Raw genomic sequence first — 72,089 nt, forward strand, 5'->3', positions numbered from 1 at the left:
TACTGCGGCTACTGAGGCAAAAGCCCCATAACCAGTTCCTATATGAGTGGTTACACGCAACAAAGGGGTAGTGATTGAAGAAATCCCACAAATTCCAGCAAAACTAGTTAATCCTAAAAGTAGCAAATGGGATCATCAGAGAGAGGTATGAAAGCCAAGGGTAAAGAAAAGGTGGTTGATGAATGGCAAGAGCAGAGAGAATTGGTGGCAAAAAACACAGAGGATTTAGCCAAGAAGCTGTCAGATCAGCCGAAGAATTCTGGTTCTCGGGTCATTCAGAAGATACCAACAAAGTCTTTTGAGAAAGCACAACCAGATCAGTCAAGGTCTGGAACACATGAGACCATGTTGGCTGCAGTTCAGGGATTGATGGAAGAATTAGGGACTGACAAGGGAGCTAAAATCACTAGAACAAAGGAATGGTATTGTGCAAATACTACCAATTCTTCAAGTTTTGATAGCAACTCCGATCATGAGAAGGAGGAAATTCATGTCAAAATTTGTGATAGAATTCAGAAACTCACGGTGGAGTTAGAGGACATTAGAAAAACTTTACCTGAAGCTGCAAATTTCATCAGATAGTGAAGGAAGGCTAAGGCGGAAGCCAGAACGGTTGACTTGGCTGCTGTTAGACGTGTAAGGTGCATATGGAATGCTATTACGGTGCCCATGGTTGCGAACTGTACAAGAAATTCACGACTATGCTAATGAGACTCTGACAATAGAAGGTCCTGGTAGCAGAATCCAAATTTAGATGAACAACACTAGGAGCTGAGACATGAAGACCTTTGCCAGAAGTATAAGGTGAAGAAAATTGAGAGAATGCTGGCAGCAATGAATATTTTTCCATTAACCGAGATAGATCTCAACGTAGTGTTACTGGAGAAGGATCGGGCTGAAAATCAAAAGAAGCAATTCCCAGACCAGTTCACTGAGCAGAACTTTGGAGAAAGGCCAGTTCAGCTAACTGGAAGACAAGAAGAATCAGTTAATTCTAGTATACCAGTGGATTCTAAACACTTGGAAGAAGTTACGGAGAATCGGAATGGCAGTTCAAAACAGATGGGCAGTTCAAAAATCAGAGGACCATCATGGGATTACACTGAGAAATCAACCAAGAGAAAAGGCGGAGGGACTAACTGGTTACTTCCAGATGACCAGAAGATAGAGGTATGGAATCTAGGTTCCGAGGAAAATCCGGGATTGATCAAAGTCAACAAGCATCTGAATTCTGAGATGAAAGAGAAGGCTCGATATATGTTCAAGCAGTACAAGGATGTGTTCGCATGGGAACATAGCGATCTTAAAGGAGTAGATCTAGAGGTATGTCAACATCGAATACCATTGAATCCAGATGGTAGACCAGTACGGCTGCAGCGATACCGAATGAATCCAAATTACCCAAGAAGGTTAAGGAAGAGATTGACAACCTTCTAAAGGCTAGGTTCATTATCGAAGTAGCTAGTAGTGACTAGTTATTCCCTATTCTGGTGGTACCCTAGAAAAATGGCAAGCTCAGAGTGTGTGTTGATTATAGGAAGTTGAATGCTCAAACAATTAAGGATCCATTTCCATTACCATTTTCGGATATGTTGCTTGATGAAATCGCAGGATATGAAATGTATAGCTTTATGGATGGTTATAGTGGCTATAACCAGTTACAGATTGCTCCTGAAGATCAGAATAAAAACCACTTTCATTATATTGAATGAGGAGCATTCATGTATCTGGTAATGCCATTTGGTCTTTGCAACGCACCAGCCACTTTTCAACGATGTATGATGGAAATATTCAGTGAATTCCTTCACTGGTTCCTTGCCATATTTATGGATGATTTTACTATATATTCAACGGAGGAGAAGCATTTACTTTTCTCGAAATGGTTTTCCAGCATTGTCAGGAAAAGAGGATTTGTTTAAATCCATTCAAATCTGTTTTCTTGGTCTGGTAAGGACAGTTACTAGGACACGTAGTGTCCAAGAAATGGCCAATGACAAGATCCAGTGTGTCCAATAGGCCAAGGCGCCTCGGAATTTGTCAGAGTTAAGCTCTTTTCTGGGATATATCAATTTTTATCGACATTTTGTGCACAATTTTTCTTCTTAGGCATTAGCTTTGTATGAACTTACAAAGAAGACACGGAAGTTCAGTTGGACAGATGAATGTGAGGAGAGTTTTTAGAATTTAAAGAATGCTATTATCTGTAAGCCAATTCTTTGACAAACCAAATTGGGACGTCATTTTTCATGTACATGTTGATGCTTCAAGACTGGCGATGGGAGCAATATTGGCTCAACCCGAAGGTAGAACCAATTATCCACTATATTTTGCCACTCGCAGGTTCAATCAGGCTGAACAAGGGTATATAAGTACAGAAAGAGAAGCTTTAGGTATGGTTTTTAGTGCTACCAAATTCAGACATTATTTGTTGGGCAAGCTATTTCATTTTTATGTGGATCATCAGGCCTTATTATTTCTGATCAATAAAGTCATTATTCAAGGCAGACTGATACGCTGGATGATGTTCCTAATGGAGTTTGAATTTGGTATCTTCCATAAGCCCGACAAGAACCATTGTGGTGCTGATTTCTGTAAAGGAGTACGGATGGCTACTCTGAAGTGTCTTTAAGAGACAAGCCAGTAGATGCGAAACTATTCCAGTTAACAGCAAAATCAACTGATCCAGGACTATATGATGTATATCAGTTTCTTTCTAAAGGAGGATTCCCAAATAACTGGACTCAGAATCAGAAGAAGGCTCTGATTGTTAAGAGTTTGAAGCTCACCATCATTGGCGGATCACTTTATAGATTGGGAGTTGATGGGGTTCTTTGCAGATGTGTGTCCATGGAGGGACGAATGCAAGTCATTTTAGAGGCACATAATGGGGAGTCTAGAGGACATTTTTCTACTGATATTACTTCCAAAAATATTTTGCAGGCTGGTTTGTGGTGGTAGACTTTAATATATGATGTCAAAAGCTTTTATAAAACTTGTCATATATGCCAAAGAATGGGCAGACCCACGGCAGCAGATATGACTCCTTTCACACCAGTTCAGCCACTGGGTGTTTTTATGAAGTGGGGTCTAGATTTTATGGGTCCCTTCAAGAAAATTACTCCAAGTAAGAATAGTTATATATTGATGGCCACTTGTTATGTGACCAAATGGGTAGAAGCTAAGGCTCTTCCCGACAACACGACAAAATCTACAACTATGTTTCTATTTGAAAATATTGTATGCCGATACGGATGTTCTGTGGAGATTAGTTCAGATCAGGGTACGCATTTTATCAATGACACTATGGATATTCTCATGGATATGCTTTCAATGAAGCATCAAAAATCCACACCATATTATCCAAGATGCAATAGGCAAGCCAAAAGCAGTAACAAGACTGTCAAGACTATTCTCACTAAGACTGTGCAGAAAGAGCCACATCAGTGGGACTTGAAACTTCAAACAACTCTATGGGCATATCGGACAGCTTATAAGGTCACCACGGGATTGACACCATTTAGAATGGTGTATGGAACCGAAGTTGTTGTGCCTATGGAATTTGTCATACCCAGTCTCAAGATGGAAGTCAAGTATGGGTTAGATTTTAATCACAATATAAGGTAGAGGATGGAGGAGTTAACACAGTTGGATGAGTTAAGGCAGAGGGCTATGCTGGAACAAGAAATTGTTCAGCAAAGAAAGAAACATTGGCATGACAGATGAATCAAAGTAAGGGAGTTTTAGAAAGGAGCTTTGGTTCTGTTATATCAGTCAAAGCTAGGCACTAAGAAATCGAACTTAAAAATAGCTTGGGCAGGTCCATACGAAGCTGATTGGGTGTTCTCCAATGGCACAATTAGATTGAAAGATTTATCAGGATTACTATTGCCAGGGGTATGTAATGGGGCTAAAATCAAGCTTTATTATTCAGAAGACAGAGAGAATTCCAGAAATAATGGTACTGGTAATCTGGGAACTGAGGATGAGGAAAAACTAGAATCAGCTATTTTAATCCTTTTCCATGTACAGCCAGTTCCAGAACCAGTCAAGAGATCAGAAAAGCCTCAGTACTTACACCATGGCAATATCAAAATCAGTAAAGTGTCGAAATCAATATCAGCCTTTATAGCGAAAAAGGGCAGTTGGACTAATAGTAGTAATCATTTCAGAGAAGATGGAGAGAATTATCCAATGCATGTGTACCACATCATTTGCGGTGAACAGGAATCTAGGAACGGTAAGTAGTGGAGCTTTTATGGCGCGGACGCGTATAACAGTAAGGCGCGTGAGTATTTTTCCTCATAAATCTCCTTCATGATGTATGCCTACTGCTATCCACTCACCATCGCCAAGATCTGAAGTTTCGTCACTACAACTACAAACTTCTCCATCTGAGGAAACTGCTGATTACTATCTATTTTTACCATCTACACCAAGATACAGATTTGAAGCTTCAAGTAAGTCTTCTTCTTCTTCCTCTACTGGGTCATCGTCTTCACGATGTATGGGTAGGAAGAAAATGCCGAAAAGAATGCAAGAAGCTATAGAGGAAACCCGATCACTTATTGCTGCTACAAAATCTTCTCTTCCACTTATTTCTCACAGTAAAATACAGCGGTATGTGTTCACTAAACAAGACAAAGCGTTACTCCAACTGTGGGACTTGCATGTGTTTGTGCAAGCTACAAGGATTGAGTTTGACATAGCTATCATTAGACAGGTCCTTGATACTTTTGATGTGGAGGATGGAAGTGCTATGGTCTATGGTAGAAAGATGTCGGTAACACCTGAGAACATTGCTTGCACTCAAAATGCCAAATGAGTAAAAGCCAATTGTAGCAACAACAGAACAGATCAGTGCAACACTAAAAGAAGATGAGGCTGCCAAGAAGAAATGCAAAGCCAGAGTGCAAGGGGTCCCAGTAGCAGATCTGGACATTCTTGCTGCTTATCGCTTTGTAGCTGAAGCTGTGAGTCTCAAAAACAACCCAACTTATGTGTCAGAATTTTCTTTTCTATGTTACTAGCAAAAATATTGGACACCACATTTCCCATCAATCTTTGTCAGATTATGTCACATAATTTACTTCAGCAGACTGCTGAATTGAAGTCTCAAAATGTGTTCAAAGCCTGGTATGTTTGGCAGTTCCTTTACTGGGCAACTTCTCTGAATGCTCATGACCAAATAAGGATGGCTTGGAGCCAGAAGCCCTTTCCACTAACTAACAATGTGGAATTGTCATCAGATGAAGAAGCCCCAGATAACCAGTTAGCCATCACTGGGAAAAAGAGGAAAGCCACGCAAGAGGAGGCTAGCAGTTCCAAAAGGCCAAAAACTACATTGGCCAAAAGCAGTGCTTTCCTCAGGTAGCTGGAAAGTCAAGTCAAAATAGTGTCTGCTGAAAAGACTCCAGCAGACCATGACTTCAGCTGGTCAGTCAGAACAACCCCTTGTCCAGACCACTGGTGGGATCAGCCAGCCAGCAGAGCAAAGTTTAGCAACCACCAGTGTAGGAAAAGACCTGTCAGATAGGACAAGTGCTGAGCAGCCAGTATGTCAGACTGATAAGGGAAAAGGACCAACGGTACCTTCGAATCCACTGGGTAAGGTTTCCATTCCTTATAGTGAGGTGGCTCTGCATTTAACAAAGAAGGACCGATTACATCAACTGCAAACTCATCCTCTTAAAGGACGTCTACTCTTGCACAAATCTGATTACACCACACTACTATATATGGCTCCTGTCTCACATTTTATGAGCCAGTTGCCTGTGACCCATCCACAATGAATGATAGATGTTCTGTACTTATTCAGTCATCCTGGAACACTATTGTGAATGCCATAGGACAAATTTTGGATGCCTCGGTGTCAAATGATGAGTTGACCAAGTTGAAAGGTGAACTAAGGGACACTGAGTATCAAGTTGAAAAGTTGCAGCAGGAGAGAGGAACTCAGTCCTTGCGGCACAGTGCCCTTGAAAATCAATCAACTAGGACCATTCAGCACTTACAAGAAAATTTGTCTAAAATGGATTCTAAGATGCGGACACTTCAAGAAGAAAAGGCAGAGGCTGAAAGAGTTGTAGACAGATTCAAAACTATGTTGAGAATGAAGAGAGTTGATATCAACTCATTGGTGACTAGTCACACTACCTTGAAAGCCACTTTAACTGAGAGATATATCTATAATAATTTGGTTGAGATACTGAATACAGAGAGGAATGTTGTTTTCAATATAGATAATCTAAGAGAACTCATGGAAATAATGCAGAGTGATTTGTAGGATCAACTCTCTAAATACAATAGTGCTTTGGAAAATCAGGCTATATTGGATTATATTGAGCAACAGAACAGCCTCGAGGAGGAGGATGATAAGGCAGTAGAAGAGGACAAGAAGGAGGATGAACCAGAAGAAAGGCATGATGATGATGACTCTCCTCCATCTCCACCTTCAGGATCGGGTGCTGGTGGAGCAAGGGCCACGAGAGAAAATCAGTCTAGCACAGACCACCCAGACCAGTATGAAGGTCAACAGCCACTAGTGCACCAGTCAGAGCACAGTACTGATGAGAAAGGGAAAGGCAAAGTTGTGACTGAGGTCCTGAAAGGTGACGAGCAACATTCATTGTAGCTCATCACACTGATCAGGAGACTAAGACATCAACAAGCTCCTTTAACTAGGAGGTATCTAGAGGATGATGATCTTTTGTCTGATCTCGAATGGTTTCAACGACTGTATGTCGGAACTAGAGAAATGGTACAACATTGGAAATCAGCTAGTTTCCATGACCAAGAGGTGTGCCAACTACCTGAGCATCCTAGCAGAATACCTGAATGGGTGCTAAATTCTGGTGACAAAATAGTTAATCCACAGTGGCAGCGGCAATCTACTCTGCAGACTGTCATTCCCTAGCCATTGAATTAGAGCTCTTGCTGGGGAACAAGCCAACCTATCAATGTATGAAGGATGTCAGAGGTCAATTAAGAGAGGTTTCACTACAAATGTAAATTTCCAGGAGAGTTCTGGATCAGAGGGTCCAAGATATTCTTGAAGATCAGGCTACCACCAGTAAAGGACCTTCAACTCAAATGACAGTAGGAGAACAAGCAACTTCTCTATGAAGACTGTTTCAGCTGGTTAGAGTAACTAAAAAGATGATGCAGCACGAGAATCAGGCTGTTCTTAATTTTCTAGAATTTGTACCCGATTCTCCAGTCCTCCTGTATGCTTTACCAGTCAGAGAAGCTGAGCTGCCTAGGTTTTTCCCAGCACTGTATCCTCAACATCCAAACCAATCACATACTACAATATTACTAATGATCTTCGGGATTGGTATGAGCGATCTACTGTCGAATGGAGAACCTGGGAAACACTGCTCAATGATGCTCTTCAATTAAATGATCCTGGGGAATTAAAAGAGGAGATACAGAGAATTAAGCTATGTATGGGGAAATGGGAAATTTAGCTTAGAGGTCTCATCAAGATCACAAACCAGCTACTACAACTTACTGTGGAGTCCTCTAAATTTTTTGAAAAAGGATGTTACGGCTAAACCAAGACTGGGACCACAATACAGAGAGATGGCTGAGATTCTATTTCAAGCTAGGATTAAAACAAATCAGCCTCTCCTAAAAGGATGATCTATACAGCTTCGCATTGTCACAAATTGGCCAGAACTCGTATAACAAAAGGCAAACGCACGCTCTATGATCCCGACACCAAACCCTACCATCCTCTCATGCCTTATGAAGTAGAAATGACCATAGAAAGGCGGGATCAGCTTGAGTAGGAGGCCATTTACAGACTTATCCAAAAGGACAATGTTGGCACTGGGACTTCTGAAACACCAACACGACCGAAGGGCAAGAGGAAGCGGGTTCACTAGAAGGATACTCAATAGTTCCATCTCAAAATCCGACGATGGATTTTTCCAGGCGTTCTTAGAATCAGATGGTGGATTTTTCCAGCCAATTTCAGAATCAGACGGTGGATTTTTCAGTAGAATGTTGGTGTTTCTTTGGCTAGACACCCATGGAATTACAACTATAGGGGTGTCAAGCACTCAACAAGCATGAAGTATGGTAAATCTAGCAATACCAGGAGAGCTAGCCACTTAAGAAGAACACTATCACGAGGAACATAGGCCGACTCATGAGGAACATTGGCCAACTCAACAAGCAGGCAAAGAGGTTCCTCAACAGCTCAGAAGGATCAGAGGGTGGATTTTCTTCAAAAAATTTGTAGTTTTATCAAAATTCAAGAAAGGAGGGAAGGATGTAGATGGCGGAGATAGTCTCAACAGTTGGGAATCATCTCTAGCAATACAAACAACGGACCATCCAGTAATTACCATGGTCATTACCATAGTAACCACAAGAAGCTATAAATAGGACCCATTACATTGTAATCGGGCTGATTGTACTTTGGGTTTGTTTGCACTCTTTGACTTCTTACTTCTAGTCTTTTGGTTCTAGTCTCTTCACTTGTAACTCTACTCTGTAATCATTAATATAGTGGTCCATCAAGCTTCAGTCTGTAATACCTTGTATCTGTAAAATCTGAATCTGAATCTGAAACACTTTTCCAGTCATTCAGTCTGTTCCTAATTCTAGTAGAGTATTTCAGTTCAGTAACTATTCCAACTCAATTTCTATACTCCATTTCAATCTCATTAACTGAACTGGCAAATTTGAGTAGCTACAAATTTTAACACTGGAATCAGCTATCTGAAGAGATCATCTCCAATTCCAGATGGTTATTCGTATGTGGTAGTCCCTTCAGTCTCACAAAAGCTTCCGGTGAAAAGAACGTTTCAAAGAAACCTGTTTCATGTGGCCAAAGATGGTGGGATGCTTAATGGAATGGGTTGTAGCAACGGAGGCAATGCACAACAATGCCAACAAAACAATGTCTAGTTGTTTCTCTTAGTTTCTTTTTGTTGTCAATCAGCTGTTGCAAATTGCAAAATAACCAAATAAGGAGTTGTTGCACTATTACCAAAGAGAGGTTCCTTCTTCCAATGGAGTATCCACTTTTCATTTATGAGTTTAGTCATTTCTTTCACTTGTTTTTGTTCATTAAATGATCATCTCACACCAAGCCCCTTGTGGGAAACATGCACATCCCAAGTATATCGTGTCTTTGTTGCTATGACACAACCCCTAGTTTCTTCTTCGCCTCATCCATTCACATTGGGATTGTTACCGATTGTCTAATGCTTGAGCAACATGAGTTCCATGCCTTAAGGTCACGTACACAAGTGGACATAGCCAGCCCTTGTCTCTTCTCTTCTTCTCTAGTTGAGACCCTTGTCTCCAACTCAATTCCCAAGACGTGCCAAAAGTTGTTGTAAGTCCTTCCCTTCACATGAGACATTGGAAGTGATATTCTAAATGGCGAAAAAAAAGATGTGCATCTTTTCTCCCTTGGGGGGAGGTATGGTGTATGTAAGTGCATGGCGGGACAAGCCCCAAGTGTGAAATCTTATGTGTGTGCGCACATGCCCCCAAAAAGATGGCACTTAGTTGTAATGTCACCTCCTATCAGAAAGGAAGCTTAATTGGATCTAGTTCTCTGGCCTATTTGTGCACATTGTACTTTTATGAGTCTTACTGTGTGGCGAACGAGATTTTTCGAGCGAAGGAAAATCCGATAAAATGAATAAAGAAACCAAATGGGCTTTGTTAAGAAATATGAATGAAGATCCTACTTTAATAATAGTAGGATCTTGAATCCCTAAGTAATCGTAGCAATATAGTTGTTCAAAATTAGACTCTAGATTCTTTTGCGCAGTTGATACTTGATGTCGAGCAATGAGAAACCCAAGCTAGTAGCAAAGCTAATACAAACCATGCAATGATCCACAACTACATTCAACACCATAATTTTTATTTTAACTTTAAATTTTAAGGAGCAATCTAATGGAAGTCAACAATGCTCATACATCTACAAAGTTTCTAAACTATACTAAGAGAGAATTGCCATATCTTATTCAAAAAAAAGAGAGATTTCTTTAGAGTTGTAAGATAACAAGTGGAATATTTAGTGGAATATAGAGAACAACATGCCATGCCTCTGCACTCTAATAAAAACAAGAAATGCTATGGTTCTATCTCGTGACTATAAAGAGTCACACTCGTCATCAATAAAGACATTGCGTCTCTGACACTTCTTGTGGGTGTCAAAATCGTATCGTAGGCCATGGTTTTTGCAATCCCCTCAGCATAAACTGGCAACACACTTCCATACAAAAAGAAAAATATAGGTCTCACAATCCACATGCAAGCAATACAAAATCTACATCATAAAAGCACAATAAATCTCAAATTGTTGTTTGAATCATTATCCATAATTTTCAAATACTAAAAATGATACAAAAAAGTGACAAAATAGCATAAAAGTATGATGAAAACATAAAATAGGTGGGGGAAATGAAGTGTAAGGTGGAATCTCACTAGTCATCAAAGGGGTTGACACGCAAAGGTATGTCACCCACATTATCAACATCAAGAGAGGTGGAGGCTCCCTCTCTGCTTCGCTTTTTAGGGCGAAATAATGGTTGCACATAATCTGAAATCAAAGTGTCATCAATGTCGATTGTTGCACACACCCGCCCTGTGCCTAAGCATGCTACCAATACGGGCGTTGTACCACATACCAATTCCAAACAAAGACCTCCAGGCCTACAAAGAAGCTCCACAAAACATGCAATAAAAGAGTGACTTCGTTGCAAGCCTCCACGCCATGGCTCCCTTGATGATGATCTGGCTAGAGAAGACTCTGTAAGATGGTGCATCATGTAAGAATCCAAAGGCTTCATACCAAGCCAATTGAATAGTGGGGTGCTCTCAACCACAAAGCAAGGTGGTTGCATGCCAACCCTATGCACCATAAGTAAGAGAGAACAATGACACTACACCACCACATAGACAATTAGAGGGCAACCACAATAATAATAACACACCAAAATGAGAAACAAACAAGTTAATATGTAGAAGAGCATTACCTCAATCCGACCACCAAAGCTATTACCATAACCATAAGCTCCATGATGGAGGACCACAATGCAACGATGAATAAAAATCTCTGATGCATGACAAAATCTCTCAACCCAGCCAATGGTATCTTCTGCAAGAGGTTTCAAAAGTCACAATAGAAAACACACAACAAAAATTGACAAGTATTGTATAAAATTATGATTGAAGCAACAACCTGCCATAGAAACCATGATCAACAACCACCCTGAGTCTGACAAACTCGAATATGCAAGTTGCATGCCTGCACGAACATGATCCTCGCTACAGATATCCCAAAGGGGTACAACAAGGGAGGCTAATGGGGAGCCACCAAAGGGAAGATCCAAAAAAATAAAATCAACATCCCATGCAATTGTTCTCCCACCACGCACGCACAAGGTCCCACCGAGGCGTGCACATCCCATGTGCTCATGAACACGAATCCATGCCGGATGTCAAACACTAGCCCTAAAATCAGTAGCAATGGCTATGTAGTCCCCAAAAATGGCCATGCATCCTGAGTCAGGCAATGAGGACAGAGAAGACAAGGGAATATCAATGATGTAGACAAAAGAAATGGTTTTCTTTGCAACAATCTCCCCAAGAGGTACTGCAATACAAGAGTCTAAACAAAGTGACTTAACTCCAATAAATGAACGAAACAAATGATTGCATCGCAACTAAAATCTCACCATGCTCTCGCTCCATGTTTGCATCCACCCTAGTCTCAACAATCACCTTCTTTCCCTTGCGAGAAGTATTTGTAGCTTGAAAAAAGCAAAAAAACACAATATTACCGGTATGTAGAACAAATAATTTTAGGAAAAAGAGAATTTAAAGCTCTTAGACAAATTATGTTTGAGACTGTTTTGAGTAACCATTTACCCGGTAACACCTCATCCACTCTAAGAGGGAGAGGCACATGGACGGATGTGCCACCAACTCTCATAGTATCATGAAGCTCTCTCTCTCTCTCGCCAATACATGCCCAGAAGCCATGTCTATCCACCATGGACATGCCTCCATCTCCCAAGTAGTGAGCTTATGCATGGAAGGGGAGTACATGCATCCTTCCCCAGTAGATATTTGTGCCCACTGCTTAGCTAAGAATGGAATCCCTAGTAGAAATCCTTTTCCAACCAAGAATAATAGAAATCTAAAACAAAATAACAAAATAACATCACTACACACTTCGTAATTATGAAAAGCTTGAATAAAAGTATGATGATCTTGACTTGTAGGCTAGCCACTGAGATGCCATGCGTACCGTGTCCACTTTCTTCATAGCTTGCTTGTCAACATCTTTTGTCTTAGCTTCAAGAGAGGTCAGTAAAGGATAAAGATAGGGTTGTGCTTCAACCTTGAGCTCCTCAAAGTAAGACACAAGAGAGAAATCATGAGGCAACAAAATACCACCAGCAATGTTGCTCAAGTCCTCCACAAACTTTGTGGCCCTATCAAAAATCCTTTGTAGAAGGCCCTCTCTACGGATCCAACTACATAACAAGGAAGATGAGAAAATACCCAAACAATCATAGAAAACTAGCAACTCTACATCAAAGATTCTTGAAAGTCAAAAGAAACGTTACTCACATGCGATACACATGATCTCCTTTCTTTAAACCATAAGAGAATCTAGTAATTATCTTATCTGCCTCAAGCAAGGAAACCCATAACAGTTTGCTCAAGACAGGAGCATCATGCATAGCAATCAAGTTTAGTTTCTCAAGCGTAGCCAACTATTAGGACCCCGTTTGAGTGCAAGAACTCGAACCATCCAATCCAGTCCAAGATTCGGATCATCAATATTTAGCAACTGCAGTTTTTAAGCAACGAATAGAAAACCAAGTTTAACCAGCTATTACACTATGTGCAAAACACCCAAAACAAAAATAATTCAACCACCTTCCAAACGCGCTCTCCATATTTGAGTGCTAAATCATTCAATATTTTCTCCTCCTCTTTTATAAGTTCTTCATTTGTCATTGTGTGTGTAGCTTGCTCTATTCTTTGGCTCAATTCTTTAGACATTTGAACATTCAACACATACTTAAAAATAAATAATTTGCAAAAAACAAGCACATACTCTTTGGATCAATTACTTGGATATTTTATCCTTCAATACACAATTTAATATATGTAATTTTCACAAAAAGCAAATATGAGATCGTTCCAAAAAACCAAGCCAAAACACTTACATCGTATAAGAGCTTTCCCAAGTATCAATGAGTGAGTGGATACCAAGGCTCCACACCCTTTGAGTATTTCTTACAGACTGCAATAATCAACTTTTGATCTTTTTCGGGTAGCCCTACTACATAGGCTCCATGATCTGCTGCACAAATGTGGGAGCAGTTGACAAGCTCATCCCTAAGATGCGTGACTACAAGAGCATGTGTAGTCATTCTATTCCAAGGTCATATATAATATATACAAAGTTAGAAACACAACACAGAAATTTTCTGCTAAAATATATCGAAAGTCATGAAGCTTACAAATTCATTCTTTGCAAGCTACTAATCAGAGCTATCTCTGGCACTCGCGTAGGATCAATAACTGTACAAAGCACACTACAATGTTTCTCTCGATCAATGGAGAATCCGTCTTTAATAGCATCCATCCAAGCGACCGTTCTATGACTACCCTCCCAAATGTAGAACATTTTATTAGAGAGAACTTGAAGATTTGGTCTTTTAGAAAGCTCAATTTCAAACTCTTTATGTATGTCAACCCATATTGGGTCCCATGAAGTAAGAAGGTCCTTTGCAAAAAAGATAATCATAGCCATAAAAATACACTCAACTACTATTTATGAGAACAACAAAAAACACCATAGAAATAGACAGTAGGAAAGACCAAAGCAGAGAAATGAAATACCTATCACATAAGCTTCCTCCTTCTTGCAATTCCAAACTGAAACAATAAAAGCTCCTTTTTCTTACATGTAGTGCTCCTTTTTCTTTCATGTAGCCCTCCTTTGCAAAAGCAGCTTTCAATCCACTAACATCATCTCGTAAGCCTCTCACCCTTGCATAAGGGATCAATCGACATAAAGGAATTGGTGGACAATCAAAACAACTAAACATGCGAGTACATTGAAGAATATCTTGTCCTCTATGCATGTAAAGTTTGTGCTCTTCCCCTGTCTCAGTCTCTACTGCTACTTCATCTCTTACGACATAAGGCACTATTTGAAAACATGCCTCTTGTGGGGCAAGAGATTCATCAACTTCAATTATGGAGACAAGCCCCAAGTCTTGACTTTGCATCTCCTCCTCCTGTGTCTCCAAACCATCTGCCATATCTGCAGATACTGCACTTATTTGATCACTGCTCTCTAAGATAATGGAAGCTTGAGTTGAAGAAATTCATCTCCCTCTGTGACCTCGTCCACAAATTTGAAGACTGGTAAAACCAAACCAACAACAATTTATTTACTTCACTAAAATTCCCTCTAGGCATCCGCGTCGTCATATCGTCCATGACGACGCGGATGCCTAGAGGCAATTCCAAAAATCAAAACTTTATCTTATTGATCTCCAACTAAGCATCCATGTCAGTGTGGATTGTTAGAGGGGAGCTAACAATTTTAAAAAAATCATGATCAATTATAAAATTTTATCTTGAGAAATTCCCTCTAGACATCCATGTCGGCATTGGTGCAACTAAAGTTGGTCGAAGCTAAGTGGTGGTCTATGCTAGGCAAAGGGTGTAGTCGAGTGCAGTGCAGAAGGCTAGGGCAGGTACCAAGGCCCTAGGCAGCCAAAGGATAGCGGCAAAGTATGTATGATGCGGTTTTTTAGGCCAAAAGTGCAGTGGAATGGTCCAGATGGGATGGCAGATGAAGATGTCTGAAATGCCGAGTCAAAGCTCTAGAATGTAGAGTTCAGCGTGCTCTAGAAGCGAGTCCAGACGGCTCGTCAAACGGAGCCCCTGGTGCTCAAGATATTGCACTTTCAAGAAAGAGTGTGTAGCAGATCCCCAACGGATAGAACAGCTGGGGACATGTGGCCCGGCCTGATGTCAGTGCATACATGTGTAGAGCTCAAGTTATGGAGCATGCATGTCTTCTCGGAATGCGAATCGGAGCTCTGGATAGCAAGTTATGGCCATTAGGAGATTTTCTAGGGGCCGAGTTTGAGCCCACTCGACTGCATGGGAAGATGTGCCATCTGCCATCATTTTAGCCTCGCCAAGGTTCTCGGCGGGGCAGTGTGCAGCATGGGGAATAGCACAAATTAGACGGTTCACCCATCGGGTTCCTGGTCCACAAGATACTGCAAGACAAAGTTGGGAGCTATCCCTTGAGCGGTCATTACAGATGCTTTTCTTGTGTTTTGTCGGCCTTGTTTGGTAGGCCTGGGAGAGTCAGAGTAAGGTGAGCACGGGCGGGGTTCGAAGTCGGGAACCAGGTCCATCAGTAAAACTTTACAGCCCCGAGATTCGATTACCGGGTGCCAGTTGGCAAGCAGACAAGCAGTGTGAGAAGAAATTGGTTTTTTATGGAATATTTTCAAACTTTTGCAAGGCTCTAAAGCCATGAGGTCATCGAGTGACACGTGGCACCCACGATATCCCATATGCGGGCGCGCGGCTTTTGATTTTGGCATAAAAGAGCTGGGGCGCAACTCCATTTTAGGTATGTGAGGCATAAGGGATCCTTGGGAGCTCGTGGCCATGGCGAGGGCCCTGGCGGCGCTGTGGTGGCCGAACGCGGCACTGCGTGGGCGGAATTTGTTGAAGCAGGGTGGTGCAGGTGGCGCACCCGCGTGTGAGGCAGTTGATAGTGACAATGATGTGGCGCCCGGCATAGGGCAGTTCCCATGGGCCCATGGGGCCTCGAAGTTTTAAAGGAAAAGGGAGGGGGCAATAGCGACATCGCTATTGCCTCCCCCCCTTAGGTAAGAGATGACTCCCGTGGCATAGAGAGAGAAAAAGGGGAGACATTGCAAAGGGCGTCCGGGCCAAGCAAAGGCAAAGGTAAGAGGGACCGGACAAGGAAAGGATAAAGGGGAGGACCAAAGGAGCAAGGGAGAACTAGCGGCCGGACAAAGCCAAGCTGAGGGCAAAGATAAAGCCAAACCAAGTCCAAGGGCCAAAACATGGAGGTCAAAGCCAAAAGGGATCCAAGAAGGAGTCGGATGGATAGAGGGAGAGAGTCAAAGTCAAAAATTGAGCAGTATAAGGCTAAACCAAAAGGGGGTAAAAGGTGAAAAATAAAAAATAAAAAATGAAGAGCCTAGGGGGCAAAAGCGACATCGCTAATGCCCCCCTCCCAAGTGCAAAGAGTGAAGAAGAGAGAGATAGAGCAAAGCGGTGCCCTCTTTCCCAAAAGATACCAATTCAAGATGCCAAGTGGACCAATTAAATTGTAAATTCCCAAATTAAATCCCCCCCCTATAAAAGTCAAAAATGGATCAAATAAGGGGCTTTTTTTTGGGCCTTTTGAGGTGCCGTTTGAAGCCTGCAAAGTGGAGTTCAAGCAAGCTAGCCCCTTTGTAACTTTGGTTTGGAAATGGCCATGGTGATGGCAGTGCAAGCATGTGTATATGTTTTTTGAAGTGCAATCAAGCCACACTTGCCTCCCGTGCTATTGTTTCCCCTTTCCCCCCTTCTCTTTCTCCTGCTTTCATGATTCTCCTCGGTGCCGGCTGTGTGAAAGTGTGTGTCTCCCCGGACCGACGGTGTTTTGAGTGAGAGAGTGAGATTGAGTGTCTGTGTGCGTGTGTAAGGGTGGAGACAGGCAGTGGTAGTAGGTGTACATTGTGTGGTGGTTTTGTGGAGTGTGTGAGTAGTGACAATTGAGCAAGCGGTGGTCTGCTAGTGAAGAGTGTTTCTTTGAAGGTGTTTTCTCAGAGGATAGGGGTGTTGTGAGTACCCTGCGCTATAGAGAGGCCCTTGTGTTTGTGCGGGTGTGTTCCCCCATTCCCCCTCTCCATCTTCTGGTGCCCCCATTGAGGAGCACACTGATTGCTCCTAGTTGATCGAAAAAGAAGCGGTTTTCGCGTTGGAAGTCATGGAAGTGAGAAGCTATGGAACGATTTTCACAAGAGAAGAGATCCCTGACGAGTGGATGTCAAATTTTGAGCTGTACATTCTATCATTGCGTATGCCGAACGAGGATAGTAAAATGCAGACTTTTCCTTTGGTGATGCGTGGTAGAGATAAAGCATGGTACGATGCATTGGATAGTGAGCCGAAGCAAGCATGGCCGGCTCTACGAGCGAGGTTTCTTCACGACTTTCGCATGGAGACTTCCCCAATCAAAATGGATGCAAAGCTGAAGGCGCTTAAGCAAGACGTAAGTGAAGAGTTCAATTTGTTTTTGGGTCATTTTGAAGAGTGTTGGGCAGAGTTAGTGGCAGCCATGCAATTGCTTATGGAGACTATTTCAAGCTCGACAAGTTCATGGCGTGTCTGCACCCCAAGGTGAGAGAGAAAGTTGATTTCGAGAGCCCAGAGAATTACAATGGTGCAGTAGCCATTGCACGGTCGAAGAGTAGAAAGATAAAGAAGAAGATAGAGCAAGGCGTGTCAAGCTACGAGACGATGGCCCATGTTCAACCGCAGAGTCCGAGAGAGACTGCACATGAAGAAAATCAGGGAATTCGAGGTGTAGCTATTGTGCCACAAAATTGGGTGCGCACAGTGCAAGATTTATCCAAGCAGATGCATGAGTTGCGGCTCAGTGTCATGGATAGAGGGCAGCCAAGAGGAGCAAGGGGCAAGGCAAGGCCACTGCCAGGTAGGTGTTGTAATTGTGCAGAAGAAGGGCACTATGCACCTGATTGTCCTCAACCGCAGAGAGAGAGAGAGAGAGAGAGAGAGAGAGAGAGAAGGTATGTACCCGTTGTTTGGTAGAGGTCGAGGTCAAGGGCGGTAAAATGGTCCAAGAGAGAAAGTGGTGGAGAATCCTGTGCAGCCAGCTCCGCAAAACAGAGGTGAGGTCCCAAGGGTAAACATCATAGGGGTAGATAAGCAGGATGTCAAAGTTTTGGCCAATAAGAGGGCAAGAGCTGAGAGGGAGACAGAGATAGAGTGGGAAACTAGAGCTCGCAAGGGCAAAGAGAAGGTGTACAAAGGTAGAGAGCAGCCCGAGCCTAGCAAAAGAAGAAGGCGTCGCAAGATCAAGCAAGTGGATTTCCAGCTAGGATGGGCTATCCCGAGTACAATCTCGTGAGTGATGTTAAAAATCAAAAGGCAAATATTACTTTTGGTCAGTTGCTATCTTTAAATCCAAATTTAAGAAGGTAGTGGTCCACAAGTGTTAGCACCAGGCTGCCAAGAGCTAAGGGAAATGTGCAAGCAGTGCAAAACATGGCTTTGAGGGTAGGTAACCACACAGACGTTCTTCCGCTCGTGGATGCAATTATAGAGAAGAAGAGGATGCAGGTACAAGCCTACATAGACGGTGGAGCACAGGTTTGTGTCATGACAGAAGCAGTCATGAAAGAGACAGGAGTCAAGGCAGTAGTCAGGTCAAATGTGCGCATGAGGATGGCCAACCATACTAAAGCCAGGTGTCTGGGTGTGGCACAGGATGTGAAAGTCAATGTGATGGGCATAGAGTGCCTGATAGACTTTTTTTTATGAAGGTAGGGGATAATGCTTATCCAATTATTTTGGGTAGGCCATGGCTTTTGGCGATAGGTGCAAAGCAGGATTGGGAGAGCAAAGTGTTCACTTTGCCTAACAAAGAGAGAGGCAGACAAATTGTGCTTGATTTGAAGACCAAGGAGAGCAGTTATCGTCCTATGGAAATTAAAGATGAGGGCGATACGACGAGCTATAAGTAGGAGACCAAGACGGGCTATGATGAAGGCTATACTAGCACACAGAAAGAGCAGAGCGAGGATGACATGTTGAAGATAGATGCAGATTTGTTCGGGGTCACCATAGACGACTCTCACTACAACAAAAAAGGGGGTTATCGACATATATAGAGACGCTTAACGTCGCTATACGCGTCGATATATGCGTCCCTATGAAACTGTCGCAAAGATCGTCGATATACGCATGGGAAGGATTTATTAGCAATGTGGATAGCTACGCGTATATCGACGCTAGTATAGACGGGTATAGCGACGCGTATATCAACGACCATAACAATAAAAAAAAATTCTTGGGCAGAGGGCAGGTAGCCTGGCCTGTGCCCAATGAAAAGATGGACACAGGCACCACAGCCAGACTTCCTGCTCTCTTTTGAAGAAAGTGAGCAGCACCAAAATCAACCGTGCTCTCGCAGAAATTTCGGTAGAGTTCCCTTCGTTTTTACATAAACTTTTCAAAAAAACTATATCATGTATACGCCTCCTACATGCTATCCATTGATAGCCATTTTTCGGCTCTCCATAATTGCCATAGTAAGCTACCTCACCCTACCAAAATCACCCAAACACAACGGCTATCCCTACCATTTCACTGTAAATAGGCGTGTGTGAGTTAGGGGGCTTTTCCCATATTTTCTTAAAAACCCTCAGCTAGCTAGTCACTGGGCTAGGTGAGCCAAAAAATAAAAAAATAAAAATAAAAAAAATAAAAGTATATTATGGCCTCTTTGTGTGTAAATATTTCATTGTATATATGGCTTAAATATAGGGATTTTTAATAATTATTTTGGTATTTTATTTAAATATTTCTACTTAGGTGTGTGTTTTATTAAACCTATGTACACCTTCTTTCATTCTCTTACACCATAATTATATTTTTTGCCAATATGTACATACTCTAACCGCATATTTTTTCTTTATACAAATCACTCCCACATTTTCACCCTCACCCTCGTGAAAACAAAAAATTGATTTCTACTCATTGGTTACTTTTATTATATTATTTACTTGCATACCTTTTCCTCTTTCACCCAAAATAATTCAAGGAGGGACCATATCATATGATTCCAATATCTTTCCATATCCATAACTCCTCCATATTTTTATTATTATTTTTACTCATTATTCTAACACCATGTGCTCATTGAGCTAAAGTCCATGAATAGTCCATACACTAGTCCCACCATGTATATATTTCTTATTTCACCAATAATCCTCCTCCATGCATGAGTCAAGGGCGACTTGAATGCTTTGTATTATAATATGACAAAGGAGGGGCTCACTCTTGGATGCATTGTACAAATTCAACAAAGGAGGGGGCCACTAAAAGACTTTTGCAGGCATAAAAAACAGGCTTTTTGGTGAGAATTTTGGCACCTATCTCCACTCCAAATTTGGAGCGGTGGTCAAAAGAGAAAATGTAGCCCACACTCTGAATAATCACCTCAAAGTTTTTCATGATTTTTGGAGCTACCAGCGGTGAGCTATGATTTTTTGAGTGGACCCCAATCTGCCCACTTTTCTCACAAGTAGCCCTTAGTCTTCTCTCACCCTTCCACACACCTACTCACTCTTACACATCCCTCCCTCTCCTTCCCTCACTCAAACCTGCAATTTCCATGGCTTCTCCCACCCTCTTCACCATTACCCTTCTCTCTCATCCCTATAGTTCTTTTATGAACCTCTACATACATACACCCTCTCCATGTATCTCTCTATTGCTTCTATGTTACAATTTCATTTACCTCTCTTAAAATATCTAAAATTCAGCATCTTAACCATGATAACTTCTGCAAATTGATGATTTTTCATCAACAAATCCTCTTTTCATCGTGGTGGTCAACCGTGGCGGCGGCGTAAAGAAGCGAAGAAGAAGAAGAAGACCAGCGGTCATTTTTTCCACAATCTACACAAGGGTGAGTTCAAGCTTCTTCAAAGCTTCACCATCTCAATGATTCTCTTTTAATTCACCCCTCTTCCTTCATCAAATCAACTCACTCTACCCATTGTAAATGTAACATTAACTTTCTAGTGATTACTAACGACTAACATACTAACACAAAATAGCATTGACCTAACCATAAAAGACACCTCACCTCAAGACATGTATAGTAACTCTCTCTCTCTCTCTCTCTCTCTCTCTCTCTCTCTCTCTCTTTCTTAAAACTTACTTTCACCTTATCTACCATCAATAATGCTCTCTTTTGAGCCCACACCCATGACTCAAGCAGACAAAGAAGGCCCGCAATGTTTTGATATTCAAAAAAATCATAATCCTGATTTGTTAGCTTGTAAATTAGGATTTCCAATAATCTTAATGAGGGGTCTCCAACCTATAAATAGGCCCGTCTCCTTCTTGTAAAACAACCTCCAACATCTCACATAACACCCCAACACTCTATGCGTGAGGAGAGACTTAGGTGTAGCAACCACTTGTGAGCTTCACTCTTGGTGTGAGAGAAGCTTTCAAGCTACACCTTGCAAGTGAGAGAGCGTGAGTTTCACAAATCTCAAAACCACTATTGTATATGCTCCTTTATCATCAATAAATTGAGGTTTGGTGCATCAAAGGCGTGATTCGACGTTCAAATCTTCGTCCTTCCATTTGTGCAATACGGTTTTGTGAATTCAAGGTGACTTGTGTATTTTGAGTTTTTATCGGTTGATCTTGATTTTAGAAAGTGTTTTAGTGTGTTTTTTCATTGCCAGTTTTGTGTCCATTGTAAGAGGGTATTGTGGTGAGAGGTCTCCCACACCCTAAGACAGTGTGTGTGTGTTTTGGCAATGATTAGCAATCACTAAGCATTGAGTGATTTTTGTACAAGTCCTACGATAGCATCATAACGAACCATCTCCATTTGCAAGTCACAAATAAGGTATTACGCAAGATCCTTTCCTCTCTCTCTTCCCTTTGCTCTAGCTCTCTCTGGTCCATTTCATGTGTGTCTTGGTGTGAGGTTTCTTGTGTGTGTTGTGTGGTGCATCTTCTTGGTTGTGCCAAAATCTCTCTTGCGTCCTAGTTCGCATACCATAACTAGGTGGTGCCCCTATCTTGTTTGGGTTTGGTTGTGGGTTTGTTGTTGTGTTGTGCTTGTGGTTGCCCCAGCCCCAATTGAGCAGCACGGGAGCCTTGAGGGGTGTTTAGAGGTCGCCTCTCTTGTTGCCCGCCCCGGACCGCCTCACCATGTAGGATCTCACATGAGATTTAAGGCCAATGACCATAAAGAACCATAACCATAACTTAAAAGCATAACCATAACGAACCATAACCATAACTTAAAAGCGACCAATATAACCACTTTGATCATAACCAGAAACAAAATTAACAATAACCATAAGCATAACCAAAAAGTTAAACATAACCATAAACAAAACCTGAACCATAACTATGTCTATACAAGAATAGGAGAAATAACCATGTCTATACAATGACAATGACAATAACCATAACCATAAGGAAAAAAATAACTGTCTGAACAATAATCATAACCATATATATATGTCTATACAAAAGGAGACACAGAAGCGTGTCTGTGTCTCACAAAGCATATATATGAAATCCGGGCCACTGATGACTAGGCGTCACAACCTGCACATAGGACAACTCACAAAATTAGTATTCACATATACTTACTTAATTAAATCAACTCACACATATTAACGTCTCAAGTCAAGCGATCAGCGAGACTATAAGGCCGCCCAGTCTACAGGCTCTCCTGAAGCATCAAGATCATTCAATACTTCATAGATACCTCTACGATATCCATATGACTCCTCCTGACATGTCGGGGCTCGATGCATCGCAAGATTCTGCGTTTATACAAAAATCAGAGTAATAAGAATACATGATTCATCGCGTTTTAAAAAACGCCATAGTTAAGATTGGATTAGAAACTCACAAACTCATAGCGAAAGGTGTCGAAGCCTCCACTGCCAAGATGAGATGTCCCCGTGGTCATCTGTCGTATCTGCGCAGCCTCACGCTACTGTCTGAACCGCGTGGCCGCTCTCCGCTCATCCTCCCTGATCTGAAGCCACGTCTCGTGTGGGATGCCCGAAGGCTTCGACAAACCGGTCCTGAAAGCCTTCCGAGCTGCATCTCGTCGATGTTTCACGGTGTCCCGTGAAACACCCTTGATCCGGCTCCTCGGAACAATGTCAGAACCCGGAGCAAGCTGGTACTCTCTCAGGATGGTCTCCACTATGTAAGTGACTTTGTCCTTTTCCTACTGATCCCAAGACGTCAGAATGCTGGTCAAAAACTGTAGCTCCGCGAGCTGGCGAATCCGCTGTCTCATCTCAGACCCGACTCTATCTATGTAAACAGAACCATCTGGCCGTACAGTATAGAGCTTGGAGGCACTAGGACCGTAGAAAAACGCAACCGGATTTGACCTACGGCTTGTGTATTTGGCGTTTCTTCTATCCGTTTGACCTACGACTTGTCGTACGCGCTCTTGACATTACCTAAAGACTACCTAATCGTCTACAGATGGTTTTAGTAGGTATAGAAGCCATTTCCGAAGTCCGTTTGCGTTTTTTCGTAGAAAAATGCAACCGGATTTGACCTACGGCTTGTGTATTTGGCGTTTCTTCTATCCGTTTGATCTACGTCTTGCCATACGCGCTCTTGACATTGCCTAAAGACTACCTAATCGTCTACGGATGGTTTCAGAAGGCATAGAAGCCATTTCAAAAGTCTGTTTACGTTTTTCCGTAGAGAAACGCAACCGGATTTGACCTACGGCTTGTGTACTTGGCGTTTCTTCTATACGTTTGACCTACGGCTTGCCATACGTGCTCTTGACATTGCCTAAAGACTACCTAATCGTCTACGGATGGTTCCAGTAGGCATAGAAGCCATTTTCGAAGTCCGTTTGCGTTTTTCCGTAGAAAAACGCAACCGGATTTGACCTACGGCTTGTGTATTTGGCGTTTCTTCTATCCATTTGACCTACGGCTTGCCATACGCACTCTTGACATTGCCTACAGACTACCTAATCGTCTACGGATGGTTTCAGAAGGCATATAAGCCATTTTCGAAGTCCGTTTGCGTTTTTCCGTAGAAAAACGCACCCGGATTTGACCTACGACTTGTGTATTTGGAGTTTCTTCTATCAGTTTGACCTACGGATTGCCATACGCACTCTTGACATTGTGTAAAGACTACCTAATCATCTACGGATGGTTTCAGTAGGCATAGAAGCCATTTCCGAAGTCTATTTGCGTTTTTTCGTTAAAAAAACGCAACCGGATTTGACCTACGGCTTGTGTATTTGACGTTAATTCAAACCCATTGACCTACGGCTTGCCATACGCGCTATTGACATTGCTTTAAGACTACCTAATGAACTACAGATGGTTTCAGCTAGCTGTTTTAGCTGCTTAGTCCACACCTAGCAGTTTAGGATTTCATAATATGTTATTTTGTCATTTTGTTATTCTAACCTAGTATCAGTCTACCACATTGTAACTTTCTAGTCTCATAGGTCACTTTGGCCTTTTGAAGAGTTAACATAATATTTCTTTTGATTTCTTTCTTTAATTTTAATTTTTTACGCAAACCATAACTCTCTCTCTCTCTCTCTCTCTCTCTCTCTCTCTCTCTCTCTAGTTTTAATTTCCTACGCACATTTTTCTCTCTCTTTAATTTCCTACACGCACACACACTTTTCTCTTTCTCTCTCTTTCCTACACACACACACACTTCTCTCTCTCTCTCTCTCTCTCTCTCTCTCTCTCTCTCTCTCTCTCTCTCTCTCTTTCCTACACACACACACACACACCGCTCTCTATCTCTCTCTTTAATTTCCTACACGCACACACACTTCTCTCTTTCTCTCTCTCTCTCTCTCTCTCTCTCTCTCTCTCTCTCTCTCTCTCTCTCTCTCTTTTTCCTACATATACACACACACACCGCTCTCTCTCTCTATCTCTTTCCTACACACACACACACACGATGTGGGGAGAGAAAGAGAGGGGGGGGGGGGGGGGGGGGTTAGGGGGGGGAAGAGTGCCATAATACCTCGCAGCAAGTTTTGGCCAAGATCTGAGAACGCGCACGTTGAGGGCGAAAATGGCCCCTTCACGCAGGTTCGGCTTTTTTTTCCCCAAATTACTTCCGTCGATATATGCGTCGATACCTGCGTCGATATACGCGTGGGAAAATTAGTCTTTCGACGCGTATATCAACAGTCATATCGATGCAGGTATCGACGCGTATATCAACGGACGGTAAGTACGTCGATCTGAGCGTGGAAAGGCACGAGCGTCGATATATAAAGCGTCGATAACTTTGGGTTATGTTGTAGTGTCTCCACCTAAAGAAGAAGGTATGCAGTCTCAAGCTCATGGTTTAAGCATAGAGGAGGTTTCGAGTATGATAAGTGAAGACCTTACCAAAGGGGAAAAGGAGGGCTATGTTCAACTGTGTGAATCCTATCCAAATCTATTTGCTACGGAGTACAATCATTTGCGAGGTGCAAAGGGGTGGAGCAAAAGATTGTTCTTAAAGAGGGACATAAGCCTAAAGCACAAAAGCTGAGACGACTAGGGAAAATCCAAAAAGAAGCCCTTTGGCAGGAGATCAATAAGCTATTGGATGCAGGCATCATATATCCTGTGAAGGAGTCAGAGTGGGTCTCGCCAGTGGTCATAACCCCTAAGAAGAATGGGAAATGGAGAGTATGTGTCGACTACAAGCCATTGAATGCCGCGACCAAGAGAAATCACTACCCCTTGCCATTTCAAGATGAAATCCTAAACCAGGTGGCTGGGCATGAAAGATACTTGATTATGGATGGCTCTTTGGGGTATTTTCAGATAGGGATTGCACTTGAAGACCAGCTGAAGACCACATTCATATCTCCATGGGGTTGCTTCGCTTACCGCAGGATGCCATTCGGCTTAGTAAATGCATATGCCACCTCCAAGGTTGGATGAACAGGGTATTTGGTCCATACTTGGGCTGTTTTATTAGGGTCTTCATGGATGATATCGGCTGCTACAGTTCAAGGTCGGATCACCTATCGAAGCTCCAATTATGCTTTCAAAGGCTTGATGAAGAAGGAGGTCAGCTGAATCCCAAGATATCGGCTGCTACAGTTCAAGGTCGAATCACTTATCGAAGCTCCAATTATGCTTTCAAAGGCTTGATGAAGAAGGAGGTCAGCTGAATCCCAAGAATTGCAAGCTAGCACAGCCTCGAGTGCAGCTGTTAGGTCATGTAGTGTCGCAAAACGGTATAGAGGCGGATCCCGAGAATGTGAAAGCGTTGGTGTTGATGGAGCCGCCATCAGATGATCAAGGTTTGGCTTCATTTGTTCATAAGTTGAAGTATTTTTCACGTTTCTTTCGGATGCTGTCGCAATATGTGCATCCTCTTCAAAAGAGGGCTCAGCAAGTGCATGGCTATGAGTGGGATGAGGAAGCTCAGGAGGCCTTTGATAGGGTTAAAGATATTTTGTGCCAATTGCCAGCGGTGCGTCCTCCCAATCGAGAGGACGACATTTATGTGTCTATGACAGTGGGCACACTTGCTATTGGAGCAGTTCTATTGCAAAAGGTAGGGAGAAGCTACAAGCGGATATACTTCGAGAGCAGGTTGATTAGCAAAAGAGAGGCTAGCTACACCGAGGCGGAGCAGTGGGTGATGGCTCTGGTCTTTGATTGCAGGAAGTTCAAAGTCTATTTGATTGTGCGTAAGTTTTTTGTGTTGACGGCTAATAATTTATTGCCAGAGGTAGTGCGGCATTTAAAGCCAGGAAGGAGGACTATGAAGTGGGTATTGGAGCTACAGGAGTTCGAGTTCGAGTTCAAGGTAGATCACACCAGACCATCTCACCTGGCAGACATTCTTGTCAGCAAGGCTATCAATTTACCGGCCTATCCAAGAGTGGTACAAGATGAAGCCAAGGAGGAACCCGACTTGGAAGATGCTTTCACTATGTGGTTCGATGGAGCATATCGAAGGGTAGTGCAGAAAGCAGGAGGAGGCATGGTGATACATGACCCACACGGCAAAACGATATTCTCGAAGGCATATGATATGGAGAAGGTCCACACCAATAATGAGGCGGAGTATCTCACTCTGCATTTGGGTCTTAAGCAGTGCATAGAGTTCGGCATTTCAAGATTGGCGGTGAAAGGAGATGCATTGCTAGTCATCAAGCAAATGTTAGGCCAATGGTAGGTAAAGCACAATTCTTTGAAGCATTGGTTCTTTTCCATCAAGAAGATGTTGAAGTCTTTTGAAGAGGTCCAATTCAAGCGTGTGAGGAGAGAGCAGAACCAAGAGGCGGGTCAACTAGCTAGCAACAAAGTGCAGGTGCATGTTGCAGGTCTGTATGTGGCCCCAGCCACTTATGCAGGTAGAGAGACTCTTAAGGAGATTGAAGGCTTTTTGAGTATAGGGCAATGTTCAGAGGGTTTGTCCAAGCTACACAAGAGAACAGTGGTGCAAAAGGCCCACAAATTCACACTGGTAGGTGAAGATCTCATGAACTATGGGCGTGATGGAGTTCTTAGAAGGGTGCTATACAAAGAAGAGATAGGGATGGTGCTGGAGCAGTGCCATGAAGAGAGCGGACACCAGGGAAAAGATCAAGTTCTGTTTCAAGTGCTTAGAGCATGATTTTGGTGGCCTTCCATTGTGAAGGACGTGCATTACTGGTGCAAGACATTCCACGAGTGTTAGACTATAGGTGAAAGACGACTGGTAGTGGAGTCACAGGGCGCCATCATCGCACAAAGCGCCTTCGAGAAGTGGGGTCTAGATGCTATTGACCCTCTCCCAAAGTCTACTAGTGGTAAGAAATACGTGGTGGTAGCCATTGACTACCTTACAAGATGGGTCGAGGCCAAAGCAGTGAAGGAAGTAAATGCTAATGTGGTGGCTCAATTTGTGTTTGATAATATATGTTGCCGTTTTGGGGTTCCATGGGTGTTAGTTTCTGATAGGGGTCAGGGGTTTAGAAGCAAGCTCATGAGCGCATTAGTGGAGACGTTAAAGATTCAGCACAGGTTTTCCTCACCCTATCACCCCCAATGCAATGGTCTGGTCGAGAGTGCTAATGGTCAAATTGTCAAGATGTTAACGAAGTATGTGTACAAGCAGGAAGTTGAGTGGGAAGAAAATCTAGAGAAGTGTTTGTGGGCGTATAGAACGTCCTATAAAGTGGCTACAAACTTCACCCCATTCGAGCTTGTCTATGGTAAGGAGGTTGTGTTGCCAGTGCAGGCACAATTAGGTGCTTTAAAGGGTATGTGGCGTGTCAGTGCCACTCAACAAGGAGTTCTACAGGATCCGATAGCCAGCTTGGAGGCTTTGCAGATGGACGGAGAGGCAGCGGCAGACTATTATGTGAAGCAGAGAGAGAAGCGGATTTCCAAATTCAATCAGAACCTGTCGGACAAGAAGATAGAGGAAGGAGACCTCGTCATGAAGTACGAAAGCTACTTGGATTTCACATTCCAGAAGAAGTTCAAGAAGAAGTGGGCAGGTCCATATAAAGTGAAGAAGGCCTTTTTGAATGGGACATATCAATTGGTAAGAGCAAATGGCAAGCTTCTCAGGAACAGGGTAAATGGTGTGCAACTTAAACTGTATTTAGAGAGGGATTTAGTGCCTGAAGTGCAGCAAATTATAGTTAAGGGGGGTGGGAAACCCACCTAAAGCATGCAGTGTGCAAGAGAGAGGAGATGAAGCCTGTACATACACTTATGGTTTTGTGAGTGCTTTTAATCATCAGTTTGGTGTGTCAGTTTTAAAGTTTATACATATGCTTTTGGTCGAACATAAATGTTCGACGAGGGGGCTGGGCATTGATGGTGCAGCCAAAGTTGGTCGAAGCTAAGTGGTGTTCTATGCCAAACAAACGGTGTAGTCAAGTGCAGTGCAGAAGGCTAGGGCAGGTACCAAGGCCCTAGGCAGCCAAAGGATAGCGGGAAAGTATGTATGATGCGGGTTTTTAGGCCAAAAGTGCAGTGGAATGGTCCAGATGGGATGGCAGACGAAGATTTCCAAAATTCCAAGTCAAAGCTCTAGAATGTAGAGTTCAGCGTGCTCTAGAAGCGGGTCTTGACGGCTCGTCAAACGGAGCCCTGGTGCTCAAGATATTGCAGTTTAAAGAAACAGTGCAGATCCCCGACGGACAGGACAGCTGGGGACATGTGGCCCGGGCTGATGTCAGTGCATACATGTGTAGAGCTCAAGTTATGGAGCATGCATGTCTTCTCGGAATGCGAATCGGAGCTCTGGATAGCAAGTTATGGCCATTAGGAGATTTTCCGGGGGCCGGGTTTGAGCCCACTCGACCGCATGGGAAGATGTGCCATCTGCTGTCATTTTAGCCTCGCCAAGGTTCTCGGTGGCAGTGTGCATCATGGGGAATAGCACAAAATTGACGGTTCACCAATCGGGTTCCTTGTCCGCAAGATACTGTGGGAGAAAGTTGGGAGCTATCCCTTGAGCGGTGATTACAGATGCTTTTCTTGTGTTTTGTCGGCCTTGTTTGGTAGGCCTGGGAGAGTCATAATGTGGTGAGCACGAGCAGGTTCGAAGTTGGGAACCAACTCCATCAGTTAAACCTTACAGCCCCGAGATTCGATTACCAGGTGCCAGTTGGCAAGCAGACAAGCAGTGTGAGAAGTCGGGAACCAGCTCCATCAGTTAAACCTTACGGCCCCGAGATTCGATTACCGGGTGCCAGTTGTCAAGCACACAAGCAGTGTGAGAAGAAATTGGTTTTTTATGGAATATTTTCAAACTTTTGCAAGGCTCTAAAGCCATGAGGTCATCGAGTGACATGTGGCACTCAAGAATATCCCATATGCGGGCGCGCGGCTTCTGATTTCGGCATATAAGAGCTGGGGCGCAACTCCATTTGAGGTATGTGAGGCATAAGGGCTCCTTGGAAGCTCGTGGCCATGGCGAGGGCCCTGGCGGCGCTGTGGTGGCCGAACGCGGCGCTGCGTGGGTGGATTTTGGCGAGCACAAGTGGCGCGCCCGCGTGTGAGGCAATTGATAGTGACGATGATGTGGCGCCCGGCATAGGGCAGTTCCCACGGGCCCATCGGGCCTCGAAGTTTTAAAGGAAAAGGGAGGGGAAAATAGCGACATCGCTATTGCCTCCCCCCCTCAGGTAAGAGGTGAGTCCGGCGGCATAGAGAGAGAGAGAGAGAGAGAGAGAGAGAGAGAGAGAGAGAGAGAGAGAGAGAGAGAGAGAGAGAGAGAGAGAAAGGGGAGACATTGCAAAGGGCGTCCGGGGCAAGCAAAGCCAAAGGTAAGAGGGACCGGACAAGGAAAGAATAAAGGGGAGGACCAAAGGAGCAAGGGCGAAGTAGGGGCCGGACAAAGCCAAGCTGAGGGCAAAGATAAAGCCAAACCAAGTCCAAGGGCCAAAACATGGAGGTCAAAGCCAAAAGGGATCCAAGAAGGAGTCGGATGGATAGAGGGAGAGAGTCAAAGTCAAAAATTGAGCAGTATAAGGCTAAACCAAAAGGGGGTAAAAGGTGAAAAATAAAAAATAAAAAATGAAGAGCCTAGGGGGCAATAGCGACATCGCTAATGCCCCCCTCCCAAGTGCAAAGAATGAAGAAGAGAGAGATAGAGCAAAGCGGTGCCCTCTTTCCCAAAAGATACCAATTCAAGATGCCAAGTGGACCAATTAAATTGTAAATTCCCAAATTCAAGCCCCCCCCAATAAAAGTCAAAAATGGATCAAATTAGGGGCATTTTTTTTTGCCTTTTGAGGTGCCGTTTGAAGCCTGCAAAGTGGAGTTCTCAAGCAAGCTAGCCCCTTTGTAACTTTTGCTTGGAAATGGCCATGGTGATGGCAGTGCAAGCCTGTGTATATATATTTTGAAGTGCAATCAAGCCACAGTTTCCTCCCGTGCTGTTGTTTCCCCTTCCCCCCTTCTCTTTCTTCTGCTTTCATGATTCTCCTCGGTGCCGGCTATGTGGAAGTGTGTGTCCCCCCGGACCGACAGTGTTTTGAGTGAGATAGTGAGATTGAGTGTCTGTGTGCGTGTGTAAGGGTGGAGACAGGCAGTGGTAGTAGGTGTACGTTGTGTGGTGGTTTTGTGGAGTGTTTGAGCAGTGACAATTGAGCAGGCGGTGGTCTGCTAGTGAAGAGTGTTTCTTTAAAGGTGTTTTCTCAGAGGATAGGGGTGCTGTGAATACCCTGAGCTATAGAGAGACCCTTGTGTTTGTGACGGGTGTGTTCTCCCATTCCCCCTCTCCAGCGTTGATAGCTTGAGGGAGCTTACTGAGCTTCATAAAACATGATTAAATTCAATGCGAGAATGACTCACTACCTCTAAACCAATGTCGCAAGAAACTCCTTCTAGTCATCCACGCCGGCGTGGATGGCTTCAGATAGTTTTAAGAGAAGCTATGCATCTTTGGAGAGTTCCAGAGAGAGCTTATAAATAGGTAGATTTTCACATTCAAAACTCCTTCTAGCCATCCACGCTGGCATGGATGGCTATAGGTAGTTTAGGCTTAGAATCACAATGATAAGAAAGCCACATAGAAGTTTAGTTAATCCTTCTGTAGTGGTTTGGTTTATTCTGATGCAATGCTAGAAATCTTTACAAAGAGTGTTACAGAAGGCTTCTGTCTTATTTAAAAGTGTCGATAATTTTAATTAGAACATTAGCCTTACAAACGTTATCTAAAACATTGAAAAAAAAAACTACCTGTAGCCATCCAGGCCGGCGTGGATGGCTACAAGTAGTTTACAAAGGTACCTAGCAGGAGGTTTTTGGGCCGAGGTAGACTCCCTTCTCCCTTCTCCGAGCTTGGTTCGAGTTGTGCTGCCAAACGTTGAGGGCTTGAGAGATTAACTCATTAGACAAAGAGTAACTCATTCAGAGAGATTAGGCTTGAGAGATTACCTAATATAAGCTAACACAGTAGGCTGGCCTCAGATGGCACCATGCAAGAAAGCCTCAGTGGGCGCAAGTATGCAAGCAAGCTTGAAAGGGCGCAGGGAAGGAGCACTTGAGAGCGTGAAAGGGCGCAAGAAAGTTTTCATTCATTGCGCAAAAAACCGCCTGAGAGATGCCTCAAAGAGAGACGCAACAGATGCGTTAAAAAACTATATTAGGGGCTTGCGTTGCTCAAAAAAAATACAGTAGGGGCCTACGTACAGGCCCCTTTCACATAATGAAACCACGACCACGAGACGACCGGTTGCCCCTTTCCCACCACCTCCAGACGGTCGGGTTGCCAATCACGTCGACTACAATTTTATTAAGGTAAAATTACCAACCCCCTCTAATTTGTGGAAATTCCCAAAATACTCCTCAAATTTCAAAAATTACCAAAATACCCTTACATCTATTTTGATTGGACTGCTCAAGATTTTCTAACCTTTATTCTTTTTTGACAATTTAGATCTGTTTTTGAGTTCTTAGCATGTAATTTGTCACAAATTACCTTGCAAAAAGGGCAATTATATCTAAAAATAAAGAAGAAATTCATCTCCAAAGCCTATGTAATATACCTAAATTCTAGTTTTAGCATCTTGTATTGATAGACAGTCAGTCTTCTTATGAAAAGCTACAAAATTTTTTTCCCTTTCAAGAAATTTAATCTCACAACCAGGGGTACTTTGGGAATTTTGGAAAACTTGAAGGGCATTTTTGGAATTTGTGACAAAATATTGGGGCTGTTTTGGGAATTTTTGAAATTTGAGGGGTATTTAGAAGGGTATTTTGGTAATTTTCCCTTTTATTAACTAAGAGCAGCCATGAACTTGTTACCATATACATGTGGTAGTGATGTGTGTGAACACACTAGGACCGCTTACCATATACATGTGGTAGTGATGTGTGTGAACACACTAGGACCGCGGGGGCATTTTTTCCCTCTTTAGGAGGTTTTTTTCCCCCGCGCATTGTATATGCGCCCATCACTCTAGGGCTATCTATCTTTCCATTGCACACTAAGTAAAACACTCTCCATTGTATGCCTTGAGCTTCCTTCGTCTTCTCCAAGCTGTGTGTGTTTCTCTGCAACCCTAATTGCAACAATTGGTATCAGAGCAGGTCACGTCCTCCCAGGCTTAGTCGCCAACTGCTCTAGCACACACCTGCTCACTTTCTCCGATTTCAGTGAGCTTTGGTGAGTGTTCGCAGTTCTGCTCAGAATTTTGATTTGGGCTCATTTCGGCCTCCGTTTCCACTACAGGCAGTACTGCACAGGCTATTTCGTCATTTTGTGCAAAATTTCTGTCAATGCCGTTTCCTACATTACAGGTGCCTTATAGTCTTCTACGGTTTGTGCTATATAGCACAGGTTGTTCTCGCTCCATTTCTCCTATTTTCGGGCAGTTTTCACATCATGTGCAGCATTTACCATGGCTGACAACAACAACACAGATGTGTTCAAGATGTTTGCTGCTGAGGACAGGTTGGATGGGGACAACTACCCTATGTGGGCTTATATGATGCAACATGTTCTTGTGTCAAAGGGTGTCTGGAACATCGTGCAGGGCATTGATGTACATCCTGGTTCTGAGGATGTAGGCGATGTTGAGGATGTTGCAGGTCTTGCTGCAAGGATTGCAGCTGTTAGAGTTGTTTTGCCTACGGCAGAAAAAGCTCGTTGGGATGTTAAGGATGCGCAAGCTCATGCATTGATTGCGTTGTCTGTGAAGCGCACCATTGTTCTTCACATCCGTTCAGCAAAATCAGCAAAACAAGCTTGGGATATTTTAGATGGTCTTTATGCAAGCCGCAATGAGGCTAAAATTGCTTTGCTGCGTAAAGAGCTGGAGTCGAAGATTATGCATGAGGAAGATGATATGGACACTTTCCTTGCTAGTGTCAAGGATATCAATGAGCAACTTATTTCTGTAGGTGAAGTTATTTCAGATAGTTCCCTTGTGCAGACTATTCTTGATGCCTTACCAGATTCTTACGAGACTTTTGCTAGTACTTGGAGACTTATGACCCAAGGAAATCCAGAAGTTTTCAAGTTTGATGCATTATGCACATTGTTGTTGCAAGAGTCACTGTCCAGAAAAAACAGGACTAGACAGCGTGCAGTTGAACAGGCTTTTATTGCTTCTCAAAGAAAGGGTGGTAACAGCAATGCAGCCACTTCTTATGGTTCTGCTACGAGTGGCAAAAATTCTGTTCATAATGCTTCTGCTGACAATTCTGGTGATAAGTGCAAAAAGAAGATGCGTTGCCATTATTGTAAAGCTAATGATCACTTGATCAAGTCGTGTCCTAAGTTGAAGGCCAAAGAGGCTAAGAAGAAAGAGGGTGGTTCCACTGCAAATGCTGGTTCCACTACAAATGCAGCCATTGTTGAGTCTTCTGTGAAAGGAGATTGTAATGATGATGTTGATGCAGAATGGGCTTTTGGCGCAGAGTGCACTTGCAATCCCGCTGTCCATGATACATGCTTGTCAGTTGCTGCAGATTCACATGTGTGGTATTTCGACAGTGGTGCTACAAAGCACATTACCTCACATCGTGAATTGTTTACCGCTCTTGAGTCTATCCCTCATGGGAATGCTGTCACTTGTGCCAACAACGCCTCTTATCCAGCTTGGAGAGTTGGAAAGATTGTGCTCACTGCTGCTAATGGAAGTTCCTTCACACTTGTTGATGCACTTTATGTACCTGGGATCAAGAAGAATCTCTTGTCTGTATCCGCACTTGCTAGACTTGGACTTGTAGTCAAATTTGTGGATGACAGATGTACAATTCATGATCTCAGTTTTGGTGATGAAATTGTTGCATCTGGCCTTTTGTGTCGTGGGCTGTATAAGCTCACTTGTATGACAAGTGTGGAAAAAATTTTGCAAATGCTGTTGCAGATCAAGGGCTATTTCAGATGCAAAACTTTGGCATGCACGTTTTGGTCATCTGAATTTTGTCAGTTTGTTGCGTTTGCAGAAATCTGATATGGATGCTTCTTTGCCACCTCTTGAAGCACCTGTCAAACATGTTTGTGAAGGCTGTATTTTGGGTAAGATGCAGCGTTCTAAGTTTCCAAAGGATGGTTCAGTTTGGGCCACATGCAGGTTGCAGCTTCTGCATTGTGATGTTTGTGGACCCATGCAAACTCCGTCCTTGGGCAATTACTTGTACTTCATGACTTTCATTGATGATTACTCCAGCCATGCATGGGTATTTCCGCTTAAAGCGAAGTCCGAAGTTTTTATGTGCTTCAAACATTTTCTGGCTATGGCTGAAAATGTCTCAAAATGTACTATGGGCACCCTCCGTTCCGATCGTGGGGGGGAGTATATGTCTCATGAATTTAATGCATTTCTGGCTAGTCGTGGGATAAAACACCAATGTACAGTGCCTTATACACCTCAGCAAAATGGTGTTGCTGAGAGGAAAAACAGGTCACTGACGGAAATGGTATGATGTATGGTCAAAAGTCAAGCTTTACCGCATTCTTTTTGGCTTGAGTCCATCATGTGTGCCACTTATCTACTTAACAGGTGTCCTACGAAAGCCTTGCAGTCTATTACTCCATATGAAGCATGGCATGATAGAAAGCCTTCTATTCAGCACATGTGTGTTTTTGGCTGTTTGGCATATGCTTTGGTGCCACAAGTGCAGAGCAGAAAATTGGATGATAGGGTTGTCAAATGTATTTTTGTTGGTTATAGTGCTGAAAGCAAAGGTTACAGGTTGTATCATCCGCAAACAAAACGTATTCTGGTTTCTCGGGATGTAGTGTTTGTGGAAGATTCTGTTCAGCCCTTGCTATCATGTACTAGAGACAGTAATGTAAGCTCAAAGGACATTTATGACACTTTGTTGCCTCTTTTCAGTGGTGGAAATACGAATGTAAGTTCCAATGAGGCAAATGTACAGCCTATGGGGGTTTCTGAACATGTTCTAGATCAGCCTATTAGTGATGCAGATGTACATGATAAACTTGATGAGGAAAGGGCTGAAAATGAGCAAGCTAGAGGTATGCCAAAATGGTTGGTGCACACTTTGCGTGACAGTAAATTGGATGCACCTTTGTCTAGTCGTACTCGCTCAGGCTCTCGCCATGCATCTCATGCATCGGATTGTTATGCTTTGGCTGTGTCTAGCTTACATGATGTTGAGGAGCCTCTGACTTTTGATGAAGCACAAAATTCAAAAAATTGGATGGCTACCATGCAATCAGAATATGATGCACTTATAGAAAATGACACATGGACTTTATGTGATTTGCCTCCGGGCAAAAAGGCCATTGGTACGAAGTGGGTTTACAAGTTGAAACGCAAGCCAGATGGTGAGATCGATCGCCATAAGGCTCGACTTGTTGCAAAGGGTTATGCACAGCAAAAAGGCATAGATTATGAAGAGACTTTTGCTCCCACTTGTCGTATGACTACTGTGCGTTTTCTATGTGCATTGGCAGCTCATTTTGGTTGGGATGTACATCAATCAGACATTGTTACTGCTTTCTTGAATGGTGACATATTTGAGGAAGTTTATGTAACGCAGCCTCGCGGTTTTGTCATAAAAGGACAAAAGGACAAAGTTTGCAAATGTAACAAGGATTTGTATGGGTTGAAGCAATCTCCTCGTGCTTGGTATGAGAAAGCTGACACTCATTTAGTCAAACAAGGCTTTCATAACAATCCAACAGAAAGCACATTGTACGTAAAGCGTGAGGGTGATGTACTTCTCATTGTGGTTCTTTATGTTGATGATTTGCTGATCATTGGACCAAATGAGAGACATATTGCTGAATTTAAGGCTGATTTGAATGCTACTTTCAAGATGAAAGATTTGGGGCTGTTGCATCATTATTTGGGTATACAGTTTAAGCAATGTGATGGTGGTATTGCCTTGTGTCAGAAAAGTTACATAGAGACATTGCTATGTAAGTTTGGACTTGAGGATTGCAAACCTATTGTCACTCCCATGGAAACAGGTTTGAAGTTGAGTCTACATGATGCTGGTAATCCTGCTGATGTCACTCTTTACCAAACTGTTGTTGGCTGCCTCATTTATGTATGCAACACGAGGCGAGATATCCAGTTTGCAGTCTCACAGGTCAGCAGATTTATGCATAGCCCAGCATCTAAGCATTGGCAGGCTGTCAAGAGGATTTTCCGCTACCTTAGTGGCACTTTACATCTTGGCTTGTTTTATCCCAAGGGGGGATCATTGCCACCAGACTTACATGCTTTTTCGGACTCAGATTGGGCTGGTTGTTTTGACACGCGAGTGTCCACAAGTGGTTTTTGTTTCATGCTTGGCAGTTCATGTATATCATGGTTGAGCAAGAAGCAACCTACTGTGGCCACTTCGAGTTGTGAGGCTGAGTACAGGGCAGTCTTCACAGCTACGGTTGAGTGTGAATGGCTCAACGCCTTATGGCTGGTTTGGGTGTTGGACAGGACACTGCCAACACTATCTACACTGACAGTCAGAGCACATTGGCAGTTGCGAGGAACCTAGTTTTTCATGCTCGCACAAAGCAGATTGAGGTGCATTACCACTATGTCAGGGAGAGGCTCTCAACAGGAGAGATCACCTTGGCTTATGTGCCAACACAGGACAACCTTGCAGATCTTTTCACAAAGGCATTGTCTCGTGAGAAGCTTGAAGCTTTCCGCAAAGCTTTGGGCTTACTCCCCTTTGTGGACTGATCCTGTCCTCAGAGCATGGCACTTCCCTTTACTCATGTGCCAGCTCTCGTTCACCGCATCACTCCAGGGGGGATTTGTTACCATATACATGTGGTAGTGATGTGTGTGAGCACACTAGGACCGCTTACGATATACATGTGGTAGTGATGTGTGTGAACGCACTAGGACCATCGGGGCATTTTTTCCCTCTTTAGGAGGTTTTTCTCCCCCGTGAATTGTATATACGCCCATCACTCTAGGGCTATCTATCTTTCCATTGCACACTAAGTAAAACACTCTCCATTCTGTGCCTTGAGCTTCCTTCGTCTTCTCCAAGCTGTGTGTGTTTCTCTGCAACCCTAATTCCAACAGAACTGACACATCCCCATCCTTTATACCTAAGCTATTGTCGCATGCTCTGTCTATCGATCCCCCCATAGTATTGTGGTGTAGCTCCTTTTAATTTCATTGGTGACCTCTCTAACAAAATCAATAGGCAACCACTCTTTCAGCACACAAAAACTTGTATTAGAATTTAATAAACCAAAAACAGTCAGCAGTGTGTAAACACCCTTAACTTTGGCATGGGATATTGTGCATGGGACATTTAACTGGGTAGGTGAAGTTTGGTTGTCATTAACATGCTCGATTGATTGAAAATCGTAAAACTCAAAGAACTAAAAGCAGACTCGTTTTTTCAGTATTTTAAAAATTAAAAGCAGGCTCGTTTTTTAAGTGTTTTTAAAAATAAAACATGTTCTTTTTTTAGTGTTTTTAAAACTAAAAGCAAGCTTGTTTTCTAAGCACTTTATATTTCATGTTGTGACTATATTATATAGTGAATTATTATTTCTAATATATATTTTATAAAACAATAATTGTTGTTCGTGGGAACATGAACGTGCAATATTCCTGGCGGCTTGTGGTTATGGATAGAGTTTTAAGGATATCAATCTATTCTATTTACACCCGCTGTATCAATCAAAACCATGCCACTGCTCTTTGATATTCTTACCTTCTGCTAAACACTATTAACCCATGGGGAGATGCATTACAGTTTTTGGTCTAGGGCGAGGACAGAAGCTAGTGCTTATGTTTGATACCAGGATTTATTCTTTGACAGTTGCTTCTTTGCAAGAACATTTTGAACTTCGTGATGCTAATTTCTATCTTCGTCCACTAACATTATCTGGACCGCAAGTCAAGGTAGAAGCTACTATATCATGAGATGGTGAGCAAACTTTTATGCTTGATCATGAACAACACCAATTCTACAAGGTGGATATGAGAAGTGAGGATCAAATTGATGCTGGCATTGACAGAGTTTCTCAAGACATGAAAGACAAGAAAGTACCTCTCTCTGAGATCAATGTGAGTGTTATTGACATGATTAAGTGCATGCCATTGCAAAGCAATTTATATATTGCCCTCCATCAAGCCAAGAAAGTGGTTTGTACTGATGAGCTCCCAGCTTATTATGATGGGTATATTGCTTTTGAATTATCGCCAGCTGGTAATTCTTCAGGTATGAGTGGTATGGAGCAAAGACATGATAGTCACATGTGGACAGAGTATGTCACTTGTAGCAGTGATAGTTTTAATGGCATTGTCAGATTTAGTAGATGCTCTAGGCATTGGCACTGCATCAACATTGATTGTCCATTTTATTTGCGCTCAAATATGTTCAATGAGTCTCAATGGCGAGGTCGGCTTGTTAAATCTAGTACTAAAGGATTGATCTCTTCTCAGTATTGCAGACTGGTATGCACCCATTGTGGAAAAATTCCCGAATATGTATCTATATGTCATGCAGTTATTTACTATTGTTTGCCTAGAGATAAGCATAATTGTACTAGGTATGCTTTGCATCTTGGAGAAGATAATCATCCATGTGCAGAAGGGAGGAGTCGGATGGTTGAAAGTCACATAGATGAAATGTTGCTTGATCGAGAAAGTCGGGACCCTTTGGTGAATGCGAAACAATTGGAGCGGGCCACCACTCATGATCTTATCATGGAAAAGCTTATTGGAGCGGGTTCAACTGCAAGTGCTATGATTGAAGATTTGGAATTTTCTGAATTCCTTGACAGTATGACTCCCTTGTCAAATAAAAGGAGAGTCGAACGAAGTTTGAAGTCTGCAAAAAGATCAAATAATATCACTTCAAAAGGTCTTGAGGTAGTGCTTGACTTGAAAAGCAAGTGCAGATATCTTTTTATCCATAGTATTCTTTTTCCAGGCCAATTGGGTGATAAAGTACAACCTCATGTATCTAAAATGTCAATTAAGGGACCGGGCAGTGGAGTTGATTTGGTGAATCGCATGCATCCTAGAGGTAATTTGGAGCAAATGTGGATGCACTTTGATCATGTTCACCGTGTTTAAGGATGGCCGACTATGTCAACACATGTCTATGACCCTTATGTACGAGAGCTACTCACCATTGCAACTGTTGAGTTTAGCGTGGAAAATAAACATGCTCAGATTGAATTTTGGAAGATGTTGAACAATGTGGTTAAGCAACAGGGTTTTGATAAGCCAGAGTTCAGGGGATTTATGGCAGATGGAGCCACTACCAATTGGATTGTTTTGCGTACTATTTATTTTGGAGGAGCAAAGAAGTCTACTCCAAATAGAGAGAGATCATGTTTGTTTCATTGGGAGCAAAGTATGGTTCGACATACTGTCGACTACATCCGTCCATATTTCAAGAGGAGCACAAGATTTTGAGTCGCAAGTGGAGAACTGCACCTATAGAGAATGCGGCTAAGCATTGTAAGGGAGAGCTTAGAAGATTTTGGAAAACAGGAATGGCCATTGAAGGGGAAATTGCTTCATTGGAAACATGGTTGGCTTGGTGGGATGTACGAGTGTCTCATTGCGGGGAAAGATTTGTATCACAAGATGCTGCAGGTATCTTTGTCCCTAACACAAACTTGTCTAAGTCAAAACATGCTAGTATGCATGCCTCGGTTGGTTAAAAGGATCACATAACTTTGTATGAGGCAGCATGTGCACATATGGCTTTAGCTGTGCTTCAAAGTGTGAAATATAATGCCTATTTGAAAGGTGTTGGGAGCTCCACCAGTCCCAGCATTAAAGATTTGGTAGATCGCTTCATGAACCGACCTTCATCTACTTCCACGACAGCTAGAAATAAACTAGTTGACCTCACACATTCTTCAATCCATGAAATGGGTGTCAATAGTCTTGAAATGAATAGAAATATACTCCAAGAAAAGAGTATTAGAAAAAAGAGGCCAATTTTTGCTGATGCAAATATTGTCTTGCAAGAGGATAGCCACAGGCCAGAGTATGTTACAATGAGAACTTCAATTGGTGGGCTTTAGCACAAAGAAAAAACTTCAAAGGATGTCCCATATCTCGAAGTAAATGTAGCAAAGTCAGTTTGGGCATAAGGAGAACAGAACCTGGGCGAAAGATGACTTGTTTCGGTGTGGTGTCAAAAGATGGAGATCGATGTGGGCGGTTCATTAATGTCTGTTCAACAGATGCCAAAATAGGGGTGCCAGCTCCTTGTTTTTGGGGTTGCAGGAAATATCCTCCATCTGGTTCACAATTGGGAGTCCTTGTGGAAGGGTTCATTTGGTTTTGTAACTCCAATAACATGCACACATGGAAGGTTCATAGCATAGTTGAAGGGCCACCAGGTCCAGCTCCCGGTGTTTGGGTGGTCGCAGAGGGCACAAATTTGCAACCTCAAGAGGTAACGCAATTGCAAGCCAATGGTTTTGTTTTGCAAGTAGGAGTTACATCAGCATCAAGAATGCATGAAACAGTTCCATTGAACCAAAGAGTTGCTAGCAGCATCCGTCCCAAATTTAGAGATGGAAAGATTGTGAAATGGAGATCACGATTAACAAAGGAGTTTCATGGCAAGATTGAAGTGGGTAGAACCATGGCAGCAGAGTTGGTGCGAGAGGTCATTGTGGTTTGCAATGAAACACATTTTTTCTATGCTAATACTGTGGGGTCACGTGCAAAGGGAATGACATAGTCTGTGACAATGTCGGATTTTCCTAGATGTACTTGCGAGGATTTTCAAAACCGGGAAAGCAAGCGCCTTGTGTATATGCCATGTAAGCACATTTACTTCATATTTCTGCAAGTACTTGACCTTGACCGTCATGCTCATGAGTTCATGCACCAGGCGGCTTTAACGAAATTGGAGTTAGTCCAAGCACTTGGAGGTTCACGGATGTTGATGCAGCCTTAAAGGCTTGTGGACCTTGCTATGGTTTTATAGAAGTAGTTTTTTCGGTGATATGTGCTTATGGCTATTAACTTTTGCCCCGAATATTCTAGTGCGGCAGTATTTTTTTTGTTGCACTCTCCATTTTGATTTGTAGATGCAATACACCTTTTTGGTTAATTTCAATGTTGATGGAAGGTTTTTGGCATGTGTTAGAGATAGAACAATTTAAAATTATTTTTATAGGTAGGGAGTATCTCTAACCAACAAAAATCCAAGATATTGTGGTGTGTGGTCGACTCTGCCTACACGACCAAACCAAGTGTGCCTCTCTCTCATCCAGCACCTCCTTATATTACCATCAAGCAATTACAACCATAACATGTCTGACCACATTAGGTGGCCGGACTCTACCTACATAACCAAAGACCACAATATATACAACTAATATATTGCACAAGGATATAAAAAAACATTGTAAGTTTTGCAAAGTTTATGGTTTGCGTAATTTTGTGTCAAAAAAAATTGTTAGTTTTGCTCGATTTATGGTTTGGTCGATTTTATTGGCTCGGATTTTGGGATTCCTCCACTTTTATTAGAAAGGGAATCTTTGAAGTATCGCCAAGTTGCGGACTCTAAAGAAGAGGAGTAGAAAAGGAAGGGGGAATTAGAATAAGTGGAGAAGAAACAAATGGGCTAGTATAAGCACCCTATTTACAAAGCTAGAATCTATACTAATAGATAAAAGGGGAGGGGATTCCGCCCCCCCCCCCCCCCCCCCCTGCCACGTGGCGACTCCTAGAGAGTCAGGGACCTCACGGGCGGGCTTTTGGATAGTCACGACCTCTCTCCGTCAAGGCTTTTCAAAAAAACCATCATCGCCAGCCGCCTACTCAAGTTGGCGCGCCCGGCGATGCGAAGTGTTGATCAATGCGGGCGGAGAGAGAGAGAGAGAGAGAGAGAGAGAGAGAGAGAGAGAGAGAGTGGAGGTCGCGGTCCTGCTCCTGCTCCTGCATTCCTCACATGCGCTCCAGAGAGAGAGGTCCTCCTCAAGAGAGAGAAGAGAGAGAGAGAGAGAGAGAGAGAGAGAGAGAGAGGTCTGCCTCATCCACCCTCCTGCGGTAGAGAGAGAGAGCATTTTCCTGCCATCGTTGGGTCCTCCTCAAGAGAGAGAAGAGAGAGGTCTACCTCATCCGCCCTCCTGCGGCAAAGAGAGAGAGAGAGCATTTTCCTACCATCGCTGCTGCGGTAGAGAGAGAGAGAGAGAGGGTCTCATTCTCCAATAGAGAGGGCCTCACGCCATCGCAGGAGCTACCCGGCTATCCTCACGCCATCGCTACCCGGCTGCTACTGCTTCTCTCGCGGACTACGGCTCCATCGGATGACTACACCACCGACTGCAGGTATAAGCGTAGCGCTCTCTCTCTCTCTCTCTCTCTCTCTCTCTCTCTCTCTCTCTCTGCTTTGTTTCCACCTGCGAGCTGGGCTTGTGCCGCCGCCATAATGAACTGTCACCCTCTCCCACCATATTATGCAAACGCTCTCTCTCTCTCTCTCTCTCTCTCTCTCTCTCTCTCTCTCTCTCTCTCTCTCTCTCTCTCTCTCTCTCTCTCTCTCTCTCTTTTCTACCTACGAGTTGGGCTTGTGCTGCCGCTGTATTTTATCCAGTGAACTGTCACCCTGCGCCGCCATATTATGCAAGAAATGAAATGAAATGAAGCCGCCATATTATGCAAGAAATGAAATGAAATGAAGCCGCCATATTATGCAAGAAATGAAATGAAATGAACCCCCCCCCCCCCCCCCCCCCCCCCCCCCCCCCCCCCCCTCCTTCGACCTGCGCCTGTGTATTGTTATGGAATGAAATGAAATGGAATCTAATGTTAGAAAGAGAGAGAGAGTCTCATTTTCCTGAGAAGGCGTTGTTTTGCTTTATTATTTTAAGAATAAAAAATTTGTGTTGGTTATGTAGGCTTTGGAGATGCCAGAGATGCACTTTCAATACAATATGCTAAAACTAGAATTTGTGTTGGTTATTGTAGGCTTTGGAGATGAATTGCTTCATTATTTTACGTGATTCCAGAAATGCAAAAAAAAATTTGTATCAATACAATATGCTAAAACTAGAATTTGTGTTGGTTATGTAGGCTTTGGAGATGAATTGCTTCATTATTTTACGACAAATTACATGCTACTAAGCACTAAAAAACGGATTTTGAAATTTTAAAAGTACTTTTGGGAATTTTGAAATTTAAGGGGTATTTTGGGAATTAGCACAAAAAGTGCTTGAGGAGCTTCCTGTCCGAGATGTCAAGGGGAGAGAGAGAGAGAGAGAGAGAGAGAAGTAGGCGTGTGTTGTTTTTTGATGCGATCAATCCTCCCAAGGGTGCATTGATGTCCAATAGCAGGGTCAGGAAGCCTTGAGCTATTTTAAGAGGGGTCATTTATAGACCTTGGCCCTTCGACCTTGGTCATTTATAGACCTTGGCCCTTCCTACCTAGGATGTCGTCTCTTGGAATGCACTGATTGTGGGAATGCACTAAGCCAATATTTGTGGACGCCCATGAAGTTGCCAGTCACGGCCCACACCTACTGCGTGTCAATGCCCTTGCTATTCCACTCGAATGCCTTGCCACATGTATTAGCGTTGCCACTACCCTCCTCTATAGCCCATAGGCATACGTATATTCTCTATTGTGGTAGCCACCGGCTAAATGACCACCAAAGAACCCTAAAGAGATTTTCCTCTTTCCCCTCTTCAACATCCTTGGCTACTCACAATCGTCAACAATCAAGGAGAAGATGGTAGAGAGAGCATTCTCTGGGGAGATGGATGAAGTGGGGTTATAGGTGAAGCTTCAATGGAGGAGGGTGTTGGGTCCAGCTTGAGGATATCAAAGGTTGGGGATGGGAAAGAGCGTGAAGGTGCTGACATAATCGTCCATAAGAGAAGCGTGGGAGGGTGGTATTAAGGATGGTGTAGGAGTAGCGATGATGGAGCTGGTCCATTTCTAGAATCTTCTTGGCTATGAAGGGGTAGGGTGTTGCTGTGGAGTTCATGGTGGCCTTTTCCACACAACCTAGTTTTTGGAGTTGTCCATCCACTGGATGGGAGCTTTGAACCACTGATTGCAGCCAGTATGAAGTGCATGGCCACGAAGTCCCCCATCACGGCCCACACCGTGAACTCGAATGCCTTGTCACATGTATTAGTGTTGCCACTATCCTCCTTTATCGCGTGCAGACATACGTATATTCTCTGTTGTGGTAGCCGCCGACTGAATGCCCCTTCAGTAACCCAAAGAGGTTTTCCTCCTACTTCTCTTCAAAACATCAGACAGAACTCCATCTCAATGTTGGGTGCTACTCTCACGCAGACAATGATGGGTACATGTATGAGTGCTACGTCACATATGTTGTAGAACTATAGAGAGAAGTAGGAGAAGAAGAAGACAGGTTTTAAAGTTGCACGCTCAACCCCATGAGACCTCAAGGATCAACAAGAGTTGAACTCATAGATGCCAAGAAGATTTGGGTTGTTTTCGGCTGATGCGAAGCGAGGGTGTCGCTTCAGATGCAATCACATACGCTTGCATCTTGAGGGCAAGGGTCATGGTCACAAAGCTCTAGGTTGTTTTTAACAAATGCAAAGAGAGGGCATGTCTCCAAATGCATGAACCTTGAAGGTATGTGGCATCACACAAGATGCTGATATGGTGTGCGCTCCTTACCGCACTGTCGAAGCAAGGGACTTGCCAATACACCGTGTGCGAGCCACAAACGGCTCCAAGCACACAACAAGCCTAAACTAGCAAGCTCAAGAGAGCAAAGGGTGTGTCACTCACAGCTCTACGCTCGCCTTCGTGGTGGATTCCTCGCCGCGATGAAGAAGAAGCTGCAGTCGTGCCGCGCTCAACCGCCTCGCCGCCGTCGTGCCTTCGTAATGCTCGATCGCACACACACTCTCCCTCTCTCTCTCTCTCTCTCTCACACACACACACACACACACACACGAGGAGGTGAAGAAGAAGAAGATGGAGATGGAGCAAGAGCACTCTTCTATTGCACAAATGAGAGAATGAGTAAAAATTAGGTTTAGTTGGCTTTTATATGAGCTCACCCCATTCACACTTGGGCGCCCATGCTTAGCCAACTAATCCCTTGAATGTCCAAGTTAAAGTGCGCCTCTCATCGGCGATCACTCTACCTTTCCCTATTGGTCCGACAAGCCCGGTACCTGGCTCTACCAAATACATAATACAGTTACGGTGTCCGCGTGCCGTGAGGGTTAACATGCCCCCCTTCCTGATGTAGATTCCGTCCTCGGAAGCTATTGAGTTGAAGCTGGTTCGTCGAGGTGGAAGAGCATTTGAGATGAATGTCCTTAGCCTTCTTCAGTCCCTGCAAAATCAAACAACATTGGCACAGTAATTGCATTCTCTTAAAAAGCATATGCAGTTTTAGGTAGAAAAATTGATTGGTCAAAGAATTTCAAACAATTTGTTAGCAATGAACATTAAATTGCAATGTAATCAAATGCATAAACAGATGTAAAGGTAAAAAATTAGACAAGTCTGGGGTCGCTAATTTGACGGTCGAAAGGTACTAGAGATCGAATATTAATACCATGGGTAAGCTTCTTAATTTTCTGTGGTCAATTAAGTTGTTTAATCGCGAGAGCCAAGTATTCATGTTCGAGGGCTGACTAGAGGCTATACCTAGAAGACCTTGTAGTTAAGCTACCATAAAAGGAATTTCTCATGAAATCATCGCCTGGCTGATTACCTTTCCTTTGACCCCCCAAAGTCTTTTCACAGTGATTCAATTTGATGTGTGTGCTTATTTTGTATGCCTTGGGTTTTTTTCTTTTCAGGAAAAGCGCCCACACTGGGAACCTCTAGGGCTCTAGTACCATAGGCGATACATGTGAGTGAAGTACCAATTTAAGCAGGGATTTCTCTTCCAGCTTAAAATTTTACATTGTGGCACTTTGATTTTTTGTTTGTTCATTTTTATCATTTTAATTTTGTAACTTTGGGGGGTCATATAACACTGTTACCCTCCCCAGGCTCATCACATTAGTAAACTCCCTTTATAATACTTAAGCTAAAGGTCAATAGGGTTAAGCCCACTAGAAAGCCCTAGTACATTTCACACAATGCTGCCTAAATCGGATTAAGAACCTAAGTAACCATTGCTTATTAGGAAGGCATTCCCCATGGTATTAAGAGAAGATCTCTAACACCTAACTTGGTCAAACTAGCTTAGTCGGACTGCTTGATTTTTACACCTAGACAAGTGATTATGACAAAACATTACATTGAATTAAATGTTTGATAGTAAGCAAATGCGGTGAATATTATGCTACCAATCACAATCAAAGCAGACAAACATGGATGCAAAAAGATAAGGGTAATGCTAATGGACAAGAAACACCTGTTTGTGTCGATGGTCGCGCTTGATTTGAAGTGTGAACGAGAGAAAGGTTCCATGAACGTCCAAATCCTATCAATAGCAACATGCTCCTGTACACACTAGGAAACAAAAGGAATACCTCCAGGAGGCACATTAGTGGGAAAAGAGAACTTCGCTAATCACTCAACTCTAAAACAGAAACACTCCTATCGTACTAATCTTACTTACCCTCCATCACTCAAGTGATGAGGATCAAAGGTGTTTTATGGCATAGGTTTCTGTTTCACTGTACCAGATGTGACATGTGTAGGTCTGAGTCAATGTTTTGACTTTTAATGTGCATACTCGTTTGCTAATTGCTCTTGCTCTTTATTTTTTTGTTTTTTGTGAGTATAAAGCTTTATATGTACATTCCCTAAGATTGGTGATTGAGAGGTCAGGGAAAAAGATTGAGAGGGAAACAAATGAATGATGGATGTCCACAAACACTCCCCCCTTCCTTGGGTAGATCATACCATTTGAAATGAGCTTGTCACCCTTTGAAACCAATTGTTCCAGTTGGTAATAGGTGAGGATTTTTGCCAGTAGTTTTCTATTACCCTAGGTGCCTCGTCAAGTTGCAAGGGTGGTAAGGTACTCTCCCAGGATCGAACTTGAAGTGGTTCATCAGGTGATTCTTGAACACTGGGAGGTGTGCATTCTTTTGTAGCTTCATGGAGGTCCACTACTATAGATGGAGGCTGTGTAGAAGCTTTTACCTCTATGGATGTATTACATGAGGAGCTAGAAGCTTCATGGGACTCCCCCCTTCCTGAGCTAGGTGGAACAAATCGTTCTTTCTTTGGTACCCAAACTAGCTCGGGAGCGGGTGTATAGCATTCTGTGATTTTTTTCTTTCCACGATCATTGATTCGTTTTGGAGATACGGGATTGGGCTCACTTGGGTCAGGTGATAGGTAAGAGCACAATCTACGTTTTGGCACCCAGATTTGATCATTTCCTTGATAGTAGCCTTGGGCTTCCAATAGTCGTTTAGGGATCCATCGCAACATTTTCTTACTTTTCTTGGAGCGAGTGGTATGTTTCTTACAAGGCTTCTGTTTTTTAGCATTAGCTATGGTCACTAAAGAAGCTTTAGGGACCCACTTGTATGTTTTCTTCGTTACATTAGGATGAGTCTTGTCGGAAGCGATATGCATTGCTTGTAGAATATTTAAGGGTACAGGCATTTCATCCCCCTCAGGTGTTACCCAGGTCGTCCCCCTATTTCCCCAAGTGTCTATGGTTGATGCTAGGTGGACCCAGTCTACATTGTCCGACTCAGTCATCCCAGGTAGGATATCCATATAAGGAGAATCTTGGCCAATGTCTGTATCCTTCTTACAAGTGTAACAATATTGTAGTGGGGCTGAGTGAACTGTGGTGTCAGAGCGATGATCAATAATGGTTTTACTCCCTAAGGGGTGTACCTTACCAGTCACCAAATCCACTCTAAGGACAGAGTCTTGGAATTGCAAATAGACATGATTTTTAGACCAATCATGAACCATTTGTGCTTCCCTCATGAATGGTCGTCCTAAAATCATTTCATATGACATAAGGTGTTTAGAGAAATCCATTACAATGAACGTATGTCGTACCTTGTGTCCTAGAACTTTGATCTTAAGATCCTTGAGCATCCCCATAGGTTTGGCTATGGTACCATTTGCCATCTTTACCACAATGTTAGTAACACTGAGGCGGGGTTTTCCCATGGATTCCCAACAATCTTTTGTAACGATGCTAACTCCCGCACCACCATCAAGAATTTCCTTTATAGTTAATCCCTTGGTAGTGATGGGTAGGGTCGCATTAGACTCGTCGCCTTCAAAATACTGCCCTAATTCGTTAATGGGTACCTCGATCACAGACTCGTGTCCATCTAAGTCAAGTGATTGCACATGATTTTCCTCATCAATCATAATCAAGTCAGGCCTATTTGGTTGTGCAAACTGCGGTAATCCCGTTCGTAGCTCGCCGTTAAGGAATGCTCGAAGTGCAAGGAATAACTCAGGATCTCCATACAGCTTTGCTATGATCGTGGTTCGGACCTCAAAAGACATGAAGTCCACTAGTTTGGCAACATTCATTGGCGTTTTGCAGGGTGTAGGTCCTTGACTAGGAACTGGTGAGGATGGAATCTCATATTCCTCAATGGGATCAGGTATTCCTTCATTAAACATCCTTTCCAACAAGAAAGATGTATGCTCACTTTCTGATGCCCCGTCCTCACTCCCTTCTTGGATGATACTAGATATGGCTAACGGTCTATGGTTCATGTGGGGTGGATGAACTTGCGTGGGAAACACTGTGTCATGAATTTTGACCTGCATGGGTTCTGGTTCTAGTTTCCTTTGAGTCTCCTCCACTAAACCTCTTAGATGTTTCACCTGCTCAATCTCGTCTACTGTGTTTGGGTACGTCCCAATCTTCTTTTTACGATTCTTCCCTTTTTGCCCCTGCGGTTTATCTTGGGGGTCTTCGATTGGATTTGGAAACACTTGTGGTGTTTTCAAATGCTCTTTATGGTTTTCTCTTATTCGGTTTTCATTTGGTTCCATGTTACGGTTTTCTGTGTCGGTCTTTCCCTTTGTGGTATTGGTTCTAGTCTCCATTGTGACTGAATCTGAATCATCCTCGAGGTCATTCATATACACGGGGTCATCTCCTGTTCCTATGTTTGTTTTGGAACTTTGCTTTGAATTTTCCGTATTCTGCAACTTCTTCCTTCGTGTCTTCTTTTTCTTTGCTTGGATAACTGACGCGGTATCTCTCTCTTCGAGGATATGGCCTGGCCCTTGAAGCATGGACCGTGTAATCACATAAGCGGGTGCGACGGGTGGTATTGGCGACGTCACACTAGCAATTTCGACCAAATTTAGGGGTGTGATTTTAGGCGCATTTGGGTTATAGGGGCATTGGGCAATCAAGTGATCTATGCCACAACGATTACATGTGAGTATTGGCATTGCAGACGTGCTCCCTTGATTCATTTGCATCTGTACAGCATTCTTTTGCAGCCTAATAGGGCACTCCGCTGCTCGATGTGGTCCACCACACTCGTAGCATTGAAGAGGTGGCCTCCTAGCCTGGGTGTTGATATTTTGACCTCTGAATGCGAGAGCAGCAGCTTGATAAACCGGCTTGACTTGCCCCCAACAATCTTCCATGTAGTATATAGGACACTCTTCCAATGTATCAAGTCCGTAGGCAATACTAGTGTCTATTTCCTCCTCACAGCCATCTGCATAAGCATTAGATGGCTCGCAACCCACTTGGTTCATAGGGGCAACTCTTGGATGCGGGGGCTGCGGTCCTAGCACAGGAGGTGGTAACGGTGTAGCTTGTACAACATTTTGAGATCTAGGGACCATGTGTTGCGGTAGTTGCTCAACAGGTGGAGCAGGCATCAATACAGGAGCTCGAGGTGCATCCGTCCAGGCTACAGGTGGTCTATTTGCCATCATACGTTTGATCATTACACATGCGTTGCAAGTTCCATTAAATTTTACTCTAAACGTAGGGCACTCACTAGTGCTATGTGGACCTAAGCAAATGGAACACCATTGTTGCTCCCTTCTTAGATACATGTGACTATTTTGAGAGGGTCGATTATCCTTAAGAGACTCTTGGATTGCCTTGGTGAGGTCTGTCAAGAATGTCTCAAATACCTTTGGCTCATTGGCAATGGGCTTTGCAGTCATGGGTTCATACTCAATGGCTTGTGAGCTAGTGGATCTCGTGTCAGTAGACACCCTCATGCCTGCTATCATCAAGTTGTCCTCTAATTGGATTGCATTGGCAGTGACATCTTCCCAGGTTGTGATACCTCTAATCACTAGTCCATTATAGATTCCTTCATTCCTCAACCCTCGAATGAATCGATCAAGCAGTTGGTTATTGTTGAAGCGCTCATTTACAGGGCAGCGAGAGTTTAAGTGCTTTAGACGACTAATGAAGTCCCTTACTGACTCTCCTTCCTTACGTTCGGCCTTCTGTAGCTGAGATGCTACACCCCAAAGCACACCTTCTCGTATGTACTCCTTTAGAAACAACCTTCGAAGGGTAGGGTAGATTGTTTTCTCGTCCACCCTTAGGGTCCTATACCAATCTCCAGCCTTCCCACTTAATGTCAAGCTTAAGGCATTGCACTTATGTAGTTCGTTGCGTTCCCCCTAAGGAATCACATACTTGTTCAAACACTTCAATGTGTTTCCTAGCATCTTCGTCCCCATTGAATTTTTGCGTGAGTTTGGCAATTTGTACTACCTTACTTCTAGGCTCTCTATCAGATGCATGACGCATATTTTCCGCGATAGATCGACCTATGGTTTGAGCAATCGCTGCGAAGTCACCTATGTGAGGAGGCAGGGCCGGTGGAGGTACTCTTGGAATCATATGTGGGAGAGGAACGGGTACCGGTCTTGGCATATGTGTGGATGATGCAGGATATGGAACATAACCGGGCATAGGTCCACTCGGATAAGGGCTAGGGAGCGGCAATCGAGGAGCGTAAACAAGTGGTACTATTGGAGGTGTGGGGGCCATGTGTGCATAAGGGGCTAGAGGCACATATGGTCGAGGCCCCATATTAGGTACTACGACACTAGGTAGTGGCACTGCGCTAACCGTAGATGTCATCGGTACATTCTCTGTCAGGCTTATCCCTGGAGTGAGCACTGTGTTTTCCTTGAGAGGGTTGAGCCAAGTTAGGGAAGCTAAAGTTTTCGCTCGGAGGCTCAGATTGCATAGAGACCCCAGGTGAAATGACGTAAGATGGGTCCATGGGGCTCATTAGAGGAGTCTCCATTTGTGATAGAGTAGGCTGTTGAGCCTTGCTCGTATCCAAAAATCTCATGGGGCCAGTTGAGAGTATATTTACCCCTCGGTTTTTCCTTTCTGATTGAATAATGCCATGGATAACATTACAGATCATTTTCTGTTGATCTTCGATGCTCGTGGCACTAGAGGTGGATTGTACAATCTCTATCCATCCTACATGGTAGGCGTGGCCAGAGTGTAGATCCGTCAACACCTCAGTGTGGAGGTTGTATGTCCAATGATCATTAATGAACAATCCTTCTAGAGTCGACGTGTTAACGGTTTCTTGTGAGGTAGAAGCAATGTTGCTCCCCGTGGTTTTACTTGTCACCAACGGTACTCTAGAGGGAACTTTTGAAGGAGGCAGCTCAACAGGGCCTTCTTGGTAAGAAGTTGGTAGGATATCCACATGGACACTCTTTGGGGGTGTGGGGTCCACGTGCGATGTGAAAGGAGATTCCACTTCCCCACCCCCTTCGTGTGCTTCATTTGCATCAGGTTCCGAGCGAGTAGCTCTACCTAATGTTTCCATGAAACGGCTAAACATATTAGTACTAGGCTGTGGAGCTTCGGGAGGTGCATGGCCTTCTCTCTCAGTGTTTTGGGTAGGGTATGCTTCCATGATTTCTGAGTCAGAGGAGGAATCACTAGCGGCTATTTTAGGGTCTTGGGTGGTGTTACCTTGTGTCCCGGATGAGGGTCTAGAGCCTATCGTGGATGGGTAATGGGTGTCCGTATGAACAGAGGCACCCTCAATATGCTCGTGTTCTAGCACCCGCCCAGAGCGTAGGTTCATATGACTTGATCCCCTAGAAGTGTCAGTGAGTGCCTGTGAAGGCTGCTCACCTAGTATTTTTGGGTGTTTTGCAACCCAAGTCTTTCCTTAATTTGACTTTTTGGTCCTTTTTTTCTGACCCGGCTATAGAATAGAGCGTATGATAGCTCAAAACGAGCGTCTCGGTCAGAGGGTCGTGCCGTGCTTTACAGCCCTCCGTTTGGTCACTCTATGCTCTCGGAATCCCTAAAACTGTCAATTTCCAGTAGGGAACTAGGCCCAAACTAGAAAGTCTAAGGGTGCAAGTGGGAAGAGAAGGGAGGAGAGTGGAGGACTTGTCCCACATGCTCTCATTCTCTCTTGAGGGAGTAGGGTATATATATAAGAGTGAGTCTAGTATATATCATAAGACTAAGGACTGAGGCCTAGGCTTGGGGAAATGATCCCGATCCTGATCTATCTTTTATACAAACCAACCCGTCACGTTTTTTATTTTCGAAAAATTTAACCGTCCGCTCACTCGCGTTTTTATTTTCCGATTTTTTTTTTTCAAAAAAAAATTTTCCCAGATTTTTTTTTTCAAAAAAAATGATTTTTTTTTTTTAATAATGCAGAAAACGCAGAAATTGAAAAAACGCAAGAAATGCAGAAAGTTGAAAACGCACAGAAATTGCAGAAATTGAAAAAAACGCAAGAAATGCAGAAAATTGAAAACGCACAGAAAATGCAGAAATTGCAGAAAATTGGAACTTGACAAAAAATTAAACACAGAAAACGCAGGAAATTGCAGAAATTGAAACTTGACAGAAAATGCAGAAAATGTAAAAACGCAAGAAATGCTAACTGTGCAGTGCAAACCAGAAAACGTAGAAAACGCAAAAAACAGAAATCTCCACACAACTACACACACTCATTCCCTACCTTTCCTATGATAGAGATTGCACCACAAGAAATCGTAAAGTGCTAACCGAGCTTAGTGTAGGGCATATCCCCGGCAACGGCACCAAAAATGTGCGCTCCTTGCCGCACTGTCGAAGCAAGGGACTTGCCAATACACCGTGTGCGAGCCACAAACGGCTCCAAGCACACAACAAGCCTAAACTAGCAAGCTCAAGAGAGCAAAGGGTGTGTCACTCACCGCTCTACGCTCGCCTTCGTGGTGGATTCCTTGCCGCGATGAAGAAGAAGCTACAGTCGTGCCGCGCTCAACCGCCTCGCCGCCGTCGTGCCTTCGTAATGCTCGATCGCACACACACTCTCCCTCTCTCTCTCTCTCTCTGTCTCTCTCTCTCTCTCTCTCTCTCTCTCTCTCTCTCTCTCACACACACACACACACACACACGAGGAGGTGAAGAAGAAGAAGATGGAGATGGAGCAAGAGCACTCTTCTATTGCACAAATGAGAGAATGAGTAAAAATTAGGTTTAGTTGGCTTTTATATGAGCTCACCCCATTCACACTTGGGCGCCCATGCTTAGCCAACTAATCCCTTGAATGTCCAAGTTAAAGTGCGCCTCTCATCGGCGATCACTCTACCTTTCCCTATTGGTCTGACAAGCCCGGTACCTGGCTCTACCAAATACATAATACGGTTACGGTGTCCGCGTGCCGTGAGGGTTAACATATGGGCACAAAAAAACATGATAATATTGTAAAATTGGGGTCGTTGAAAGAAAACGTCGTGCTTGGTACTACCTTGGTCGACATGTATGCCAAATGCCATGCACTTCATAAAGTACAAAAAGTGCACGAGGAGATTCCGACCTAGGATGTCATCTCTTGGAATGCACTGATTGCGGGAAATGTCCAGCTTGAAGTGGCCAATAAGATTTGAACCACTGATTGTAGCCAGTATTTGTGGATGCCCACGAAGTCCCCCATCATGGCCTACACCGTGATCGAGAATGCCTTTCCACGTGTATTAGTGTTGCCACTATCCTCCTTTATCGCATGCAGACATACGTATATTCTCTGTTACGGTAGCCGTCGACGGAGTAGGAGAAGAAGAAGACAGGTTTTAAAGTTGCAGGCTCAACCCCATGAGACCTCAAGGATCAACAAGAGTTGAACTCATAGATGCAAAGAAGTTTTGGGTTGTTTTCGGCTGATGCGAAGCGAGGGTATCGCTTCAGATGCCATCACATACGCTTGCATCTTGAGGGCAAGGGTCACGGTCACAAAGCTCTAGGTTGTTTTAAACAAATGCAAAGAGAGGGCATGTCTCCAAATGCATGAACCTTGAAGGTATGTGGCATCACACAAGATGCTGATATGGGCACAAAAAAACATGATAATATTGTAAAATTGGGGTCGTTGAAAGAAAACGTCGTGCTTGGTACTACCTTGGTCGACATGTATGCCAAATGCCATGCACTTCATAAAGCACAAAAAGTACACGAGGAGATTCCAACCTAGGATGTCATCTCTTGGAATGCACTGATTGTGGGAAATGTCCAGCTTGAAGTGGCCAATAAGCTTTGAACCACTGATTGTAGCCAGTATTTGTGGATGCCCACGAAGTCCCCCATCACGGCAATCGAGAATACCTTGCCACATGTATTAGTGTTGCCACTATCCTCCTTTATCGCATGCAGACATACGTATATTCTCTCTTACAGTAGCCGCCGACGGAATGGACTGATTGCGGGAAATGTCTAGCTTGAAGTGGCCAATATAACATTTCATTTCATCTCCCTCCTCTCCACGTGATATTGAGACTGTGAGGTATCGTCATCAATGCCCGAGGGTGTTGGGCATGCAGCGGTGACCACAGAACCTCATGCCCTCGCACCCACCCCTCACATCTCTCAGCATGGCGCAGTGTTGACCACCGACTCTCACGCTTGCTCGCCATTGCAGCCTTCCTTCATCCTCCCGGCTACTGCAGCAGCGCACGCCATCCTCCTCCGGGCTACTGTAGCAGCGCACGCGGGCTGTCATCGCTTCTCATCGCCATCATCATTTTTGTGGGCTCATCGCCATCTGAGCCTGCTATTGCAGTAGCGCAGGTGGGCTCAACATCCTTCTCCCGGCTACTGCAGCATCGTCATCGTCATCTCTGCGGGCTCTCATAGACCTTGGCCCTTTGAAGACGTTTAATATAACATTTCATTTCATCTCCCTCCTCTCCACGTGAGATTGAGTCTGGGAGCTTGAAGTGGCCAATAAGCTTTGAACCACTGATTGCAGCCAGTATGAAGTGCATGGCCACGAAGTCCCCCATCACGGCCCACACCGTGATCGAGAATGCCTTGCCACATGTATTAGTGTTGCCACTATCCTCCTTTATCGCATGTAGACATACGTATATTCTCTCTTACGGTAGCCACCGACAGAATGCACTGATTGCGGGAAATGTCCAGCTTGAAGTGGCCAATATAACATTTCATTTCATCTCCCTCCTCTCCACGTGAGATTGAGACTTTGAGTTACCGTCATCAATGCCCGAGGGTGTTCGGCATGCAGCGGTGACCACAGAACCTCATGCCCCCGCACGCGCCCCTCACAGCTCTCAGCATGGCGCAGTGTTGGCCACCAGACTCTCACGCAGGCTCGCCATTGCAGCCTTCCTTCATCCTCTCGACTAATGCAGCAGGGCACGCCATCCTCCTCCGGCCTACTGTAGCAGCGCACGCGGGCTATCATCGCTTCTCATCGCCATCGTCATTTTTGTGGGCTCATCGCCATTTGAGCCGACTACTGTAGTAGCGCACGCGGGCTCAACATCCTCCTCCCGGCTACTGCAGCAGCGTCATCACCATCTCTGCGGGCTCTCATAGACCTTGGCCCTTTGAAGACGTTTAATATAACATTTCATTTCATCTCCATCTCCCTCCTCTCCAGGTGAGATTGAGTCTGTGAGTCAGTGTTCAGGAAAAATGTGTTTCAGCTTATTATCGTTTGAGTTTTAAATTGGATCAGAGCCCTATGTGAGTAGGGCTAAGCACTGCACAACAAGACAAATAAATTAAAGTGTACCTCACTCGCAGATGGGAACAGCTACCACCGGACACTAGGTGATACTCTTAACAGTTGAGGGTTTGAGATAAGCGCTGACAACATCTTGATCGCACTCTATACCGCCGGACACTAGGTGACACTCTTAGAACAATATGGCACTCTTAATAGTTGAGTGTTTGAGATATGGCAGCGGATATCACCCTGCAAGACCTCTTGGTGGTGTGAGCTACACTTTTTGAAACGCTAAAAGTTTAGGTTGGAATCCCCTCCATTTGGTGCTTGGTTTTCCAAAGTCTACCAACATTTACAAAAAATAGGTCTCATAGACCTTGGCCCTTTGAAGACTTTTAATATAACATTTCAAGCTGTTTCATTTGATACCTATCCTCTCCACGTGAGATTGAGACTGTGAGTCAGTGTTTGGGAAAAGGAGAAATTCTGCCCTTGAATTCTAGCATTGCCTTGGTTGACATGTATGCCAACTGCCATGCACTTCATAAAGCACAAAAGGTGCTTTCAATGAGCTTAATCTATGGGATGTCGTCTCTTGGAGTGCACTCATTGTGGGATATGCCTACACATGAGAGAGAGAGAGAGAGAGAGAGAGAGAGAGAGAAGAAAGAGAGAGAGAGAGACTGAGAGAGAGGGATGGGCAGCCGCTCTCTTGGCCCTAACCAAGTTAGGCATATCCCACAATCAGTGCATTCCAAGAGACGACATTCTACATACAGGCTTTGGCTATTGCTCTCTCTATGGCCACCTTGCGCCATAGAGAGGGAGGTATAGAGAGGTGGATAGGGGAAAAATAGAGATAGAAATAGATAGAGAGAAAAACATGTATAACACGGTGCTAAATATATATCTTATTCTGCATTACAGAGATGGAGCACGTGCTTACCTCTGGAGGAGATTCTTCGGAGGTGATATTTTCTACCCCAGAGAGAGACCCAGGAAACAATTTGGCCGAGGTGGCGATGGACCTGCAAAGAAGAAAATTGTAAATGGACTAGGTATCATCCACACAGTATGCTCCAAAATTCAAGCCTCATGTGAGAGAGCGGAGGCATCACAGGTTTCCTATGGAGAGAGCATTCACTGGCTGAGCCAATCACAATATGAGCAAGGGGTTTATCTTCATCGTCTAGAGGAGCGGATGCAGCTACAGATTAATGGTATTTTGCAACAGCAGAGCTCAATGCAAGGACAACTTTCTCGCATAGAAAGCAACCAGGCAAAAATCATGAGTCTCTTGGAGAGGTCTGTTCTTGACAAGTATAGCATTGATTTCAAAAGCATTGTGCCTGAATTACGAAGTACTAGCAACTAATTGACCACCGTAGCAGTACAACATACTACAGGTGTCTCCGAAGTTAGATCTATCTCAAACAAGCTCCATGCATTGGTAGCGACCCATTGGCCCAAGAAGGGGATTAATGCCGTTGGAGATGTTCCATCCAGTTCAAAGCAGGGCAACCCTTGCAAGAAGTGAATTATGTAATCGATAGTAATACTCACTTCTTTCTCATTATAGACTTAGCGGATCTATATTTTGGTGGTTTTGGGGATATTGACTACATTTTGGGGGAGGCTTATGTATGTAGTCTTCTTATTTTGGGGGAGGCTTATTTTGCTCACGACTCTTGGTTGTCTTCTTTGGATACTACATTCTCAAAGGATCTCCATAATTGTAGTATTTTTGTTGCCATTGTGTCTTTTGGGTCACACCTCCCATTCCCCGCCCCCCCTCACCCTCTCTCTCTCTCTCTCTTTCTCTCTTTATCTCAAGTTATGTTGCAGTGAAACTCTCTCTCTCCCTCTCTCTCTCTCTCTCTCTCTCTCTCTCTCTCTCTCTCTCTCTCTCTCTCTCAAGTTATGTAGCAGTGAATCTCTCTCTCCCTCTCTCCCTCTCTCTCTCTCTCACACACACACACGCACACATACACTCATACACAAAGTATTCTAGGTGTGTGCAATGTCTGACTTCTTTCTAGGTATGACAAATGTGAAGCACTTCATAAAGCACAAAAAGTGGGAGAGAGCTTCCTATATAGGATGTCGTCTCTTTGAATGCATTGATTGCCCGATATGCCCAATTTGGGTAGGGTCAAGAATCTCTGGGCTATTTTTGGCAGATGCAAAGCGAGAGTGTCTCTCCTAATGTAATCACATGCACACCATTTCCGATGTGGTATTTTCTTTTGATTGCGTAAACGGAATGTACACAACAACACGAGCCTCAATGCAACTCTACCAACTCAAATGGGGACCTGTCACCATGGTAACTCTTCATAATGAAGCACTTCGGGGCTGATTTGGATGCACCTTTGAATCCGTCTTGAGCAAAGGTTTCCAATGGTCAATAATGGGATAACGTGGCGAATCCTCAAGGGTCAGGGGACCTCAGTCGGGCGAGAATCCAGTTGACGTGCAAACTGGCACGTTGTAACCGCATCGGAAAACTGCCGGCTGAAACTTAACCGACAATCGTCGGTGGGCTAATCGGATGGACTCGCTCCCACAACTATATCCTTAGTAGTAGTTAGATGAGATATAGAGAGACAGATATAGAAGTATATAGACATTTACCATGTGGGTTGGCAAGCCTCCTCTCACTGACTCTCTCAAAGAAAGATAGACATAGTTGGGAAATCCTTTCTTCTCCATACTCTCTTCTTAATTCTCTAGATACTAACCTGTATAAACCTGTGAGTACTTATAAGAGTTCTTTTTTGGACAGATGGCTATTGGTCCAAAGGTGTTGTCTCCTAGACATGCAAGACGTAATAGGATATGTCAAGCCTCTCGAGCTACGCGACGTGCAGCAGCGCGAGATAGAGTTCGACGTTCTCTGGGTGAGATTGATGTGCCTCGCTAGGAAGATTGCCAGCATTTGATAAACGTGAATCAATGCAATGAATTTCCTCAGGGAAGGATTGCATTGGATGTAGATAACGAGTCAATTCTCTTGCAAAGTTATGTAGGGATTGAAGTGGAAGACAATTTGGAAGCCAATAATGGAGATGTTCTTGAGGAGCTTGTAATTGTCTCCAGAGAGGGAGATTACTCCAAAGTTGAGACACTTTGCCTATCTATCACCTACTTATATTCTGAAACCACTTCCTTGATGCATATCTCTATGTTGTCTATTTCTCATGAAAATTGTATTCTTCACAACATAGGCAACTTGGATTTTGCATGTTCCTTTTGTGGTGCTTTAGCTTGGAAAACGGAAGCAAAGACCATTCGCACATTTGTGGGGAAGAGTTGTTGCAACTAAGGAAATGTTTCTTTGCCGCCATTAAGTGAACCTCCTTTAGAATTAAGGGAATTGATGCACGGGGGTAATACTAGAAGTAGAAAATTCTTGAAACATATCAGAGCATACAATAGTGTGTTGGCATTTGCTTCTTTGGGAGCTCATATAGATAAATATCTCTGCCAAAGAAAAGGAATCTATACCTTCAAGGTGCATGGATCTATCTATCATAACATTGGTCCATTGATGCCAGAAGAGTGATCAGGTCAAATCCCTCGCTTTGCTCAGTTGTATTTTTTTGACACTGAGAATTAGTTTCAAAACAGGATGAGTCATGTTTCTAAACTCAAACTAGATGTTTTGGAAAGCTTGCAATCGATGATGCATCGAGTAAATCCGTATGTTCAAGCTTTTAGGGGGTTTGCTACAATGGTCCAAACTTCCAATATTCCGGAGATTAGGATGGTCATTACTGAGAAGCGTACAAATGGCTGGCAATATGTTGCTCCAACAAGTGTGGAAGTTGCTACAATCATGCCTGGTCAGGGTGAAGAGAGCAACATTGGCCATCGTGATATTGTGTTGAATCTTTTGGGTGGTGGTCTAAAATGAATCTCAAATTGCCATAGGTCATACATGCCTCTATTATATGTGTTGCTATTTCCAAATGGTGAAGAAGGTTGGAATCCTTACATACCCCAAGTGAACAGAGCAAAAGTATGCAAAGAGCAAGTAAATGGAACTACAAAGTATATTTCTACGATGGATTTCTACAAGTATAGATTGCAAATTAGAGATGACACAACACAATGTCTTTTACGTGGTGGTAGGCTACTGCAACAATATATTGTTGATGCATATAGTTGTATGGAGGAGTTGAGGCTTTTGTGGGTTCGTAATCATCAAAGTGAACTTCCCAGTGAGGTGTATCAAGGCTTGATAGATATGGTTGGAGCAAGAGATGGAACAAGGGATGATAGAGAGCTGTTATTGGGTGCTAATGTTGGAAGAAGGGTTGTATTTCCTTCTTCGTATGTTGGTGGCCCTCGCTATATGGACCAGCTGTACCAGGATGCCATGGCAATTGTACGCAAGAGAGGAAAACCTGATCTCTTCATTACATTCACATGCAATCCTGGATCGAAGGAGATACAGGATGGATTACTGCTTGGACAAACATCCAATGATCGTCCTGATCTTACTGCCCGTGTTTTCTACCATAAGTTCAAGGATTTGATGGGCTTGCTGATTAAGAGAGCTATTTTTGGTAAGGTCATTGGACACATTTCTGTGATTTAGTTCCAAAAGAGAGGCCTTCCTCATGCTCACATTCTATTGATACTTGCATCTCAGCATAAGCCAACAGAGACATTGCATTATGATAAGATTGTGTGTGCAGAGCTTCCTGATAAAGTAATGTTTCCACAGTTGTATGATGTTATCAATCGGTGTAATGTGCATGGCCCGTGTGGAAACTTGAATAAGAATGCTCCATGTATGAAAGATGGGAAGTGCAGGTTTAAATATCCTCGAAGCTTCAGTGCATTGATTACTGTGGCTAGGGATGGATACCCAATGTACATGAGGAGGGATGATGGAAATTACACTGTTCGTAATAAAGTGCAAATGAGTAATAAATGGATTGTTCCATACAATCCATTTTTGTCAATAAGGTACAATGCACATATCAATGTGGAGGTTTGCTCCACTATATCCGCTGTGAAATATCTCTACAAGTATGTGTATAAGGGACATGACAGGGCCACTGTTGTTCTACAAGATAGTGAAGGGCTTCTAAATGAAGTTACAAACTATCTTAATGCTCGATATGTATGAGCATCTGAGGCTATCTGGCGTATACTTGGGTTTCACATGCATCAAGAGAAACCTGACATACAACGGCTCCAAGTTCACTTGCCTCATCAAAATCAAGTCATCTTTAGCGACAGAGAGATTGTACAGAGTGTGGTGGAGGGAGATGTCAGCAAAAAGACAACGCTCACTGAGTGGTTTGTTGCAAATCAACAATATCCAGAGGCCAACGATTTGTTGTACATAGACTTCCCAACAAAGTGGGTTTGGAGGCCAGCAAGCAGAACATGGACTCAAAGACAGATTGGTGACATGATTGGAAGAATGTACCACATTGTTCCCAATGCTGGAGATTTGTACTATTTGCGTATGTTACTCAACATGTGCAAAGGATGTAAGTCTTTTGAGGATATTAGAACCTTCAATGGACGAGTATATGACACATTTAAAGAAACATGTAATGCACAAGGATTACTGCAAGTTGATGATGAATGGTTTCTTTGTTTGGAAGAAGCTTCTTTTCAGCAAACAGGGCAACAATTGCGCCTACTGTTTGTAATCATTTTGGTTTTTTGTGAACCAGTACATCCTAGTGCATTGTGGAATTGCTTCTATAAGGAGCTTTCTGAGGACCATGTATATCATATGAGGGTTCGCACAAATGATGCGAATATCTGTGAACACATGGCACAAAACCAAGCTTTGTCAAACTTAGAGACAATGCTTCAACACTATGGAAAGAGGCTCTCGGATTATTCTAGAATGCCCCAGGTGGATCACACCTTGCAAATTATGAGTGAGCATGGAGTGCTTGCTGAAGAGTTCATGTATAACAGAGAGGAACAAAGAGTATTGTCTGCTCGAATGGAATCATCTTTCAATGTTGGGCAAAGGGAAGCTTACAATCGGTTTTTACAAGCAGCTTGCATGAGCAGAGGGACTGTTTTTTTCTTGGATGGGCCAGGTGGAACGGGAAAGACTTATCTCTACAATGCTTTGCTCTCTCGGATACGCGGAGAGTCCAAAGTTGCTTTGGCATGTGCATCATCCGGGATTGCAGCACAGCTTCTCGACAACGGAGGGACTGCACACTCTAGATTCAAGATCCCTATTGATATAACTTCTGAGTCCACATGTAACATTAAAGTAAACAGCCAGCTTGCTGAGCTGTTGCGAATGAGTTCACTGATCATATGGGATGAAGCCCCCATGGCTCATCGACACGCTTTTGAGGCTCTTGATAAGACACTAAGAGATGTCATGAAAAATGACATGTTGTTTGGTGGAAAGGTTCTCCTCCTTGGTGGTGATTTCAGACAGATATTACCTGTTGTGTGAAAAGGGGGAAGAGAAGACATTTTTAATGCATCTTTGTGCCAGTCATACATTTGGCATCGTACAAAAATCATGCATCTAACACAGAATATGCGAGTGGTCAATTGTTTAAGTAATGTTATTGAAAGAGAGTTTGTGCAATGGACACTTGATATTGGTAATTGTGATGTTTGTGATGGGGACATACTTGATAATGTGGCCCTGCCGGCTTGCATGATGCTACCACAAAATAATTTGCAAGCATTGGTTGCTTGCATATATAGAGACCTTGAAACACAGACTTTCCATGCATCCTTTTTCAAGGATAGAGCAATTTTGGCTCCACCGAACAAGGAGGTGGATACTATAAACAATTTGGGCTTGTAGTAATTTCCTGGTACTTATAAGGAATATGTCAGTGCGGACTTAGTGTGTGAATCAAATTGTGATAGCATTTTGTTCACAAGTGAGTTTGTAAATAGTTTAGATTTTGGGGGAGGCTTTCCACCGCATGTTTTACAATTGAAACAAAATGCTCCAGTTATGCTGCTTCGCAATTTGGATCCAAGAAGTGGTCTTTGTAATGGGACACGCTTGATTTGCAATCAATTCCACAGCAAAGTGATTGAAGCAGAAATCATTACAGGGTCACATGCAAGAAATGAAGTGTTCATTCCAAGGATTGATTTTCTCATGGGATCTAGAGAAGGTCTCCCTTTTCATTTGAGACGCCGCCAATTTCCCCTACGTTTTTCTTTTGGGATGACAATCAACAAGGCGCAAGGCCAAACATTGGGAGTTCTTGGATTGTATCTCCCAACACCTGTTTTCACCCATGGTCAACTATATGTGGCAATGTCTCGCGTGAGATCCTCTTCTGCCATCAAGGTTGTGGTTGGTGATAGTCACTTAACAAGCATTAGTAGACATGGAGATCAAAGAGCATACACTTCTAACATTGTCTACAAAGAGGTGTTGCAATTGACCTGCCCCCTACCACCCCCTTGCCATGGGGTTTAACGTGGCTGGATATGTTTCATCATCCAATAAAAAAGCACGGTGACTCTCACAACTATTTCTTTGTCATTTACAAGCTTAGTATCTTCTTATGAAACATGGTGTAGCCTTAAGCAAGGTATATTCCCTGAAACAATTGACTAAGATTTATTAGCGCTGAGAGATTTATGCTTTATGTGCTTTTTGATGAATTTCTAATCCTTTATGTATATATGTATATGTATGAATGAAGATGGATCCTAACGCCTCTGTGACTTACACACTAGGGAGACGTCGACCTCGACACGTCCAAGGTAAAATATTGTATATGTGTGTTTGTGACATTTCGATACTTTAAAGAATTTAAATCTCACAGTCAACGATTATGTATTAGATCCACCATTATGGAGGGGTCCAATCACAGCCATGCAGGTGATTCATCTACTCGAGGACTTGGATGTAGCAAGGTAACAATGTTGATGTTGATATTATATAGTAAAGTAATAGTTTTTGTGTATCAAAATATCTATCTATACTAATAGCTTTTTGTTTGGCTATAGATCACAATATTGCCCAGAATTCTTAATGGTGGGTGTATATCATGCTTCATATGATCCGAGCTTGCTGTGCTACATTCAAGTTGCTATTCAGAGAGGATTCAGAGCACGTGTCACCATTGCAGAGTTAGGCAGAACCCGTCCAATTAATGCTATGTTTGTTCAAAATCTTAGTCTCGGTGCTTGGTTCCTACGTGTTTTTGTGTTAGGATCTCTTCCTCCAGTGATTGGTAGATGTGTTTTACATCGTGGGCCATGGGTGGTTCGATACCGCAATAGGGCATGTCGTAGACTACGCTTTTGAGCGTATAAATCTTAAGTCTCTATGCATGTTATATTTTTTGACATGGGAAATATCACTTACTCTATATATGTTAGTGCAAAGTTAGTTTGAAAATATGTTGTGATGACTTTTGTTTAGGTTGCTGCATAAAGGTTTTCATGTTGTCCATCTTATAAATTTCAAACACACACAGTACCGCTCTCTCTCTCTCTCTCTCTCTCTCTCTCTCTCTCTCTCATCAAGCATGAGAGAGAGAGAGCTATGTCTCTCTCTCTAGCTAGAGAAAGAGAGAGATCCCAACACATGGACAACAAAGAGAGAGAGAGAGAGAGAGAGAGAGAGAGAGAGAGAGAGAGAGAGAATCCACCTAGTATGTAGACAAAGGAACATGCTAAAAAAAAACCAAGGTTTAGTGTAATCCCACCTACAAAATTTGAGATTTACCTCTACATTTTAAATCTGAAAGAGTGCCCTATAGCCCTGATGACTGCGAGAGAGAGAGAGAGAGAGAGAGAGAGAGAGAGAGAGAGAGAGAGAGAGAGAGAGAGAGAGAGGCACCAGAAGAGGGCGGTTATACTAGACTCCAACTCCTTCGGCGGTGTACACACACACACACACACACACACACACAGGCAGAGAGAGACAGAAATTTGCCAAGAGCAAAGAGCTTGAGGGTAATAGAGGCCATTCTTAACAAGCAACAAGGGTAAGTTGGGAGAATTAGAGCCCACAAGAATTTAGAGCAGTGCCACAACCATGCCAGTGCCATCGGGAGAAATTTAATTTGACCTTAAACTGAGAAGATGGCCTCTAAAGATAATGTCGAAACCACTTTCCGATCCTCTATTCGCCTGTATAGCCATAGCCTGAAGGCATTGTGCTTCCTTCCACACGGCCTTGCTACATACAGTTGGTTGTTGGGTACTTTTCCCTCCTAAACTGCCACAGATTTTGCATGTAATCCCCATTATCTAATGTGCTACTATTAGGTACTTTTGCTCCACGGTTGTGACGAGTTGAAGCCATTCTTAAGAAGCACAAGGGTAAGTTGGTACGGTGGTAAGCATGTGATCAAAGCAAGGTGGGGACATGGTGGTAGCTATGGTGAGCTGCAAATGCGGTAGGTACAAAAAGTGACAAATCTAGAGCATATGAGTAGGCGGATGTTTTCTCAACTAGCAAAGGGCACGGGCATAGAGCAAAACTCAAGCAAGGAGAGCGTGGAGGCAATATAGGTGCATTTGAGAGGGTGGGCAAGAGATGCTATGATAGTCGGACAACACTACAGCTTAAGGGTAAGAGGGGCCATGCTGCCGCCAAAGCTCTGCACTGTTTTTGATAGATGGGGAGAGAGGGCATCTCTCCAAATGCAATCACGTACACTTTGTGCTTGAGGAGCTTCCTATCGGGGATGTCATCTCTTGGGATGCATTGATTGAGGGAAATGCCCAAGTTGGACAAGCCCAAGAAGCTCTGGGATGTTTTCGGCGAATGCGAAGCAAGGGTGTCTCTCTAGATGAAATCACATATGCTCTCAACTCGAAGGCAAGAGTCAAGGTTAAGAAGCTCTGCACTGTTTTTGATAGATGGGGAGAGAGGGCATCTCTCCAAATGCAATCACGTACACTTGCACCTTGAAGGAATGTGGCATTACACAAGATGCTGATTTGTTAGTCAGGGGTCATTGAAAGAAAATGTCGTGCTTGGCATTACATAGCACCGCCGAAGGCGGTGCCGCCGCCGAAGGCGGCGCCGTTGCACTAGTGTGTCAATAAAAATCTTCTTTGGAAAATCCGGATCTATCTTGTCTTTGGTGCAGTAACAAACGCTTGCAAATTGGCCTTAATGTATTTTGGAGAGCCTCATACCCAACTTCATGATGAGGAAGCGATTGGTCATCCTTGAAAATAGCAATATGGTGACACCGGTAACAGGTGCAGCTTCAAACTCTAATTGGGCCCTTTCAAATTCTGATTTTGTGAGAGTTTCTGGGGGATCATGGATGTACTTCTCCTCATTGTCGTAGCGTCTTGGATGTTCTCGAGCGTCCCAGCTCCATTCATACCATTTTACTTTGATTTGAAGGTTCGGTCGGGCGGCCTGTAGTGGCTCTAGCTCAGGGAGTGGCTCTCGTACGGGCGGCAATGTGGTGAGCATGAGCACCCCTAGAGAAGGGAGCGTGCCACGTCCGATTGTGCCCAAGAAGGATCTCCAGCGTCGATTTGTATTTCTATCTCCAAGATAGAGCTCCTCTAGTAAGGGCAGCGATGCTACCATGCGCTCCCATGCTTCGACGCTCATCCTCTCCAAGCCTTAAAGTGTTTTCAGGCCAGCAGTTCTGAGCGAGCAACTCCATAAGCGACCTGTCGTTGCCCCTCCCCAAATAAGGTTTCATGATAAATACGTGTCTGAAACGGAGATGGCGAAGAGTGGCGCCTGGCCCTTCACGTAAGCCTGCTTCCAGTCCCTCCAGGCCTTCAAGGACACACAATTCGAGTGTCAAGGAAGTGAGCGAGGTGCCATGCCGCAGGCCCAGTCCAGAGAAAATAAAGGGACCCTCGATAAAAAGCTCTCAAATCGCAGGGCAGTTGGCCAATATGGAGTCGATGCCGGTGTCTGTGACGTCGCTGCCATCAGTACTCGCCCGAATTTTTGAGCAAGATGAAAGGATTCCAGGAGAGGGCATCCGAGCGCTAGGGTGGCGAGGTTAGAGTCGGTGATTGGCTCACATCCTACAGCAAACTGGAGGCTGTGGAGATGTAGATGGGTGAGAGCAGGGTAAGCGAGTGTGAGGGCTGTCATCCAGAGGGGGTCCTTGAAGGAAACGTTTTTGAGGTAAAGGGCGGTGAGGCGAGCCAAGCTGCAAGGCTGCGGCAGGGCGAAGATGTGGGCAAAATGGACGTGAGGTGCGGCAATGAAGACTTGATCGGGCCTCCATGAGAAACCCTCGATGGTGACAGATGTGGCAATTGGAAACTCAGAAAGAGCATCCAGCACCACGACGGCGACATCCAGCCACAGCCGTCTCTGCTTGAATACTTTGAACAGGGCCCAGATGAATGTTTGGACGAGTACAATGTCCTTCGTGATGACGGGGTGCAGGATATGAACGGCCGTCGTGGTCGGACGCAGCAGGCCGCAGGTGACCAGGTCCCTCCAGGCCCGACAGGTGAGGGCGAAGGCATGCTTTTCCTTGGACTGCAGCTTTGCGATCAGGCGCAGCAGGCAACGCTTGGGCATCTCCTTCAGTTTCATATCGATCAGGCCAGCCAGCTCTTCTAGGCCATTGCCGCTTGCGTTTTTTCTCATTTTTCTCAGGTTACCTTGCATTCTAGCTAGTTGCCCCCTCCTTTATTACTCCCCTCCTTTGATTTCAAAACGATTTATTATTAGAGAGGCAATGTTTGAAGTAGTGCTTAGTTACTAATTTGAAAGGTTGCCACTCACATGACATCAAGTACCATCAACTTGCAAGCAAGGCTTAAAATCGACAATCGAGAGGCATAGTAGAAATTTCTTTTGAGAGGTAATTTTACAAGCCTTCGTTCATATGTTGTGTAATGTGATCAACTTACATAATTTGTTATATATAACGTAATTTAACGATATAAACGCAAAAAATGATATGCAATTTTGAGATTTTAGCATGTCAAATGACACGAAGTATTTTTGAAGCACTTGTTTTGACATGCAAAATAGCCCTTCACAGGAAAAACAGGTGTCAATTTTTGGCCCTAATACCATGAGATCTTAAATGAAAGTTCCCATGCCATGGGATTGACAATGGTCAACCACTTGTGCGAATTCTAAGACAGTTAAACAATCCTAATAGAGTACCTTCACAACCCGACTCTTGACCTTTGGCCCTATCCATGTGCTTGCTTGGGTTTCAGATGGAGACACATAGTGTGGATAACTCTTGAGTCTTGACTCTTCATTCACCTCCGCCCGATGGGCCCTACCATGTGCTCGCTTGGGTTTCGGGCCGATGGAGACACATGGAATATATAATGTTCAATGGAGAGGATAACTTTTATTTTTGTAATGGAGTGCACAAGTAACCATCAAAGGGCTTTTCCTACAGATTTTATATATATCATGTTACACCGTTCGTGTCTTTGACTTGAGGTAAGCTCACGCACCATGATCGATTTCTCATGCAATAACATCCCCATCACTTGTATATGAGTCCAATCTATGGGAATTTCTACTTTATCCTCTAAAAGACTTGTATTTTGGTTGATTTTTACTAGCCTCTTAAGCTCTTAAGCGTGCCTAGGCCATGTGTGGCCCAACCTTTAACTATTCAAAACTCCTTCCTTCGAGCCACACAAGATTTTGTTTACATCATAACCATGCATGGAAAGTTATTCTAGAGCCACATTGGAGCATCATCAACTTTGAGCCTAAGGAGTCTATGAAAGTGTTCCTACCTTCACCTCCCAACACTACAAGAGGTTCTTCATATTAGCGACGTTAGCAGTGTGACGCTCAAATCCACAATGTCACCATGTGTGTCGCTATATTATTTATTGCATAGCGACGCCAACATGCGAAAAAATAAATCGAGAACGTCAAAAACTGAGATCTAATATCTGAGTTTCAGCACTCTAGCGAAACAAGTATACCCACGCCTTTCTCTCTCTCTCTCTCTCTCTCCCCCCCCCCCCCCCCCAAACACACACACACACACACACATGAGGAGAGGAAGGAGAGTCAGATATGCTCTTCCCTCTCCTCCCTCTCATGTTCCCTTCCTCTCTCTCTCTCTCTCTCTCACACACACACACACACACACACAATCGTGTGTGTGTGTGTGTGTGTGTGAGAGAGAGAGAGAGAGAGAGAGAGAGAGAGAGAGAGAGAGAATGTACACACATGCATAAACAAAGAACACATACACACACATTGAATGTACAAAGAATGTACACACACATGCATAAACAAAGAACGCATACACATACACATTTTGAGAGAGAGAGAGAGAGAGAGAGAGAGAGAGAGAGATAAGGGGAGGAATCAAAGAGAGAAAGAGAGATAGATTAAAAAAATATGAAATGAAATGTTATATTAAATGTCTTCAAAATTTCAAAATGATTTATGAGACCAATTTGATAATTAAACTCCCTATGGATCGAATATAATGTCTGTGCTATCCAAGAAAATAGTGCATTGGTCGGTGAAGAGCTTCGTTAATGTCTGTCTATGTAAATAGACGTACTATGACATATATAGATAGAGAGAGTGGGAAAGAAAGATAGAGAGAGAGAGAGAGTCAACATAGGTTTGAGATTTAGTTTTTATATTTAATTTAGATTTAGGATTAGACTAGATTTAAATTTATGTGAGATTTAAGATTATATTAGATGTATGTTTATGTTAGATTTAAGATTAGGTTAACATTAGATTATGTTAAACTTAAGATTAGGTTAGACTTAAGATTAGGTTAGATTTCAGATTAAATTAGATTTAGGTTTATGTTAGATTCAGATTTAGGTTAGATTTAAGATAAGACTTTGGATGGCCTTTCATAATCTTTATTGGTTGTAGTATAAGTCATACACGGCAGCATGGTGTAAAGGTTGACATTTTAGGGTGGAAACAGATCGACAAAAAGCATTTTACACAAGAATATGTAATCATGGCAAAATTGTAAAATTTGAATAGTCTAGTCGACAAGGGTCCTCTGATGTAGATCTTGTGGTGGCGGAACTCACTTACTTCGACACGCTACAAGAGATTTTGAGGATCGATTATAGAGGGATTTTTATGGATTTGTTCGACGTGCAATGGTTCAAAATAAACATGGAGGGTCGCGATGCTACTGTGTGCAGAGGAGAGTCAGGTTTCCTTGAGGTGGATTCAACTAAAAAATCAACCGGCCTAAGAGACACTTTCGTACTACCCGAGCATTCTGAAAAGTAAGTCTGTAAATATTTAACGTCCAATTTTAGAGGACTGGTGGTCTAGAATTACTTATGTCAGTTATGTGGCTCTTGTAGGTGGTATTTCATCCTACAAAGTCTGCATCAAACTAGTGGTATGTTATAGAGCTAGCCCCTCGTATTGCACGGGCTTATGAGAACTACCATGTGCCAATCACAGCGGCATCAATGGAGGAGATCGGAGAGGATGCGGAGTAGGAAGCTGCTGAGGTGGTGCCAAACGAGCCTGGCGATGCTACTCTCTATGCGATACATGCAGAGGATCTAAAAAATGAAACGACATCTCCCTAAATGGAGAGCTTTATATAGACATAGGGAGTTATGTTGAGTTATGCGAGGATGAGAGAGAGACCTCTTAAAGCCATAACCATTGTATTTGAGCAATTTTGCTTCTTTTCATAATATATATCGTATTCACGTGGATTTTTGTCCATTCTTGTCTATATGCTATACTTGAGAAATTTAAATTGTGTTTAATCAAATTATAACTTCTTCAAATTCTCTTCTCCATTCATCATTAAGATTTAATGTTCGTGTGTCTAATGCAGGTATGGATGATGATCAGTTTCTTTCTTCCTTGTCGCTTGAGCAGAGTAGGTGGTACAAGGAGCATCATCGCTTTGGAGCCTCGTCGTGTTGTTCCACTCCTTCAGCGTCTCCCTCTGTTTCGGAGCAATCATTGCGCTGCGAGAGTTTGGTGTCGACTAGACGATCTATACACTCTTCTAGGCACCGATGCTCTAGTGGTGGCGGTGGTGATGGCGATTGCTATGGAGATGCCACCGTTGCTGCTTCCACACAGACTTGTAGTTGACGAGGCTCCTTAACTTCCTCTTCTTTTACCGCCCCCATACCAACCACGACATCACCATCTACCCCAAGTTTTTCACGGCTATTGGCCATTCTTTGCTACACACCACTTCCTACTCCTTCGGGTGTCACCCCAGTTGACACTCCTTGCTTCAGGACCCAGACTCCAATGGAGACACCTGTCACTCCTACCCCATCGAGATGCTACTCAAGACTCTACTCGAGACACCCACGTTCACACATCATAGGAGACGAGAGGGCGTATTGTACTCGGTCGACATCAGTGACGGCATCATCTTGGATGAGGTTGGCAAGAAGGTGATCTCGTGCATGCGCGGCCTTTTCTCTCAGGTGTTTCGATACTACATACTAAACACATGGAGTGAAGTGCCAAATGAATTAAAATACAGAGTCATCAGCATGCTGCATGCCGAGT

At 43.5% G+C, this 72,089-nt stretch overlaps 3 protein-coding genes and 1 pseudogene across 3 annotated transcripts; 3 read left to right on the forward strand and 1 right to left on the reverse strand.

The window, feature by feature from the left end:
- Window positions 1-10,454: 10,454 nt before the first annotated feature.
- On the reverse strand, window positions 10,455-11,965 carry LOC147442945 (uncharacterized). The gene is made up of 6 exons (XM_086529752.1): window positions 11,902-11,965; window positions 11,709-11,783; window positions 11,213-11,278; window positions 11,007-11,128; window positions 10,890-10,913; window positions 10,455-10,538 (listed from the first exon to the last, which is right to left on the reverse strand). The coding sequence occupies exons 1-6, from the start codon at window positions 11,963-11,965 to the stop codon at window positions 10,455-10,457; spliced, it is 435 nt and encodes a 144-aa protein (XP_086385878.1).
- A 43,491-nt stretch (window positions 11,966-55,456) lies between these two features.
- LOC147442946 (uncharacterized) lies at window positions 55,457-55,794 on the forward strand (annotated as a pseudogene).
- A 4,904-nt stretch (window positions 55,795-60,698) lies between these two features.
- Window positions 60,699-61,772, forward strand: LOC147442947 (uncharacterized). Its single transcript, XM_086529458.1, has 2 exons — window positions 60,699-61,208; window positions 61,290-61,772. Exons 1-2 carry the CDS (start codon window positions 60,699-60,701, stop codon window positions 61,770-61,772), a joined length of 993 nt encoding a protein of 330 aa, XP_086385584.1.
- A 36-nt stretch (window positions 61,773-61,808) lies between these two features.
- Window positions 61,809-63,086, forward strand: LOC147442948 (uncharacterized). The gene has a single exon (XM_086529459.1). The coding sequence runs from the start codon at window positions 61,809-61,811 to the stop codon at window positions 63,084-63,086; it is 1,278 nt and encodes a 425-aa protein (XP_086385585.1).
- The last annotated feature ends 9,003 nt before the right edge of the window (window positions 63,087-72,089 follow it).

The sequence above is a fragment of the Adiantum capillus-veneris genome, chromosome 14, assembly GCF_014529385.1.
Source record: "Adiantum capillus-veneris isolate H3 chromosome 14, ASM1452938v2, whole genome shotgun sequence".
Taxonomy (NCBI): Eukaryota; Viridiplantae; Streptophyta; class Polypodiopsida; order Polypodiales; family Pteridaceae; genus Adiantum; species Adiantum capillus-veneris.

Bases quoted from the DNA above. Each gene is read 5' to 3' on its own strand.
- LOC147442945 (XM_086529752.1), bottom strand. From the start codon at position 11,965: ATGAGAGTTGGTGGCACATCCGTCCATGTGCCTCTCCCTCTTAGAGTG. The intron at 11,129-11,212 runs GTTGTTGCTTCA...AACCTCTTGCAG, and splicing joins GATCATGGTTTCTATGGCAG to AAGATACCATTGGCTGGGTT. The intron at 10,539-10,889 runs GTGCATAGGGTT...CGCCCTAAAAAG, and splicing joins ATTGTTCTCTCTTACTTATG to CGAAGCAGAGAGGGAGCCTC.
- LOC147442947 (XM_086529458.1), top strand. From the start codon at position 60,699: ATGGATTTCTACAAGTATAGATTGCAAATTAGAGATGACACAACACAA. The intron at 61,209-61,289 runs GTCATTGGACAC...CTTGCATCTCAG, and splicing joins AGAGAGCTATTTTTGGTAAG to CATAAGCCAACAGAGACATT.
- LOC147442948 (XM_086529459.1), top strand. From the start codon at position 61,809: ATGCATCAAGAGAAACCTGACATACAACGGCTCCAAGTTCACTTGCCT.